Here is a 72,089-nt window from a genome sequence, read left to right as displayed (position 1 = left end):
TTACACAGATAAATAAATGAGACCAGTGCATGCTCCGTGTTCCCAACTTAAGATGGGATACCATAGTAGCCCACAGGTTTAAGGTGACAAATTCTGCATGGGAAAATTCTTTAGGGGTATCTTAGGTCATATTCATATTCTACTTCAAGTGAGCTCCAGGGTTCCCTTGTTTTACATGAATTTTTCATTCCAATATTTTGAGACAAGCATGAAATGCATGTACTGGAAGTACTCAACTGAAATTTATTCAGTCTTCTTGAGACAGTCAAGCACAGTAGACCCGGAGGAAAGAGACTTGAGGGAATGGCCTAAAATTGTGTCAAGATATATTTAGGTTGGATATTTTAAAAAGTTTCTTCACCCAGAGGGTGGTCGGGCATTGGAACAGGCTCCCCAGGGATGTGGTTACAGCTCAAAGCCTGACAGAGTTCAAGAAGTGTTTGGACAATGCTCTCAGGTGCATGGTGTGATTCTTGGGGCTATCCTGTGCAGGGTAAGGGATTGGACCTTGCTGATCCTTGTAGGTACTTTCCAGCTCAGCATTTTCTGAGTGCTAGAGAAAAGGCTATGTGGATGAGCTCTGGTCAAGTGGAAATGGCAGAAAAGTTGCTATATATATATATATGTGTATATATATATGTATATACATACACACAACATACACACATCTTTAGGTTTTAGTTGACCTGATGCCTGTGATTACCTTTGGAACACAAATAGTACACTTTAAAGTGATGTCCTATTTAACTGGAAAGAATTACAATTTAAGACAGAATTGAAGAGATGAGATGTAAGCAAAATTGTTTACAACTCTAAGAAAACATCTAGCACTTGGATCATGAAAAGTTAAATCACAAATTATAGGAGTAAATATGACAGTCAAGAGAGGTATTGTTTCCCCTGGAGACAAGCCAATAGGAGTTACCTGTATTGCCCTTCAGAGGTGATGTCTTTTTATTCTCTGTTTCCTTTGTGAGGAAAATGCACTGCCTGAAAATGCCGTGTCCAGGTGTGACCATTTTAACATGACTAATTGCCAGAAGTTGAGCGCTCTCTAAACCCTGACTGAACCACTTGTGTCTCATGCTTATTGTAACTCTGTAAATGCTCTGTGTACAAGATAGCTGCATTGAAGCTGGATGCAGAGTGATGCAGGGAAGGAACCCACCTCCAGGAGCAAGGAGACAGGGAGGGCAGAGCAGTCAGCTGCAAGAGGTGCATTGATGAGGGCTGGGGTGCATGGTGAAGCCTGGAAGTTCACACTGACTAGGAATGGTGTTGTTTTCAAGTTGAAGGGTTTTCAATCCAGTAGCCAGCTGTTGGTGTGTATGACTTTGCTTGGATTTATTGCTTTTTGATGTGCACCTACACATGTGAAAAAAAAAAAAAAAAAAAAAAAAAAGTGGGTGCCTAACTTATTGAAGTATTTTAATAGGCAGTAAAAGGCAACCTGGAAAATACTGCATCGTTCATGTTCATAAACTCACCTCCACTCCTCCATGCTTATCCACTCCCTTCTTAGTGCTTTAGCAATCCAGTACCTAAACAATTCTGTAACTTCTAAGTGCATCATAAATTATCTATTTTACAGCTTATAAAGAGGAACACAGAAGGACTCATGAATTCACAAAGATTATTTTTGTATTTTCATCAATTGAAAGCAAATTGATGAAACAGTTTATCCAACTCATTAAATGAACTGACCCCTGAAGGTTAATGTAGAATTTCAGAAAGTGCCCAAGCGATTAAGCCAGAGCAGTATCAGAATGACTATGGCATGTGCAACAATTTATTGCCTCTGCGTAGAGAGGGCTGTGGGGTGGGATTCAGTGGAATGACTTCTTTGTTTTTAACTCACTTCCTGAATAGCAGAACAGCTTGTTCTCCAAAATATACCCCTTGTGGTAGTAAGCAGCTTCTCCCATGTACTGTCCAAAAAGCTATAGGTCTGAAACCAGGTAAATTATACTTATCACAGTGAAATGCATCATTTGTTGACTGTGGAAGAAAAAAAACCACACCACATATAAAATAATCATGGAATCATAGAATGGTTTGGGTTGGAAGGGACTTAAAAGATAACCTAGTTCCAATGCCCCTGCCATGAGCAGGGACACCTTCCACTAGACCAGGTTACTCAAAGCTTCCTCCAACCTGGCCTTGAGCATTTCCAGGGATGGGGCATCCACAATTCTCTGGACAGCCTGTTCCAGTGCCTTACCACCCTTAGAGTAAAGAATTTCTTCCTAATATCTAACCTTATCCTACTATCAGTTTTAACTCTCTCCTGCTTGTCCTGGCACTACATGCCAGGACGGAGAAGTCTCTCTCTCCCTTTCTTATAGGCTCACTTCAGGATTCTGGAAAGCTGCAATTAGGTCATCCCAAAATACTAGTGATAACAGCTGTTAACTACATGTGATTAACAAGTCAATGGCAGCACACAATGGGTGTTTTTCCTCCCATTGTCTCAGTTGTACAGTGGTGTAATTTTACTATATCCCTAAACGTAACTGTTTTACCCAAATAAAAGAAGTGACAGGATATTTATTTCATGACATGCTCAACAAAACAACTTCCTACACAGTAGACATAACGTCAAGTTGTCTCACTTATCTGACCTGAGGGGAAAAAAAAATCATCTCCCCATTCACCTAGGATGCCTCTTGGTAGAGATGTCCACCACCCACTTACTCTTCTAGCCATGGTATCTCTAAAATTAATTCTGGATCTTCCATATATCAGAAAGAAAGCAAGTGTTAATGGTTCAGATGCAGCACCTGCTTAAAATGTTGCTGCCTCAATTCAGTTTGCAGAAAGCAGGGGGTGGTGTGGGAGCAGGAAGGATGGGATGTCTCCAGCTGTTTGAAGAATTTCTGCCATTAGGCATATACCTGAGGTCTGAAGATAAACTTTTTAAAGTGCACTTCATGTTGATCGCTATTTCACTTAGGCTGATGTTCAATGCCGACAACAAGCTGTTCTGTAGTAGCTCTTGTTATTTTCTCAGACAGCGCCCTTAGGACTGTATAAATGGCAGCCACAGGGAAAAAATATTGAGAACATCATTATCCTCTAAGTGAGTTTCTATTGTTGTTACAGAACTTGGAGAGTCAGGAGCACTGAGACTCATAAAAGTGTCTTTGATTATTAGTTCTTATGATTTCATCTTCTTTTTTTTTTCCCCTATGTTGGAAATGAGCTGGGATCTTGAATGAAACATGCATTTAAGATGGTGTTTCCTGGAATTTATGGAACATACATTGCAGTATGATGAATTGTTGTAATATGTTTATCTTGAGTGTTCATAAGATAGAAATACTTATTTCACACTTACATAAAGAAAATTAGAGGTAGTTTAGAATTAAATCTAATGCCTGGAAAAAAAACAAAAAAGAAATCTTATAGGACACAAAGTAGGGGAAAATGTTGAAAGGCTCCCGTTATTTTTTTCTTGAAACCACTGAAAAATCTTGGTACTCTGTTTCCTTTTTTTTCCCCCCTCACAGGTTTAGAAATATATTAGCATTCCTTTGTGTAAACCTGCTTATCTTTCCAAGTGCCACAGCTATAAGCTAGCTTGTAAGGTTGCACACACTGGCCAATATTACTGATGGCTTCAGCATAACTGGCTTGAGAATTAAATTTTCTGCTTGCAAAGGATTTAGGCAAGGCTTATTATGCTGAGCAAGGTATCAAATCTGTTCCTGAAGACAGAAAAGTTGAGGTTTTTTGGTTTAATATTGTTTTTGTTTGGGTTTGGTTTGTTTTTTGGTTTTTGGGTTTTTTTGCGTGTGTGTGGATTTTTTTGGGTTTCTTGGGTTTTGTTTTTTTTATGGGGGGAGGTTTAAATTTACCTGCTTGGAGATGAGGCAAGGGGCCACCCTTTATGACAAAAGACGTTCAATGCTCTTGGGCACATCACACTGTCCATAACACTTCAAGATGCCAGATGATATCTGGGCTCTAACTAAACATCTGGTGTGTACAGCCTGAGTTATAACTGCAGCTCTCACATGCACACTAGCGGTCACCAGGAAATGTGAGGTAATTTACTATTGCCTAAATTGCAAAGGAATAGTGTATTGTTAAGCTGTATTACCTCACTTCTCCTGTGGGCTGATAGCACATGTAACTTATCATACTTTGGTATGAAAAAGGTTTTTCCCTTCCTAAGAATTATCTAGGCCCTTTTTAATGCAAAACATGAAAAATGTGTCTTGAGATTTTTCCTTGTCCTCCTCACAGATTTTAGAGTAGTACCTCATTATCTGATCAAGCTTTTCCATGATCATTGATGTCATACTGAAGGATGTAGTTAAATAATTATACAAATTCTTCCTGAGGAAAATTTAGAGACTCATCAGGTTTGACAGAGGCTCTCAGGCTCTTTCTCTACAAGGAGTTTTGGGCAGGCAAACCTTTTGTTCCATGTTATTTCCATATGAAATGCAGGTATGCGTGTGCTGCTGTCCCCTCTCATGGAAGTTGCACTCAAAACCAGCTAGATCCAGAGCATGCTGTTGCCGCCCAGTCATAGGAACTGCCAGCTCATTTCTGTCATATGGACAAGTGATTGGACTGCCAGTGTGAAGCCTCTATTACTGGGTTATAACCAACCTGATGCTTCACTGGTCTCAATCTCTTGCCCGGTAAATTTCTTCAGAAAAAATGTTGACTTATCTGCATAACTATTTCCAACCTCATTTTGCCAGGCTTTGTCATTAAAATATTGTCATTTGCATTAAATAAAAATATTGTCATTAAATTATTCAGGCTTTATCATTAAAATACTGTCTGTTACTGGGAAAAAGTCCTGAGGACAAATTCCTTCAGGGCTTGCTTATGTAATGAAAAGCAGTTCAGAGACTGTTGCCCTTGTACCAAAAGGGATGGATTTGATACCAGAAGTGGCAAAAATATACCCCTAAAAGACAGTTATTTGTCTGGGGTACAGAAACAGTCTGCTGTGCTTCAGAGATGTATAAGGTTGTCTGCAAAGCAGCAGTCAGGCTTTTGAGAGGGTCTGGGGAGCTTTTGTGGCAGGTCATGGACATATCTGTGAAGGTAGTTCCAACACCCTATCAGAGGAAAAACTTGCTAGACAAATGTTGAACCTGAAGTATAATCACTGAAATTTGGGGTCACACCAGAAGTTATTTCCCCATAAGTTCGGTGTAAAGTTGTGAAACTTAGTAACTATCTGTCACCAGGGATAGCTGAACTGGCTGTTTTCCTTTAGGATGACTGCGCCAAGGGCAAGATCAAGCAAGACCTTCTCAATCTGTGTGGTTTCTTGTGGCCTGTGTGTCTTAGGCTCCTGTAGTCCTTGCAATATTTCCTCATGAACAAGCTCTAAGTGGCCAACATCAGTTGTTGCAGGAGGGATTAAGAGCCAAGGCAGAGGAACCTCAGCTCCATGCTGTAAATGTAATGGGTGTTGCAGTGAGTTCACTGTTGCAGCAAGGTACCCAGAAGAAGGACAGCTAGTGACATACAGTACTGGGAAATATGTTAATCATGATGACATAGGAAAAGTAGCCAGCTGTCAACAAATATCATTGCAAAACAGGGTGACTGCTGTTTCTGTAGATGTACAGGAAGTCCTGCCATGCTGTGAGTGACTAGTCCACATACTATTAGGTACTCCATGATTAAAAGGATATCTGGGAGAGACAACTTGTTTTTTTATCATTTCTCTTGGTCAAAAAACATAATTTTGTTGTCGATTGCAAGGGAAATAGGTGAATAAGATATTGTAAAGGCTATGCAGGAGTTGTCTTTCATGTTGAGGCCTCAGCTGAAGGTCAAGACAATGGACAAGAGTCCATTGGATGAAGTTGTTAGTAAGATGATGCTTCTTGAAGAAATTCCTCTAGCTGAGAAAGGCCAGCTGACAGTGGATACACCTGGTTGTATATGTTTGGAAGGAGAAACTACACAACTGGAATTTGTCAGGAAAGGGAAACTAGAACTACAGTGCTAAAGAAATGAGCGAGCCAGACTTTGGCATCTGCTACAGGTTTGTTCCTAGAGGAAGTCTCGAGGGTGCTGAGAAAATAACTATTAAGCAAAAGCAAAGCTTGCAAAGTGAACTTTCTTCACAAACAAGTATAAACCTGAACATAGCAAATATTCTTGTAGAACAACATATGTTCCTGACTATAGAAAATATTGCTGTAGAACCCCAGATGATTGTCCCACTTGACTTAGGGTAACAAGGTGGCTGCTGCGGGAAAATTGATTTGAGTGGCTGTCCTCTTGACTTAGTGTCCTTGAAGCTGTAGTATCAAAACTAGATCATGCCATCAGTGAGGGCAGGATGATATGGAGCAAGGTTATTCCAGGTGGGCTTCAGGCCCAGAGTGGAGAAGTGCTGTGATGGCATTTTCAGCTAGAAAACTCTGGAAGGATGTGATGTGCTAGAAAAGACAAAATACAGCTGGGTCAACTCCCTTCCTTGCAGGGGATTTAGTGTGACTGGAAATGCTTGGTGAGCCTGTTCCATATCTGTAACCCACCACAAAGAGCCACTGGGTGGTGAAAGAAGGCTTTGTGTAGCCTTCTGCTGTCATCTTTGAGTTCCATCTTCTGCCTGACCTTGTGTGCTTTAATTGCTCTACTGCAGTCTTAGTAGATGGAAATACGGCTCTGCCTGGGGGCCAAATAAATTTTTTGGAGTAACTGTGCATTAAAAGCCTTCATATAAACAATATACTTTATCTTTGTTAAACTGAAAGCTGCAAATTTCCATTTGAAGAGAAACTGAATAACAATTGGCTTCTGTGAACGTCTTTTCCTTGTCTTAAATTTTTTGACCTATAAAAAGCTACAGAGACGTGTGTGATAAAGGTAGGTTTCTCATATGTTTGCCCTTCATTTTCTCATTAGAAAATAGAAGATCAGAGGTCTGATCATAACTCTTCTTTGTCCTCTTATCAACATTTCTTTTGTATAGACTATTACTACAATATTAGGATTTCCCATTACACTCCAGAAAAAAAATGATCAGTTTGCTGCAAGCTTGGGAAATCTGAGTTCTTTCTCTCAAGACTGACCTCAAGTCCAAGCTCATCTTGTAACTCTGTACTGTGAAGAAAGCCTGGAGTTTTCTGATTACTTCATTCTGCTCTGCAATGACAGATGGTTAACCCTTTGCTGATTAAAGGGGCAACATCCTTCACACACTTTTTGTTTGCTTTCAAAGGCTGAGTCATCCATCTGCACCCTGACACACGACTGTAGTAGCTGCAGCTCAGAAAACCAGCAAGCCACTAACACAGGGGGAAAAGGGCTGCCTCTTTCCTGGCTGTAATAGTCTGTAAAGTGGTGTATGGCACTTGCAATTTCATACTGGCTGAAAATCTTTGGTGTTTTGCATCTTGCAGTTATTCCCAGGGTGGGAATGTGTCTTCCCACATATTTGTGTCTTGACTGGTAGTAGGAGAGGTTGGCTTGCTTTGCTGTTGGTGAGCAAATGAGAGTAAGAACACAATCATTACTAAACAAGGCTCAAAACCTAACCTTCCAGGCCTTTTGATGTGCTTCTTTCCTCCCTATAGTATGACTCCTACACTTGGCCACATTAATTGTTTTGTTGGGGATCTGTTGTTGTTGTTTGGTTTTTCTAACCTGGTGACTGATTTATTGACATTACAATCAAATAATCTCCAGGAGAATCACTGTGGTGTACTTCAGCAGAAACAGAATTTAATATGTCAGTTTTTATTATGCAAGAGTGATTATGTAGTTAAGTACTAGAGTGAAGAATTCCATGTAAGGCTGAGCCCAGTGTGCTTTCCTAGAAACTGTACTCATGCCCTAATGAATGGATTGAAAAGTTTAAAGTGGGTGTAATAATGGAAATAGTCTCTTGCTGCCAAGAAGGAATGTCTGTGGTAGAGAGGGTACCATAAGTAAGTGTCCTTGGTTGCCTATAAAGTAAAACTCATGCAGTACATGAGCTTGTGCTAGCTCTGTGCACAGGCTGGAATTGAACTCCCTACCAAGAGCAGCACCTAAAGAGCACATAAAATTTCTGGGAGTAAGCAGTGACAGCATTCTAGGAAATAGAAAGAAAGGGTTTGGTGGGATAACTTCCAACAGAACTAACAAAGTCACACAGTTCAGCCTCCAGTACTGAATCAACCTTTCAAGATTCTCTTGGCCTCCATGCAGGGTAGTGGGAATCTAGACATTAAGAAGAGTGATTATGCATTGGGAAACTACAAGAAGTTGAAACTGGGATTACGCCATCACAACAAGAGTTTTAAAGGATATTTTCACTGGAAGCATGCTTTAAAAGAAAAAAAAATAAAATTAATGTCTGAACACAACTATGGAATCAAAATTATGACTAATGTTTCTTGTCTGGCAGGCTCCATGCTTGCTTGATTCTACATCTCCAAAGAAGAATACTGAGGTTCAGATGTGCCTTCATGCATGGTTTACATGCATAGAAGCTGTTTTGCTATGCATCCTTATGTCTGGGATGAACACCATCACAAGACAGACCTACAGTCGTCTAAGGGTCAGGAATTTGGAATGTGAGGTCCAGAAGACCCAATCAGGCTGACACTTTAAGCCACTGGATCACACTCTGTGTCAAAGATAGCTTCTAACTTTCAAAGCAATAGTGTTCTATTGTATTAATATGGAAAACACTGAAGAAAAGCGTAAGACACTCAAATTTTGTACCGTCGCTTTTGAGTTTGTGGATTGTCCAAGTGTAGTGAGTGCTTAATCACTTTTTTCCTGTTAAAGCGAAATGTTATCTTTGAAGCTGGCCAGACAGAGTCAGAGTTCAGCACTTACCTTTTTAGTAAAAATAAGATTGACTATCATTGTGATCAAATATCTGAGTTTCTGGTATTTCCTTGGCTAAGGCTCCCTTTTCTGGGATGGATGGTAGTATGCTGTGTTTCTGTGTACAGTAATCAATGCTGAACTGGGGTTCATTGCAGCATCACTTCTGGGAATCCCATGGCTGCTGCAACAACAACTCTAGCTATTGAGCCAGTCTCTTAGGTAATCAGACTCTCCCTCATATCATGTGCAAGATTTATTTTTAATTAGAAAAAAAATGCTGTTTCTTACAAGCAAAAGGCTGCTGTCATTAGCAATGTGTGTCTGTCTGGGCATTTGGTCCCAGATTAATTTAGAAGCTGAAGCAGGAGCAGTCTCCTGAGTGAATTGAGGTTTTTCCCCTGTCATCATGAAAGATCAGTACTGCTCTAAAACACTTCCAGGAAGGTCCCACTTTGAAATGGCCTTTAATACCAGTGATTTCTAATGGGATGCTGAAATATGACAGCAGGAATGTGTGCAATGATTTCCAAAAGTCTAATGACAGTCTAACATTTATCTTTTGTGTTGCTAATCTCTTTGCTGCCGGCAGAATAAATTTTGGCATGTTGAAATAAAAGCCCATTCACCCTTTGAGGACCCAATGCTGTATAATTGGAACATAGTTTCTGCTTGCTCTTTTCTTTCTCTGGATACCTTATTAAGTTTTTTATTTTTTGCTTTTTGTGCTGTTTTTCTGCCCTTTTTGTTCCCCTGCTATCTCTTTCACACAGCAAATCAGTATGGATCTACCTCGACTCTCCACTTCCCAGTTTCCAGCTTGTTTTGATGCTTCCCATTTACACCTGAACCTGTTTCTGTATGGATCCACCTTTCTATGGTGAAATCTACCCCATCTACCTTCTACCCCATCCTTCTTCTGTGCTCACCACCAGCAGACACTGCCTAAGCAGAATTTTGCCCAGAACTCACTGCAGCTCCAAAAATTTAATCCCTGTACCTGAGAAATGTGGCCTCTTGTTCTCTGCTCATCTGACCACATTTGTGTCTTCCTGCCTCCAGAGAAATTCAGATGGAAAAAGGTTAAATGGCAGCTACAGTGGGATTATAGCCTTTTCTTCATAAAACTGGTTTACAAACCTGTGCTATGCCATGATTAAAATGACAGCATTACTTGGCTGAGGGGACCAACAACGTGTTTTGCATGCAGATCATATACTTCAGGGTGTTCTCCATTTAGGTTTTTCCTGCAATACTGTCTTCAGATGTTTGGTTTCATTTGTGTCACTTGGCAGAGATTAATGACACTGCAGCTCTGAATAATTTTATTACCTAGTAGTGTGTATCGACGCTAATGAATTATATTATTCTTGCACCATTATGTGTTATCATCCTTCAGTACAATTGAGACACAATGTATCAGTACTTGAAAGATGTCCTGCCACTTCTTATGACTCGAACTGTATTTTATTCCCGTGGGTTTAGATCTTAAACTTTACTTGATTTATATGGCTCATCTGATGGTACATTGTGAAGTCCCTGAATGACTGCCTAGAAACGATTTCTTTCAGAAAAAATACAGATTATAAAACATTTAAGACTATGTCCAGACTGCCCAGTGTATTTCCATCAACCCAGTAGTGTGGAAATGCATTTGTTCTCAGAAATGATTTTTGGAATTTTTCAGTATGTTTCACAGATATATTTGGAGTTGTATACTAGAGATAGTGTGCAAGGTTATGTTTTAGGCACCACAAAGTCAACTGAATTAAGCAATCTGAAGATCTTTGGGGCTTATCTAGGTATTTTAAAACCTGAGAATTAACCAAGTTCTTTCACCTCAAGTATGACTTTCTTTTCCCTTGTAGATGCTCTTGTCCTTTTGCCTGCTGTTTATTGTGGAATATGCTAACAGCTTTTTGTTTTTTTCAGTCAACTGGAACTTAAGCATCAGTTATTTGGCACCTTTTGTCATGTATGTCTTCTTTTATGCTGTGAACAACATTCTCTTCTTGGTCTGCATTTATATCAAAACCTTTTATTCTTTATTTACTTTGGTATAAAAAAATAGAATTGATCAATTAGCATATAAAATCACTTATCTGCAGTCATACTGGTCTGTAACAAAAACAATGTTATTTTTACTGGGGAAATGGGAAGAACAGTAAACAAATTACACTGCTGGTATAATAACTGTCTTGATTTGTTCTGTTTTTGTTTAGTGTCCTTCAGAACTGTGTCATTTGAGCAGTACTGCTAGTAAGAAATCAATTTGCTCAGACAATTACCAAATAGGGCAGTCATGTAAGATACGTTGTGTTGGTAGTCATAAAAAGAATGAAACACTGTCTCTAAAGGCAATAAAAAACTACTATGAAAAGCCTGGCAATTATGTTCTCCTGCAATTTCATTTGATAAAACCACCTCAACAGGTATTAAACTTCAGAATGAGTAAATTAATTTGGGCAAGGGAGATAATATCAACAGCATTTTCTAGGTTACAAGGTCATACAGGGATAGTATTAATTTTAGGTAAGGTCTGCTGTCACATGAAGTATCAGCCAATGTAGGTTTGCTTAGGTGAAATGTAAATGTTCATGCTCAACATGATGAAATTTTTATTAAAAAGGCTGAAACAGGTAAATCACTAGCTCAAACTGTCAAGCTTCCATAAATGCATCCCGACTTGTGATTCTAGTCTCTATGCTAGTAATAAAGTTTGATTTTTAGGATAGGTGATATTTTAATTCTAGGTGGTTTTACTATGTTTGAAGTGATGGGTTTCTTTCTACAACCAAAATAAATGTTGTAGACAGGTACCAGGGCAGGGATCTGGGAGATTTGTTGTGGACTGTTTCTTAGCTGCCCGTACCCTCTTAGGTGGATCTGCAAAGAGCTTTTCCTCAGAAGCTGGCATTTGCAGCATCAGATTTCCCTGCAAATTTTCGGCTCATCAAGATATACATGCTAATTCTCACTTTCAAATTGACCTGAATTTACAGGAGTAGAGTACCTGCATGCTATTTCTACCCCTTATCTCTGAGGAAGGACCAGGCAGCCTCACCTAAACTCCTGCAGTCCTTTAGGGCAATGTAATTTATTTTCATTCAAGCCAATGTACTCTTGAGCACAGAGCTGGAAACAAAGTTATGAATTAAATAAAAACCTCCAGAATTAAACTCTCTTCAACCTGTAATTAGCATGTTATAGCCAGATTTCTGGGGTTTTCCCACACCTTCCCTTTATGGATTTTTCACATTTAGGAAGAACTAGGTGGTGCCTCAGGAAGTTTTAGCATCTTTCTAAATCTGTAAGCCTGCGAACTCTACAGCATAAGGAGACCTCCATGAGCCAGACACCTTAATGTAGACTTTACCTGAGTAAGGTATTGTGGGGTTTTTTTGGTTTGTTTTTTTGTGTTTTTTTTTTTTTTTTTGTTTTGTTTTTGGTTTGTTTTTTTTTTTTTGTTTTTTTTTTTTTTTCTTTTTTGTCTGGATGATGCACATGCTTCTGGTTTGAAGACATTACTATTCAAAGTTATTTAGCAAGTTTTCTCTAGGAGCATATTCCAACCTGTTAGGTGTTTCTGCTACTGCACTTACAATGATATTTTCACGGTAAGCAAGAGGCCACGTACTGATTGAATTTCCTGGCTGCAGCACTCCAGCCAACATATGTATTATGGCTGTTTCAATATAATTTCCCATTTGCCTGGACTGTTATGATAATTTATCCATGGATGTTCCTAAAGATGAAATCCACCAGCGAGTTGTGGATACCAAATACATGAAGGAGGAAATTCCAGCCACTATTTTTCCACCAGTAAGTATTCACAAACTTTAGACTTTGCAGAATTTCCTAGAACCATTGATATATTTCATATATAGGGATACATAGGTATTTCACAAAATAGCTGGATATTAAGACTTTAAGCCACAAGTCACAACTTCACAGATGACCACATCGAATAAAGACAATTTAGTGCTAAAAACAGAATTAAATGCTAAGACTTGGAGCAGAACAAAGAAGAGATAGTCTACAAAAGCTATTCATAAGAGAAAGAGGGATTTAGAGGAGAGAGGGACCTTTTAGAAGAATAAGGACTTTTAGCACTTTCATTTCCCTAAATAGTGTACATGTAAGATGTGTCCTAGTGCAATAGCACACACATATATAACATCATTTACTCCAACCACTTCCAGGATCTCTTTTTATTTTAATTTTACTGCTTCATTTCAGCTCTAGCCAGCACTATTCTAGGTCCATGGACATTTTATCCATTCATGTCCTTCATATCCACTCACTACTGTCTCCTCAAGTTTTTTTTAAACAGTTTTTTTGCAGTTATCTTTTTATCTTTGTCTTTACAAACACCCATCTATCTCATCCCATCAAAATGCCTTTTTTCTCTCTCCTCTCCTCCCATTTCTCCACTACTTTCCATGTGACTACTTTTGGTGATATCTTTCAGAGTTTCCATCTTTCCCTGCTCTTTTTCACCTTGCCATTGCAAATTTTTGCCCTGCAGTTGTTTCTCCCTCCTGTAGCAAATGAAAAAAATCAGAGGGATGCAGAAAAACTGTAGTATTTCTTTCATTCCACTCCAGGAACAGTCCAATTTCCCTGCCTGATTCCCAGCATAGATCCATAACCAGTGGCATCAGCAGAGCTGAGGGGTTGGAATTGCGATGCAAAGGCTTGGACTTTGCAATTGTCAATGTTATCTTGCAGCTAGAAGGTTTTCTTTCCACCACCTCCACCTTCCAGTCAGCCTTCCTGACACATGGAGATGTCACTGCAGGATTTTCTGTTGCTTTTAGTAGCAATAGAGTACAGACCCTTTTAAACAGAGGCTAAAAATGTCTAACCTTCTAGCTACCTTGGTGACCAGTGGACTATTAGCAGGCAAGGCTTTTAAAAACAGGGATGGATAATGTGTCTCTATCTAGACATTCCATTACAATGATATTTTTTTAACCATATCTCTATTTTTCATCCACAAGTCTTTCCAACAGGAAGCTATTTCTGATACACACCCTATAAGTTCTCTTAATAACATTTGCTTTGTGTATATAATTAATCCCCTCTTCTTCCTTTCTCATTCCTTGAATTTGTAGATATAGGATCAAGTCTATTTCTTTGTCTTGCTAAAACTCAGCCTCAACAGATAATGCTCAGAAATGAGCAGAAGTAGCACCCTGTCAACAGAACATTTCCTTGACAGACAGGAACATACCAGAGTGCATTCAAAGGAATCACACTGAAACATCAGACACTAGAAACAGAGTATTTCCTACTTGAATTCAAATTTACCTTCATTGCTATTGTATTTACAACAGTAAAATAAAAAGATCAAGCACGTAATGCTGAACTACTGAAAAGGGATGGGAAAGAGAATGAACATCTGATGTCTCTGGAAGAAGGAAATTCAGCATAGTTCATGTACATTTGGATACATGCCCTGGGAAACCAAAGCAGTCTGTGTAAGAGAACAAAAAAATGAGGAAAACTAAGTACAGTTATTAAAGTGCTGCAGTATTCCACTGATTTATGTAATCCTGACACTAAATTATTCACTGCAGATTTCCTTAATCTTACATTTAGGATTAAATTATGTAATAACCATTTCCAGTAAAAAATAGAAGTTCACCAAATCTGATCTATAGTACAGTTTTCTAGATGCTTTAAGAGTTTAAAAAAAAACCCAAAAAACTCATGAGCTCACAGCTGTGAATATAGCACCCATTTTAGCATGATGGTCTTTCAGTACTAAGTCTTTTTTAGAGATTGCTATAATGTTTTGTAATCATCACAGATTAGAGAAGTACAGAAAAGCTAAGGAGATATGTTTATACCTCCTCCCTCTCCCAACTCCTCTATTTCATAGCAGGCTGCATGGGAATGTGCTATAAGGTTAAAAGAATGGTGCTGCTGTGTGAAACCAGTTGAAAACCATTAGAGGTGCAGCTAGAAGGATAACTAAGTATGATCAAATAGTTGAAGCATGTCTTGTAAGGCGATCACAAATGGGAGGTTGCATGCTTAAATAACACAGGCTAAACTTGGCCCTCTTGGATTCTCCGTATGCCTTCAAGGCCATGCACAATCAACTTGCAGCCCGCTACCTTCCCACTTCTCCACAGACTGAACACACCCAAATAATGTGGGTTTTGGAGACTGGCTCTTTGTTTCATAGAGAATGATGCTACAAAGGGTCGCAATATATCTTTTCTTTTAACATCTCTGGAGAGACTAGAAAAAGACAATGCATTGTATTTTAAAGAGGAGAATTCAATCTTGGGTAAAGCATGGAATTTTTTTCCAAACACCTCTCTACCTGTTTCTGTCTATACAGGATTTTCTTATTCTTCCCCCTTTTTTTTTCCCCCCCCCTTGCAGGAATCCTTTTCCTTCAATATCTTCCTGTGGGTATAATTTCATTTCGGTGTACGCGCACATATTTATAGTAATACCAATTTCCAGTCTGATTTCTAGGTTTCAGCTGATTTTGAGATGATGTTTGTTTTCCAAGAATAACAAGTTTGAATACCTCAGGTGCTGGGAACTTTAGGAAAATGGGGCTTTTTGATTATTTTTCTTTTTTTAGCAGTGGTAGTATGGTCATTTCATGTGGCTTTGATAGACACTAGGGCGAAGGTAAAGATACTGTCAAAGCACTGTAATCACAGATTTAATGGCCACCTGTGAAAACCTACATGACTAAAAAATTGCTACTTGATAAAAAGTTTCTCTAGCCCTGATGACGAATCTTTCTCTTGACCTCCATCTTCAAGCACCCATTCCAGTGTCTGGAGATTTGTGTTGTGCATCTCTGGCATCCCGAAATGTGTCAAGCCTGGTGACAAGTCCTTAGCAAGCTGTGGCCTGTGGCACCTCCTCCAGGCTCAGAGGGCTGCATCTCTCACTCCTCCCCATCCCTCTCCTCACTCTGCCAGGTGCCTCACTACCAACATCTAGTACAACTCCAAAAGTGTCCTGTACTCATCTCCTCCTGTAACCATTTCTCTGTGCTGGTACTTTCTGTGTCAGCTGCAACCTGTGTAACGCAATGAGACACTGAGCAAGGCAAGATGTGTGTTCCCAGCCCAGGCAGGAAGCCTGATGCTGTCTCTTCCTTGGCCTCTTTTTCTTGCTTCTCCTTGTTTATCTTTCCTCCTCTCCACATCCTTACAGCACTGGTGCACAGCAGTGACACAGCTGGCCAGATAAAAGGAGAATTACCTGCACAATTTCCTCAATTTTTTGGGGAGAATGACTTCTAAGTGACCTGCCTTGTGAGTTTTTTTGCCTTCCTCACTTTAGTAAATAATTTTTGTGATAGTTGCTGCATGTTATTTGTAATTAATCTGTTTAGCAGCGCTGAATATCTTTAATCTTAACAAGGTCGCTCAAAGCATTTAAAAGAGTTCCTGTGGCAAGTAGCAGAGAAGACAACTATAGGTTTTGCCTACCTAATATTAAAAAAACAGTTTTTGTAAAATGGATTTTTCAAATGCATCTGTAATTCCATAGTTAACAATAAACTCAAAGACATTTAAAATACAAAGAAAAGGCAGCCAAATTAGTGAACTTGGAATCAAGTAGGAGCAGAGGGTCATTTGAGCTGGTAACACATGTGTTTAACAGTGCGGGTGTTCTGGGCCATTTGGATATCTGCTGACCCCTGGGAGCTGAGAAAAAGGCTGGGTTGAACAGCCCCTAATGAGTGTGGCTGCATTGTTTGATATGGTGCTGTGATAAGGACGTAATTTGGGTTTACCAGCTGAAACCGCTCCACAAAACTGTTGCTGTTTATCTGGTCAGAGCAATCAGCTTGGCTGGTGAACTGAATGTCATCAATATTTCTTGTCATCACCATTAGGGATCATCATCAACAGTGAGTTGCAGAATTAATTTCATGCTTGGTCTGATAAGTTTTCCTGACAGTTTTGCAAGGTTAATTCAGGGCTGCAGCTGCAGTGAATGAAGCAGCGGTGGAAATGAGCCTTCTCTCTCCAAAGTTACTCTTCTATTGGGATGACTTGTTATCTCTGCCAGCAGGTGTTTGTTTTCTCTGATGTAACACAACCTTGACAGCTGAATCATTGACCACAGAATGCATCCCAAAACCAGCTGTGGTTTCCCCAGCAAAGTGATGGCAGAAGTGGTCATTTTCTTTTGTAGAGAATGTAAGTGTAAATAGCTGGAATAGCATTTGCTTCTTCAATAGACTGAAGCCTGGTTTCTTAGAGAGGCATGGTGAATACTCTGCTGATGTCAAGTATTACATTTTTATAATTTAAGTGTAGTTGTGATGTTGTAACAGACACCCATAGTTAGAGCTCTTCTTGGCTCCATCTGTGAGATGAAATACATTATTCGAATCTTGAAATCTTTCCTCCTGCCTCAGGAATTTAAAAGATGAGATTTGTCTTACATTAACCTAATCAGAATGAAATATCTTGAATACCCTCAACTGTATTGCATCAGGAATATGTACACAGGCAGAAGGGCAATACAAGGTTAACCATAGGCTACCTTATTTTTTTAAAGCAATAACAAGCTGTTGCTTCCTGACAGTGAAAGAGGGCTTGGTTTCCCTGTTTTTACTGCAGCCACACAGTTCTGTTAACCTCACTGTTGGGAGTGCAGGTAGAAGAGCACAGAGATCTCACCATGAAGGAGAACATGCATCGCACTATGCAGTGGCAACAAAATTCCCTTCTCCTTCCCAGCTGTGAGCATATGAGGTCAGCTCAGATTCAGGTCTGTCCCAAATTGGAGTAATTGGTAGTTTTAATAAGTGCTGTATACAGCACTGTGAGCAGCAGTGGTCAAGGCCGGTAAATATCACCTAGCTTGTTTTCATGTATGTATCTGCAGGAATATATCCTCAGAGGCAGATGTTGTGCTACAGCCCATGTCCAAACAGCAGAATTTGATTAAATTAATTATTTGGGCACAGCAGCATTACACCACCTTTCACTGGCATCCTTCTCAGGCATACACAGTGGTAGATGTAGCTGAATTTTGCTCTGTGCAGCAACATATACACTCAAAGTGTCAGTGGGCAAGTGCTTACCTGGTGTAAATTGATGTGGCTTCATTAACTTCAGTGAGACCATGCTGATTTAGAGCCACAGAGGAGCTAGCTCTGTGAAGCAGTCAAATTTATAAAGGACTGCATAATCTACTAGAAAGTCAAGACAGGCCAACCTCTGTGCTATGACATTTCCTCTAAAATTCACTTTAATAAGGTAATATTTTCTTCCAGTTCCATAAATGCAAATCAGCTGAACTGCACTTCGCATACTTTCTCATTTAATTAGAAATTTAGTCCAACTATACTGCAAATGCAGGTGAAAGTGAATGATTCTAACAATTTTTCATTTTAATTATCTTGATTAACTTTTTCTTCTTTGCAATTTTATTATCTTTCATTTCAGAAATGTCCTTTAATTTAAGACAATAAACTTTTATTTAGCAAGCTGGGGAAACTAGAGGCTATGATGCGAAGAAGATTTAACTCATTAAGCATTAATGTTACTAATATTCTTCTACTAATTATTCATTAAGTTGATCATCTTAGCAGAAAAGTAGGCTTGGATTCTCTTGTGGATCACCACATTTTATTTGTGTATGGCACAAAAAAGAAATAGCAAATCTTACTGAAGTTAATGATTAAATACTTCAGAGGAAATAACACACTTAATGAATTTCTTGTCACTAAAGATGTATTTAAAGGTTCCCATTTGATTTTTAGCTACAAAACTCTAGATATGTCCTCCTATATACTTTTAGAGGTCATGCTATCTATTCCTTCATGGTTTCTTTGTTTCAAAAGGACCGGAAAAAAAAAAAAAAGGTACATAAAAGAGAAGGAAAAGGTCAAAAAAAGAAAACAAAAAACCAAAACAAAAATAAAAATCAACAAAACACCTGGAGGGATGTTACTGTCTCCACTAAGGATTTTGTTGCCATGTATTTTAGAGGGGAACTAGTGTACGTCTCTTTTCCCAGTAAGTGCATACATTCTGAATTTAAAAGACAGCTTCAAGAATGGAGCATGGGAAAGAAGACTAAACCTGAAGTCAGCCTCTTTATGTAATCCAGGAGAAAAGGCATGACTTGATTATGGAACCTGTAAAATCTCTAGCTCCTAAAATGCCTGACATAGCATGTGTGTGGAATTCAGATCTCTACATCTAAATGTGTACTCTTGTTACACATTTACTACCTCTTAGATGCTGTAGTGCCTGGAGATGCCTGTATTTCACAGACACTTTCCCTGTTCATCTTCTAAGCTCTCCTCAGGACTGCAGATCAGAATTCTCTCTCTCTTGGCAAGAGAATGGTGCCTAGCCTATGTCTCGGCCTGACTAACACCCTCAGCATCTGCTCCAACCCTGTCTGCTCCCCAGAGGTTGCACTGGCAAGAGCTGTGAGAATGAAGGATGAAGGGATCTGGCTCAGGGCTCCATGTCAAATGCAGGGGGTTCATGTTAGTGTGACTTCCTACTAAGCTGTGCACTTGCCTGGGAAGTACAGAGCTGAAATTCACTGTGATTTCATTTCCTAGAACAGTGCCATAATTACAAGACTTTGTTGAGATGTTTCTGTAGCTGGGAAGCACTTTTTGCCTAGTTTCTGAAACTGTGTTACTCCGCAGGAAACAGTTCAAGAATTGAGATGCTAAGGAGTGAGAAAACAACATGGAATACAGGTCTCCATATATATACCAGTGTTGGGCACATGTTTTAAAGATGAAGATGTTGCTGTGAATGTGAACTTCCTCTGTTCTCTGCTCTCTGGATGGATTTAAACTTGAATTTTCAGATTCCCATGTGGGTGCTCTGTCAGTGAGCTGATTTAAAAGCCAGTTATCACCGCTCTTGCATTCATTTTAGATAAAGGCTGAGTCCTCCACAGCTCTTCCACAGAAAAGACACTGACTTTAACCTTTAGGGGGATGATTCTCCCCTGATAAGCGTGGGGTTACGGATCCTCAAAAGCCAGAGATGACTAATTCCCAGCTATCAGAGATGCAGGTGTGGCTCTGTACTGGGCATTTCGTCTGACTAGCCTTCTATTGCTTACCAGCAGTCTGTGTCATTCTGGGGTAAGAGACCACCCCTATCATGTAGGGAGGCTAATGCATTTTACTGTTATGGATTTCAGTCTGGGAAGGATTAAGTTTTGCAACAATTTTGTGGTTTGAACCACAACAAATTAAAGAAGTTTTCTGAAAGATAAGACAAAGACAGAAATCTGAACTTAGTCCATAACAGTAACAAATAATGACACAATCATTTGGGATGCTGTAGTAGGATGTCTGTGATACAAGGTCTTTCAGCACTGGGACCCTTCCTATGTGATCTATTTGAGACAATATGCTGTGAATGACAAATTTTTGGCCTCTAATAAAACCTCATATCAGAACAGCTCTGGATGTGTTTGATTTCTGCACAATTTTATGTAGTCAGACTTTTGAAATTGAGGTTCCTGGCTCTCAACAGACAAAGGGTGAATTAGAATTATATTCTCATGTAGTGTTTTGTAAGGTCATATTCATGTGATGCTGCCTAATGTATCAGGGAAACAGCTGAAATCAAATAACAAAGACTGCATTCTACTATTTGAATATGCTTTCCATTCTGTAGAGCTGGACTCTTACAACTTCAGACCTGTTGCTCAAACTACTATACAAGGTCTGGATAATCTGGCAAAAAAATCGAAAACTCTAATCTAGCTATGGCAGGTGTGCATCAAGAGAGACTCTTGCCCCACTCTAGCAACAAGACATATCTCTTGAGGTCTTATCTCACTCTTGATATGGTCAAGATGCAGAAGAAGAGCCTTACTCAGTCTGTCTTGGAGAAATATCTTTCTAAGAGTTGTTTTTGAAGATCTGGAGAGACTTTAGAAAACTATCTGGATGGTAAAAAGAGTGTTTGGTTCAGTTTAAAACTGGAAAAGAGATGCATTAATATTCATAGAGGAAGAGTGTTTTTTTCAGTATGTTTGCCATCACTTCTACATTTGACTCAGTGTGACTTTGTCCACAATGCCAAGGTTCCTGTGCATGTCTAAAATCAAAATTTTGAAAAATGCTCCTCATTAATTTTTTAATTTTATAAAACAAAGTAAACTGAAAATTTGTTAACAAATAAAACTTTGACACACGATTTTCAAACAGTAAAAATTAAATTTGCATTTTTTATACAAATCTTTCAACCCTTCTGAACTTCCAATGCTCTCAAAACCCTGCCACAGATTGGTATGCTTCTTTCTCAAATTGACTCTCATCAGCTTTTTACCTTTTCTCCCAGCTTTTGCTACTTACTACTGCTGGAAACAATCCCAGGCTCCTAGTTAGTCTTTTCTCTGGTCTCTGTGAGACTATTTGTTTTCCCAGCTGTTGGAAGTAATGCACACAATGCCATTCAATGTTTCAAATGCCTGGCCTATCTATGGGAAATGCACATGGAACCAGTCTGTTATTTGAATAAGGATTTATTGAGTAAAATAAGTTTTCACAGTGACAATATTTTTTTGTTAGTGGCCTATCAATATGCGCTTCAACCCAAAGCTCATAAGGCAAGTTTGAGTTGAGCAGTTAAGAATCCATGACTGTTGTGTTTCCATAAAACATCACACTTTCAAACACAAGAGTCTTGAGACTATGAAGTACAAATACAGCTGAAGCAGAAATAAGATTTCAAAGGGGTAGTAACATAAGGAGTGGTGGAAATGTGATAAACTAATATACATTAATGTGAACAAAAATTATTCTCTACTGCAAACCCTTTTACTCCTGTCTTAGAATAAGTCAGCATGCAGAAATTAAATATTCTAAGGAAAATGTGGCTTTCAGTACCATTGAAGGTGGTAGGAATTTTTTTGAGAGATTCTTGTAGCGGGTAGCCCACACCCCCTTAGGAGCTCTGAGCATGACTGGCCCTGGTCTCTGAGGAGGTGACCCAAAGGCATCCATTGTAGAGATGTGTCCCAAGTTGCTTTTGTCTTTGAAATCAAAATGCATGCTGAAAGACCTTTTAAAAAACTGGCTTTTAAAAAAGCTGGCTTTGGTTTCTGTGGAAGGACAGAAAGAACAAGTAACAGTCCTATTTAGAAATATTAATTACTGGCTTATATAGTTTTAACTTCTGTGCTTGTCTTTGCTTTGTCTTAGTTTGAGAAGAAGGCTGAGTCCTTGCCACTGATACTTTTTATTCATACACCTGCTTTATAGCTTTCATCACCAGTGGAAGAGGATTTGTAGCCCCATTTTTCTTCAACACTCTTCATCCTCATTTAATCTGTTCTTGTTTAGAACTGATTACCCACTGACAAGGTGAGAGCAGGGCCCAGGAGAAGCACGTTTCTCACACATAGTTGTTCACTGAGAGGTAGCTCTCTTTTCATTTTCATATTTGACCTGGTTTTATATCATGAATTATTTCTAGAGCGGTGAAGCAGCAGTTTTGGCTGGTTTTGCAGTCACGAAGAATCTCACTGCACTAGGAGTTTTAACTGTAATTTATTTCAGTTAAATATCTCCTATATTAATTTCACAGAATAGTATTAAATGTAGGTTTTCGTGCTTAGTACTTCTTGTGGTCCCCTACAACTCTTCTTTAAAGGACGTATTAAATCCAGGCTTTAGTTTTCTTGAAGAAAAGACCAGAAATGTGTGCCATGGGTATGTTCTGCTCTATATGTGCAGGGAATCTCTCTTCTGTGGTTCCTGTGGACTTAGATCTGTGTTGGGGCATCTCAGCCTGGCATTAACTTTTTACTGACTGGAAAGAAAATTTGAGCTCCAGACATATACTTGCTTTCAGGAAGACCATATGTGACAGGTTGGATCCATCCATTTATAAATATTAACAGCTGCCAAATGACAGGTTTAGAGTTGTGCTGTGGAGCTGGCCAAGGCAGTAATTACTTGAATTTTAGCAAGAGCTGCACATTGACTGTGGATACATTAGCTTTAGTGGAGATTATTTAGAGGCTCAGTGGCTTAAAAGCAGAAATCACTTACACGCATATTGGATATTATTACAGATTCAGGAGAGTTGGCCATAAAACCACTTAGCTTCCTGTAACAAAAGGACTTCTAGCCAAGCAAGTAAAATGTTAATGAGACAGCAAGCACTCATTTTCATGTCTGTAGCCTTTCCCTCCAAGGTTTTGCTGCTTCATACTGAGGTTCATTAGAGTGGAAATGGTTGACTTTAAAAAAGAAACCCCAGCTAAATTGCTAGGGTGTAGAATTTCTTTTCAGATCATAATTATACGTGATCAACGGAGTGTGTAATTAGTAAGTTGGGTGGAGGATATTTCCAGAACAATCAGCAGCAATTTCCTCTCTGCTATTCCCTTCTCTGCTCTGAGGACCTTTTGTCAGTTTTGGTAGCTGTGGCTTTATTTTAAGCCCGGAAAACACAAAAATAAAACTTCTGTCAGGTAAAAGTGACACAGTAAATCATAATAAAATTAAAAAGCCCCTGCAACAGGATATTTTGTCTTCATTGTAATAGGCTTTCCCAATTTTCAGAATGTTACCAGCACTTGAGCACAGGGGAAAACACACAGGCTTATTTCTGGCCTCCCTTGGCAAACCTGAGAGACTACTGCTGGAGCCTGGATTTGCAGTTGCACAGCAAAAATGTGAGAAGTTGTCATTGTCTTCAAATATCATAGGAATGCCCAAGTTGTTTCTCAGTGCTATGAATAATTCACGGAATAATTCAATGAATCTGTCCAGCATGGCTAAAAATAGCTGAGTAAACTGAGTGCTTTTGACCTTAAGAAACAAAATCTGTTTCAAATTTAAAATAAATAAATGAAAAGCCATTAAAAAATCGTATGGAAGTAAAGATATTTTTCTGTAAAGATATGGTTTGGTATTGTATCCTGAAATGAAGTATCCCATCTTAAAAAGAGGCTTCCATCAACTCCACACAGCAGTTTGCTTAGAAGAATGAACATAATTAGGATAGGTCGAGGCTTTTGCCCATCTCTCCTTGTCCCTGCAGTTGACAGGCTCACTGGCACGCAGGCTGTGACTCTGCTGTGTCCCTGACTGTCCCCTGCTGCAGGCAGCTCTAGGGATCCTCCTGCTGTCAGGGATGTCCTGCCACTCCTGCACTGAGTGGTTTTCCTCCTTCAGTTCCACTGGTTTTAGAAGCTATGGGTGTGCCTGCTCCTGATAGATTTATTTTGTCCCCTAGACTGTTTTGGCACTCTCCATTTTATGTGACAAGGCCACAAATTAGTTTGATATTGTGGTAATAATATAATGATAATAGCACTTAAACTTTCAGTCCTTCTCCCCAGTGAATCATTTGGTGGCCTTTCAATGGCCCCTCCTACTTCTTTTGTAATATGGGAGTATCTTTGCTTGACACAAAGAACAGGGCCTTGTTGAAAACAGTTGTTTTCAAGCAGTCTTTATCCTTCTGATCAGGATATATCCTGAGCTACTAGAGAATTTTGCCAGACTAGCAAAACAAGCTCTTCCAAAACCTGTGGATTGTGGAAACTGAATACTGTAGTCCTCACTAATCTGGTTTGTGAGGTGCACAGAAACAGAAACAGCCAGCTTGAAACACTGCCCTGGACTTTCTTATAGGAGGGCCAGACTCTGGTGTCCAGAACTAAACTATACAATGTCTTCAAATAACTCATTTAGAAATTTGTTTATGAGGGAAAATCTCAACCTTAATTATAAGGTTATGCACTCTGTATGAAAGTACAGTCCCTTAAAAATATTTTTATCTCTGTGTAAATATGGGCATATTTTTCAGAAATAGTTCTAATCAATGTTGTGTGGTAATTCGTGGTTAAAAGCGAGGTTGAACAGGAAGACTCCAGATTTTGCTTTTCTGTATTGATAGAATGGTCAGATTAAGCTTCTGCACCACCTGATATGTGGAGCAGAAACAAAAAGATCTGATATCTGATTCTGCAGGTGTGTCAGACTACTTGCAAAGGCCCTTGTGTGGTTTCCAGGAAAACAACTGATGCTCTCCTGCTCCTGTCTGTTCCCCTCCCATTATATACAGAGTACACAGTGCTCAGATCAGCCACTGGTTGTGAACAACTGTAATGGATTTCCTCCAGTGTCTTGAAATAGCAGGAAAGGAAGAGTTTGGGACGTGTCTGCCATGCTGTGCAACCAGACTGGCCAGCTGCAAACGTGAACACACTGCACTGGCACCCCTTGTCTGGCACAGATAGGCAGCATTTTTCTCTTCAAACAGTTAATAAAAATAAAAGCCCGTAGCAGATGAATACTCTTTCCTTACAAAAGCATTTCCTGCACGTTCATTGAAGACCTAGTTTTAACAAAATCCAAAAGTGTAGACTTGACTGGAAGAAAAAAAATCATGTTTTTTGTGTAGTTGCTTGATTTCAACATTGAAAGTTTCAGCACACTATATCTTGTGAAGACAATGTGAATAAATGGTAGTTTTTGTTGTCATGGTAAGTCTTTGGCAGGGGGAAGTAAGTCTTTGGGGTGGGAGGGCATAGACATACTTTGGTCACCACTCCAATCTTTATATTCTGGCACCATGTTTTTGAGTGCGAGGTGAACAGACAAGTAGAGCTGTATGTTCACCTTGTGGGGCTTCCAAGGGAGTGATGTTGAATATGTTTTTAAATAAATGGAACCTTCATTATTTATTCATAACTAGATTGCTGACTGAAAAATGAAAGCAGCTATGACAGTTATTTCAACAAGACTTTGGCTGTTTTCAAATACAATTCCTGTCAGGAAAAAAAAAAAAAAATATAGGACCTAATAATTCTGACCACTTCAGAGCTTTGCCGAAATGATCTGTTTACTCAGTGACTGGTATAGTTTGTAGAAATATGCATGTAGTTTAAATGTGGGGGGTTTTTTGCATTTGCATTAATAGTTAAAACTGCAAATTTGGTACATGGCTGATTCAGCAGCATAAATTATATATGTATAATTCAGAAGCTACTGATCTCTTTATGCAACACAGGATCATGAGTTGTGTTTTTCTGTTCTGAGCTCATTGTGAGTCTCAGTCCCTCTGCCGCTTTGAATCAAAAGTTCTTCTTTTCCAAGGAGTATGTGTTTAACCTGTTTCCCCTGAGCTAGAACTTGAGCACCTGACAGTGACAAGGCTTGACTGCATTTGTGACTATTTTCTGGAGCTCACAGAGGAAATGTGAATGTTGCCGAGACTGAGATCCAGGCTGTCGTCTTTTAATATTTACCTGATTATCTGAGCTGGGGGGCTAACATGAACTAATGTAAAGCACTTTTTTTAATGGATCTGCCATTCAGAGTCAATTTTTTGGGGGCAGAAATGGCCATGTGGAGATCTGAGCCACAAAAATTCTCTGAAATATGGCCTATGCTTTGAGCAGGAAATGTTTGATTATCCTTTCACGGCTCAGAGGTGAAGCTCTTGGATGGACGGTGATGTGGCAGTATGGCATTAGCTCCAGGGACTCTGGAGGTTCAGGTTTTGTTCGTGGTGTTGTCCTGGAGTTACCCTGTGGCTTTGGACAAGTCATGTGATCTCCACAGCCTTTACATAATGAATATAAAGACTCCCCTGTCAAGTAGGTACTGTCCAACATCGCTTTTTTCTTGCACTGATTGTTTAGGTGGACTCTGGCTTTACATGGCAGATGTGGGAATACACACTGCCCTTCTGCACTTCATAGGATTGTTTATTTTCTGCTCCCTAGCTCCAGGTGCATCTTACACAGGACAGATAGACAATCTTCATTGTAGGAGGTGCTCACAGTTGTGTCAGAGTGCCTCTAAACAGAGAGGCTGCAGGAGGTCTGTCTGGATTTATTGCCCTTCCCCAATTTTTTTTCCATCAACACCAGATGCCACTTCTACCACATGACCTCATGATGTTTTTGTCTCCAGACTGAGAAATTAAGCACTTGAGAGGCTTTCTTCAAGGTGGGGTCTGTGCCAACACTGCACCATGAATGTCCAAGTCTTATCTGCTTCTTCTTTCGTAAACCCTAAGGACTTACAGAATGTAATGTCTTTTCCCTTGTTCCATCCTGATGGAATCTTGAGTCCGGTGCTTGGGTTCCCCTTAGAAGGCCCAACTGGATTCAAGATAGAGGTGATCAGCTAGAGCGGTGTGGAATTTCTGTGGAGCAGGGCTGACAATGTGCCTGGTGCCCCTGGCAGTAGCACGGTCCCTCATGCAGGGAGCATGCAGAGCTCTCTCAAGGGGCTCAGTGCCCAGAGGGAGGGGAGCGGAAAGAGCCTCAGTGTCCCATGGGAGAAGATTGCTACTCCAGCAGACCTCAAAGCTTGCTTAGAGGGCTGGTGTGGGTTCTTTTTTTAATTGCTTTTCTGTGAATGTATGCCAGTGTAAAAATAGTTCTGCATTTCCACCTGCAAAAATTCATCATTTAACTAGGGGGAAGCAACGTCTGTTTTACTGCCTGAAGCCACCATTAGTCCTCTTGCCTCTTGCTTCTGGTAAGCTAGAACACACAAAAATGTGTTGTTGCCTAGAAGTAAAATTGCTGCTTTTTGCTGAAGGGAGAGCTGAGCACCTCCAGGGTATCACACTGGGTTTGAAGCAGGCCAGGACTGTGGACAGCATGGAGGATTGCCGCCCTCTGTTGTTGTAAGGGAAAATAAATATCTGCAGCACAGCTAGTACTGTTCTTTCTCTGTCCTTTCTTTGACTTCTTTTCTTTTGTGGGTTTTTTTCTTTTGGTTTTTTTTTCCCCCCTCCCTTTTGATTTTTACCTTTTCATGCAGTGGCTGGCTGCAAATTAACAGCTGACAGATGGCTGGTTTCATCTGCCTACCTGAGGGTCTCTGTTGCCAAGTAAATTCTTGTCACAAGTGGTCAGCAGGTCAAGGCTGCTCGTCTCTGTTGTCCTCACCAGAACATGGAGCAGAAAATCAGTCATGCAAATCTTTGTGCATTTTGTTTCCAGCATGTCTGTGTGCTGACAGAGTTCCAGATGGCTGAGGGACACGTCCTCTGGCTGCTGGTACCTAAAGGGCAGCAGTGCCACCTGCTTTGTGAAACCCAGGTTGGCCCAGGGAGTCTGGTTTGCAGATATCAACTTTTATGCAATGCAGAGTATGAAGATGACCTTGTACATTCCTTTCTCTATGACATTTTTGTAGTAGTTATTTTCTGGTGTCATTGTAGTTAGTGAGAGTTAATTTCTTCTCCCCTCCTGCAGCTTATTTGCAGAAAAGCTGTTTTGCAGTTTCAAGTTATGAATCCTTACCTGCTCATACTTTTATTCTGAACACAAAGCCTTGCACTTCATCAGCATTAACTGATCCTGATGCATTCCAGACAATGAAATTATATCTGTGGGGGCCATTAGGAGAAGCCTCCCTGGGCTGCTAGATGCAGAATTTATAGAGTCTGTCTTTAACCTTTTGGAAAATGGAGAAATGTCTCATTATCTAAAATGATAGCCTTGTACACTGGAGAGTTTAGCTATTTAAACTACTTAACCAACTCAACTTCTAATATATATATTTCATATTTAAAAAGCTGAAGCTGCAGGAATTGTTATTTCTGTAGGTGAGAACATTTTCACCACACTTTCAGGATACGGCTGTACCCCTGTGTATTCCCATCTGTCATTCAAAGTGATCTCTTCTCTTGCTCTGCTTCATACACCATCTCTTAATAGCAACTCTTTCAAAATCTCATCTGCAAGAGAGTAACTGTTATATAGGGAAGGCTTCACCTGCTGGAATTGTGATCTACCCAGGAAGAGGCATAGATAATCAGCAGGGGTATTGTTACAGGATTGATATAAGGAGCAGACTGTCACTTTGGGGGGGATTTGTGCATGGCCAGTGTGGTGCTGTGCATGCTCTCAGGTAGCAGCAGTCACAGAGGTCAGGTATGCTTGCTGCTTGGCCAGTTTATGGGCAGAGAAAGTAAATGCAAATAACTGCAGTAGAGGATAAAGCCAAAGGCATGACGTGATTTACCCAAAATCTCATAGGAAGCATGTGAACTAGGAATTATAGCTCAAGCCATTGAATCTTGGGTTAGTGTCTCTGACGAAAGCTCAGCATTCCTTTTGGAGCAGCATAGTACACACTGCAGTCCAATCAACATGGGAGAGGTGGGGTGAGCCCTTTGGACAAGACCATGACTCCACAGTGCTCTGGAGATGCTAGAAGAAAGCTAGTTAGAGCTCAATGTGATGACGCTCAGCCTGACATCTGCCTATTCTGCCTTGGCATAGGCTGCACCACACAGGAGATAGACCTCCTTCTCCTGCGATACATCTCTGTGTGCTGCTCTGGGAAACATTAACAAGCAATGTAACTGCAGCCCTTTTCTTTCTCCTCTCCCTGGATTTATTCCTGACTGGCCTTTGTTTGGCTTTGCTGTCTTCAAAATTGTGTGAAAACCAATGCCTCGACAGAAAGGAGTCCAGACAGGCCATACTGATGTTCTAAACAGGCTTAATTGTATGTCTTCTTTTGCTTTATGTGCTGCAATGCTTTTTGTTTGAAGGAAGTCTCATACAACTGTTTGTTTTATTATAGTGCTCTTAGAGGAAGCTGTCAGGAGCTGCAAATATTTTCTTCTCCTTTAATCCACTCTAAATCCAGCCCTTAAAACTCTTTTGCTCCCAGAGACCTTGGACAGTGATATTTGGATTGAGACTAGCTCTCAATGTGGAGACATCCTGCTGACCCTGTAACATCTGGAATGGCACAAGCTGAGGCAGGCAACACTTGTCAAGGTGTTGCCTTCACAAGCCTACAGGAAAAGGTGCAACAGCTCATAAATTGCTGTTGTACTGCTCTGATTTCCTTGCTGAGGAGCTCTTAGCTGAGGAGACTGATACTTGCAGTGCAAAGAAAGTGAGGAAAAATGTTACATTCTGCAGTGGAATATAATCAAGCAATACTGCAGTTTTACAGGTAGATGATCAGAACTGCTGGGTTTTCATAACATTTTCAGAGGGCACATACTTAACTGATGCTTGCTACAGATCCACCAGCCTTATGCTGAGTGCTGGGCATTTAAAAATAGATTATAGTGGTTTTTATCTTCTCAGGCTATGAAATTATTTGGTGACTATTATAAATGAATATTTTCAGCATCAACGTTTGACTGAATTGTATGATTTATGAAAATTGTATACCTCCTAGCTCTGCAGAGTTGAATTTTTATCTTGCTAACTCATCTGATGTGAGATAACATACTGACAACTGCACTGGGCCTTACAGACAGGTACAGAACAGACTTGTTGTATCCCATATATATATATGCGATTCCATGCTACATACAGAACTTCAGTATGAGTGCTGTAAGGGTGCAAGCAGGATTTCAGCCTGCATTTCTCCCAGGAGGAGATGAGAAGTCTACCTCTTGTCTAGCAAGCAGACTGTATCTTGAGACAGAGTTCCTCAGGAGGGTATGAACTCCCAGCAGGGGAATATTTGGTTGCAAGTATTCAAGTCCAAGCAGCACCAGCCTCTCTTGAAAGATTAAAGATGCTCAGCACAGGTTTTCTTGCCCCTACCAGCAGGCTGATGGAGTGGTATGGAATGACTGGAATGCCTCCATCTCCATTGCAATTTATGGACAAATAAATTAAGCCTTTAGGATCCTTTTTCTTTCTGCCAGCCTCTGCCAACTTCTCCCATTCATAAGTCAGCTGCCTTCTATTTGAATGCTAGGTTATTCTGGTATATGTTAAATGCGGATTTAAAGACATCCAAGGAGGCTGTAAATGGCAAATTATAAAGGTAGTTAATAAATAAGTAGCAAAAAGAGCTATTCAACAGCTGTAAAACCTTTCACTGTGATCTTGGAAGTCAAGTATCTGCTGGGGCTTGTGCTCCTCTGTGGTTAGGTGTTGACTGGAGGAAAGCGTATGCTTGGTCCTACACACTTAGAGGAAGTTGTATTTACTCTTACATTTCCCAATAGGCAGACAAAAATGAGAGATGATGTACAGAGACAAAATAGCTATTTCTTTATCAATAGACTTCAATAAAAGCCTACTTGTGTAAATTTGCTTCTGTCAATATTTGAAACATAGGTCACGGTTGTTACCTAAGGCTCTGAAAGTGAAGATGTCTTACAGTCACCAGAGGAGTGCAGAGTTTGTACTGAAGAGGAGCAGGCTCACAGTTCCTTGCAAACTCCTGCACTGCAAAGAATGATGAATCTCATGGCTTCACAGCACAGAAATATGGGAAAGATTGAGTTTTCCTTCTCCACTTGCGTTTGCAGCACTTCAAAATACTGCCTTGTTCAATGAAGGGTGCATATTTAAAATTTCTTAATGTGTTTCCAATGATTACCTGGATCCTTCTGAGCCAACTCAGTTGATATGCCATTCTGGAATATATGCTTGAGTCCCTTTGTTCCTTTGGTACAATCTCAGTTTGTTATCATTGTCTTGAATTCTGCATATGATTTGATTCTCACCTTCCCACTCCTGGAAGTAGACTGTCAATTAGTCTTGTCTAAACATGCTTGTTTTATCTTCCCTGCCAGAGCTGTGGATAGAGACTCCTTTCTGCCTTCCTGAGTGGGTAGAAGGAGAATTTCCCCACTGCTCTCAGTGGCAGGACAAGTCCTCTTAGGTGGAGGAATTGGTAGAAGAATGAAATTATGCGTTCCTGCATGGCTTCTATGCCAATTTTGTAACTGGTATAGTATAGGCTGATTGATGGGTAGCAGAGCCCTCCCTACTTGCTAGTATAAAAAATATATTGGGAAGACAGCAAGTATTGTACCTCAATTTCCCAACTCTTTTTGCTTGACCTCAAGGGAAAACTTTGCAATAAGATTTATGGCAACACACCTATTTACTTCATCTAAGCATCCAGTGGGATAACTATGTCACTGGAGAGGTGGGAAAAGCAAATAAGATTGGCCATGTTCTGGAACAAAAGCTTTCAAACACGTTCCAAAATTGTGAACAAAGCCTCGTGCACAGTACGTAGGACAGTTTTATGTTCCAACCACATGACACTTTTTAGGGGGGAGCTGAGACCATCACACATCATTTCTTAAGATGCTTTGGCAAATAGGAACATCTTTCTCTTAGCAGCTGCTTGAATACTTTTTGCTAATGCTTCATCCCAACAAGATAAAAGGGGTATTTAAATGTGTATATGAGAGGGATTTAGTTTTGTAGACATAAGCTTCAATTTTATTTTTTCTTTGAAGACTTTTAAAAAGCAGCTGTGGAGTGGGTTTTTCTTGTTTGTTTAAATTAGGATTTTGAGGACTTCTCTATGTGGAACAGGAGATGGAGCTATTTCCTAGCATGAGACATATTTTGCAGTTTAGTTCAGCACTGGCAGTAATTGTGTGTTGTCCTTAATACAGTTCTTACATTATCATGATTGTAGTCTCCCCTCTAAACCCCCTTTTTCAAAGCTCAGTAGTAGCTGTCATCGATATGACATTCTATTCACAGTCTGGATTTTTGGTTAATGGAATAAATAACCAGCAACACTTTGCTTATGTTGGTGGGGTAAGCAGCTCTCAGAGGTGCAAACTTCTTGTTTTGAGGTGAAAGTGATTTTTTATAAGGCTCACAGTTGTGTGTACATTTCAGCTACCAGGCTAAACATTAATTACTTTTGCAATCATTTTCTGGTTTGTTCCTAGTCTTCTTTTACACAAGATCATATATTTATCCTTGAGTATCTAAATTAAATTTAACTGGCTTTTTTTTGTTTATTTTCCTAAGGAAATTACGCTTTTTTCCCCCTCTCTGTATGTCTGTCAGATTTTTGTGTTTAACTTTTGAGCCACTGGTCAATTCTAGTGGCATTTGGCAGAGGAGCAAAGGTCTTGAAAACAATAACATTCCTGCAAATGGCACAGAAATTCACAGCTGGGTGATGGAGAGAAACCCTGTCAACATTCTTATGGAGGAGAAAGAGTCAGCCTTAATCTGTTAGCAAACATGAGGAAATCCACTCAGAAATATGCATCTCTTGGAACAGTCACCTCCTTGGTTTTGCTGTCCCTGGAATGCTTTTTGTTTGTTTATTTTCACTCAAGGCGTATAAAAGCCAAGTGAAGTAAATATGTTTTATTTTTATGTAAAGGATTGTAAGGTTGTTTTGGGAGAAAAAGCTGAAACAGAACCAACAGTTAATTTGGGCGTTTGTTGGTTTTGTTTGTTTGCTTGGAGGTTTCCAAAGAAATAAATCATTTTCTCTACTTCCTGGTTTTGGCAGGAAATGGGAACAGAGTAATATAAAGGAAGACTGTCATTTCCAGTTTGCCTGGAAGCAGAAAAACCTAAGAAGTAAGGGAATCTGTTAACATATAGGTATCCCATGCCATCTCTGTTATTCCTAGGACCAGATGCACAGACCCTGAAATAATTTCTTATGTTATCTTTCTCTCTTCTTCCAAAGCCCCTGTGGGCTTTACCTGATCTATGAACAAAAGAAGAACAATGTCTAGCACAGATTTATTTTCCTTTTCTTGTTGTCATTGTGCTTTACTGCAGGGTACTCATTGTTCTTGTCAGACATGGGGATGTCTCTTGGCATAGCTGCCATCCCAAGTCATGCTGCAAATAGCACAATACTGGTGCCTGCCCTGAGCGCCCTTTGGCTCAGGGATGCAAAGACATGTAGGTTTGTGGAATTTGGGATATGGCCAAAGGAAGTCCTCCAGGTAGGCATATTTGTCCATCTGCTGGGAAACATCAGCCTTGCTAGGCTTCTCTCCCTGGGGAGCTGAGCTAGGAAATAAGAAAGGAGTTATTAGTTTACTTCATGTGCATGTGTGACAGAATAGCAAGAAGAAAATGCCAAGCAGTTTGATGAATTTGTTTTCCATTGGGAAATATGGGTTGCTCTTTTTTTGTGATTTCCATGTGGTCATCTCATTATGAAGTTAGGAAATGTTCTGTTTCTTCGGATGTGTCTTTCCTCTGCTGCTTAATGCAGAGGCACGTCCTAGCCCTTGATACTTCCCACAGGCTGCCTCACCCACCATTGTGTCTGTTCAGCACAAATCCCAAATCTGTTTTCTGCTGTTAATTGATTCTGGCTACAATACTCCAAACACTTGACAAATGCAACAAGAGTAGTTCACATCTCATCTAACCGAATAAGAAGCAGTCTTTTCATATCCTATAAGCTTCAGTGTCATTAAACTAAAGACCAGTCTTCAAATATTACTGGAGGACTTCTTATTCAGTTTGTGGTGGGGACAATGATGTATTTTTGTATGAAGTTTGGCACTATTCAGGCTTTGCCTGCATAATATAGCTAGACCTCTGTTTGTTTATCCTGAGCCCAGATAGCTAACTCCCTTCTCAAATGTCTGGTTCATTCATATCCATTCAAAAAGAATTTAACTAAAAATGTGTATGCATAAAGAACAGCTAAAGGGAAGGGATAGTTCACGAAAACATTTGAAGGTTGTATTTTCTCACAGATCAGTTAAATGTAGTGTACGAAATCTATGCAATTATGGATCTTGTATTTACCATTAATTTCTTGTTGTTGTTCAGGGTTTTTATGCCTTGAGTTAATGAGGCATTAACTTGGGAAGCAGTCTTCAGTATGTGGGTAGTTTTAAAAAAAAAGCCACCTGAAATCAGTTTGAGTAGCGGAGCATGCACAGTTTCAGCATTATTCATTAGAGTTAGTTCAGTTAACTGTAAAACAATATTTGAGGAGATGATGAATACATATTTTCTTTCAAACTGAATGGGTATTACATAAGAGCAAACAGCAAAGAGAATACAAGACTTACTTTTCTCCCAGAAAACTGTTTTCAGTCCTTGCCTCCACCAGTAAAGATACTGACAAATGAACTTATTTTGTAAATATTCACCAAGTAATTTGACATATCCTGGCACACCGTCAAAAATGGTATCATAGAGTAAGAAATAGTGTGTGTAGTTTCAGGATATTTTCAGGTCACCTGTTCTTATTTCCCAGCTGCAGGGGAGAAAGTATCTCAACTAGGCAAAATAGCCAAGATTTTCTTGATTATCCATAGTTCACAAATGCAAGAAAATGTCTGATTGAGAGCAGATCTCTTGCTGCTGTTATTAAGCTGGGTAAGAGCAGATATACATGAGAAACTGTCTGAACTCCCACAATGGGAACAGGAGAGGAGGAGATAGTAGGTGTTCACATGTGTTGTGAGAGCATATTGTGTTGTTGCTGGGGAAGGAAGTCATGAAAATTGGAAGATGTGGAAACTGTCAAATTTGGGCTGTACTGCCTTGTTTGTTTTTTTCCTTAGCTGGTCTTCTTTTAGTCAAATATTTTTGTTTTGGCAGATCCTTAATTTTTCAAGACAGCTAAACTGTATGACAAGGATTGATGACAGACAGAGATCTATTTATGCTAAGGAGGCATAAATGAGCCTAAAATAAGAAAGTTCACACAGCTCTCCAAGAAGCTGACCATCTTCCCTGAAGGAAAGTTTTCCCCATGAATCTTAGAGTTGTCAGTTTAAGCACAGAACCTTAATGTTTTATTAGAGTTATGGTCTTAATGTGGACACAAGAATATGGGTGACAAGGTTTCCTTGCCTCATACTCTCTGCCTAGCTTCCCACAAAAGCTTGATTCTGTTATGTTTTCTTCCTTTAAAGCAGAATAACTTTTCTCCCACTATGGTGGTAAATCTGCCCCATTTACAAACATGTAGCCTTTGATCAGTGGCATTACTAGATCTCAAAATTAAAACAGGTTTGAGCAATTTCTGAAAGCAAATGGATATTTTAAGTCTTGAACTCAAATGGGACAAAATATGAAAACTTCACAGCCGTGCTGTAGCTGAACTCAAAACCTGTGATGTTGCCTCCCTGACTGAAATGTCCAATTGCCCTGGCTGCTGAGGGACTGCACCATCTTTCAAGCTTCAATGTACTTAGCTCTAGCATACAGCAAATTTAATTTTCTTACCTTATCATTAACAAAGTCAGCAAGTCCCCTGCCATTAAACATTTTCACCAAGTGAAAGCACTGGTACACTGTGACCAAATTGCTTCTCAGCCTTCACTCTGATAGGCTGAATAGACTAAACTTCTAAATCTGCAAAACAGCGGTTCTGCAGTCCTCTTTTGCTCTCTTTGGTATTTCCCTAGTTTTCTCCAGTGTGGACACCAAACAAAAATAATCTAGTACTGTGTACTTAAGCCACATCACTTCTTTTACTGGAAGTGTGAGATAAAGGTATCAGTAGATGGTATTGGTTTTCAGTTTTCATTTTTGAGTCACATTATTTGGAATGAATGTACTGTTTAAAAACAAAGCTCTGTGGAAATGAAATTCACTGGATCAATGTGTTCCTTTAAAACAGGTCAAGTCAAAGATACTGCAAAGGAGGAGGAATGACAAATGTAACCAGTATGTTTAAATACAAATTTCATTTTTAATAACAAAACCAGTAGCTATAGAAATTTCAGGTATGTTTCCTAGTGACCCCTGAGAATGCCAGTTGTGCTGCATGGGGTTTATAATTGGTTCTGTATTCAACCTGTAATCAATAATAGGCAATTCTGATTCTTAAAATGTTGTCTTAATACTGATTTTGAAAACTTTTACTGTTCATGTTTCTTTCCTTGAAGGCAGATCAACAGAGGTTTTCAGTGTACGCTTCCAATAAATTAATGTATTATTATATGGGTTTTGTTTTTCAATTGTGTTTGCTAGACAAGCTTGTAAAGTAGTATTTGTTTTTTTCTGAACAGTGTATAAGATTGACCTATTATCTATTTTCATATCTTCTGATACAGTATTTCAGGTTATTTTTGTTGAAGTGTTACATTGAAGGAAGAGGCTACCATTTGTTTCCAGTTAATACCTCCATATTCATGTCAAATATGACATACATCTTTCAAGTCTCTGTCACTTGAATCGAACTACTTCCTCAGCACACTTCTGTGCTATTCCCACCTACTCACAAATTAAATTAATCTGTCCTTCCTCTTGTTACTAATTAAAATCCCCCTCTTTTTCAGAGGAACTGTCTTTTAGCCTTATCATCCTGTCTGGGTTTCTACCATCCGAGTTTTCTATAACATCTGTTTTATAACTACTGTCTCATTTGATAGTAAAATAGCTGTATAGCATAGGCAGCACTATTCTCTGGCTGATAGTTATCTTCATGGCTTCTCCTGCTACCTGTCTCAGCCACAAGTCTCTCATTAGTTTGTGGTTTTCTCACTTCCCACCTCTCCTGCCACCCCCCAGCTATACAGGAGCTGTCAGTCACACAGCAAATGAATGCTGCAGGAAATCCACAGTGCAATCCAACACTATAATTTCCTCATCTACATCTAGTACTGCTAAAAAAACCTACAAACACTACGTAGTGTTCTCAAGCCTGCTTTATTCTTGTGACTAGCCTGAGAGGGCTTTTCACTGAAGGACCATTTACTGCTTGGTGCTGTGATTTAATCTGAGTGGCTTTGACAGGGAGAGGCTTTGTGGCTCTGAAACTTAATGAAAGTTAAAAGTCCACAAAAAAAAAAAAAAAAAAAAAAAAAAAAAAGGCTCTGGGGTAGGTATTTAAGTAATGGGAGTCTTTTAAGGTTCTCTGTTGAGCAAAAAATTAACCCACTCAATATTTGAAAGATTTCTTCAGATACTGAGTCAATATGCCTCCAGAAAAGTTACTAGGGTTTGGGTTTTTTTAATATGGGACATCAGCATGTCAAAGACAGCTAATAGTAATCAACCCTGAGTTTTGAGGTCTTCAGTTTAGTGTAGATGGTGGTGTATAACCATTCTATCCTTTTTTAGGCAGGGTTGCTTTTAAATATTGCAGCATATAATCCTTCCATAGCTATGCTTTATGGATGTGAGTTTGGTTTTCTCTGACACTGTTGAAAATCAGTTTAGTTGAGGTAAAATAGGAGACAATGCATTTGTTAGCTGTGAGTGCATGTAAATTGTCTTCATTAGTGCAATGCTCTGTAATTATCTTTTTCCCATTGTCACCTTTTGATTAACAATATTTCAAGTTTCAGTTTCCCTGCCACCTCCTCCAAAACCCTCAGAGTTGATTTTCTGATGTCTAATAATGTGAGTGTAGGCAGGGGCATACATAGAGGTCTTTCCCACAGTGGATGAATCAGTAGGATCTTTAACTTGTTAAAGACCACCTATGTTCGTTAAATAAAATTGTCATTCCATTAAAATAAGTAGGAGTTTCTCTCTGGGACTTCAACAGAGCATTCATATTCCAGAGATAGCTAAAACTGGCACTTTAAACTGTATTTTCCACCCTTTTCTTTCTTAATATATGTTCTCTTGCTCTTGAAAAATGTTGGTAATGGAAGCAGACTGGCATGTTTATAGGAAAAGGCCCATGGATACGCAGGAGAGGAGAGAACTGCACATGAAAACTAGTTCTTCATATTCAGCTTAGTTGTCTTTCCTCTTTCCAACTCAAGTGAGAGTTTAAGGGATTAATAACCACAGTGAGTACCTGGGACACCAAACACTGATGTTAGCCTGAAAAGTAGCAGTGTGTAGTGCTTTGGTAGGTGAAGGAAGAGACTCCTTCCTTGGTCTCTGCCCTATTCTCCCATGAAATGCCAGAGATGTAGTTGACTTCACGCTGTTCTCACTGTACCTGCAGACATAGGGTAAAGGGAAACACTGTATGATTTGTCCTGAAAAAGACACATTTGCAACATTTTCAGGTTGTAAAATGTTATGTTTCCTCATTTCCTTATAGATTAGCTACTGCTATTAAGGATCTATCTCTATTACATGGGAAGAAACACGTCCTAATTTTATTGGTAGTGAGTACAATATTTCATCTTAAAGATCTTGTAGTGCCACCAGACATTTTTGTCACAATTATTCAAAAAAGAATTAAGTAAATAGCAGATTGGCTACCTCAGTAACTAGCTAATTAGTTTGTATTTATTTTTAAAGGGGGTATTAATGTCGCTTTCTGTGTTTTCCCATGTTCTTAAGACTTGAATGAAAATTTTAAGACTTTCTCTATAAAATATTGGGTTACACTGTGCCAATGAGTAGAGATTTGAAAATAAGTTAATTGCACTGCTGCTCTCCTCAAATGAAGGATGCAATGACAATCACACATTTGCATCATGTGGGTACCATGGAGAAGATTATATATGAGGGTTTTGAATAGCAGCTAATTTCATTTTTGTGACTCCTGATATGCCTTATACAAGATTAAATCCATTTCCTTGGACAGCTTCTTTATAGATATAGAGAATATTTCTGCCAAGAAGTAATCCTTGTGGAGAGACAGCTGGTTTCCCTCTTCATGAAATAAACCTGATAATCACCCTGTCCAAAAGGCTAGTGGTGCTCTGGGAAACAGCACACTTCAGATCCTGCTAAGGGCACATAAGGGTGAGGGTCTGACTGTGGTTAGGATGCCAAGCAGAAATAATGCACAAAAAAGTGCCACATGTTTCAGATAATTTGTGAAGAAAATTTCTCATTGTGTACCATCATGTTGAGTGAGGCAAAATAAAGTTCCTGAGGTTGTTCAGAGGTTTGATTTCTCCCTACCTCCCCCCAACATGGCAAATCTACAGGGATGGTCAGCATTGGTGTAGCCCAGTGGTAGTCCTACCAATAGTGGTAGTTCTTGAAAACACAGTCTTTACCTGGATGGTAGCCTATGGTTTTAAGGGAAATTCTGGAGCTATTGCACAGAAATTAAAATATTTGTGTACACACACTCGCACACACACAAGTATTATTGTTAGGGCTGTATTCACAATCAGTTGAGATCATCTAGGGATAATTGTTATTATCATTGTTCTTTCAAATGAATTTATTTTGTACTAGTATTGGTCAGTCTTGTGACATTTTTGGTAGAAAAAAATAATGGGGAACTGTGATATCACATGCTATAGCTTGTGTTTTCCTTGGGGGGCTTTTTACCTTTTTTTTACCTCTGAGCTGCTGCTCAGAGTATCTTGGAAGGGCTTTTTGAGGAGAAAATGTTCCTTATTTCATCCCTGTCTCCTTCCCTTCAGAGACACTCAAATAAAAGCCAGAGGCAGGATTGTGAAAAAAATAGCTGCTACTGAAAAAAACAGTGTGATTACTGTGCTGGATGCTTTCCTGTTAGCATGGAGTGAGAAACAAACCCGTTAGCAGAGCTCAGGATGTCAGGCCAACCACTTGCTCTCTATCCTGGGTATTCACAGGGAGAAGACGTGGATGCATGCTGCCTTCTGAAAAACAAGCAAACATCAGCTTCCGTTTAGAACTTCCACGTTATCAATCCTCACTAAAACAAGAAAGTTTGTCGCTAAAACTAAGTAGCTCACATGATTCAACTGAGCTTGCAAAATTTGTAATAACTAATAGTGAAATACTGTCTGTGTCAAAATCAACAAAGCAAATTAGTTTCAGTGCTTGATTAGTTATAACACCATGCTAATATGGCAGAATAATCTATCCTTGTTTACCATTGTGTAGAAATCTCACTAGGAAACCATATTACAGTCAATCCTCTAATTGGAATCTGGAAAAGTATCTTCCATCTTCAAAGGAGCTGTCGTGATCTTGCCAGGATCAGATATCTTAAATTATGTTATAGTCTTGCAAAATAATCCAATTTAAGATAACTATAGAAACACCTAAAAATATGCTGATGTAAAAAAGCTGGCTTAATGTTCAACTGCAAACTAGAAAAGCCAGACTGTGATGCACTTCATCTATACTGTGTACTAAAGACAATGTTCTTACTGATTTTGGCAAGCAAGGAAATTAAAAATAGTATATTTTTGAACATAGACAGACAGCTTTAGATCTTCATAGATAATATTTCTCTATTAAACGCAGGAAGATGAAACCGATAAGCACTAAAAAATGTACAATTTAGTAGATTTGCATGCTCCCTAAGTATTTTCCTCACAGGAATCAATTTGTTTGCAATTGTAAAATATGTTGTAGATTCCTTTTGGCTTTTAAAAAATAATATCTAGATATTTAGTGTCTTCTTATGTCTTGTATTCAAAACAAACAAGGAGTTTTATTTTTCCTTCTTAGATCCTACTTTTAACACAGTAATTTAAAATAGAATCTCGCATTGCCTAAGTAGCTGTGAATTAAATCCAAGTTAGCTGAGCAGAGATGGTAAGCACCTGGAAAATGTGTTGAGAACCAGTTGGTCAGGTATTGAATATGCAGTGACATTTCGTATTGTACTAGGGATTTCTTCAGTAGGTTTCATGGCAGGTAAAGTTCTGCCTTTTCTCAAAAGCAAGTAGAGCTTGTTGTACCTACATTTTATGCAGACAAGTGCTGACAGTGTTATTGTTGGTTTAGCAGAGAGTTAAAGTCAAGACAATTTTAATGAGGCCTGGACTGTCCAAACTGAGACATTAGGTTCAACATACATTTATACCTTTTCTATGTGAGCAGAGCAGTGATTTGTAAATTTGAAAACCACATGTAAAATATGGAAGAGAAGAATTCTATTTTGAGAGCATTTTGCACAGATTTGCTCACAAATGTACTCTTGGAGAAGTTCTGGGCTGCTGACTTGCAGCAGCAAGCAGAATGAGAAAAACACTTCTTCCTGTTTCCTCCAAAATACCATGTGTGAGAAATCAGAGTGGGGGGAAAATAGCTGCAACAAAATGTTACAATATTTTTGTCAGACATCTTGCGTTTGTACTGCGTGTATTCTCTAATTTTAAAACTATGCAAAGCGCCTATGTGACAATGTTATTTTCTGCTTTAAATAAAGAATTTGGTAAAACTAGGTATTTTCTTTCTTGTGTCTTACAGCTGGAGTCACAAAAATATCAGAAGCGACTGCTTAGATGTAAGTCATAGGGATGGGACACGCATTCCTTAATTTCTAGTTTCCTAGAAAGACCGAAATGTATTTAACTTTAGATTTTAAAAGGAACCTCAAAAGTTTCCATGCGAAACCAAGTTACTTGAAATAATCCTGAGGAACTGTTACACTTTGATCAGTTGGAGTGAAGTGTTATTTGGATTTTGATCTTTTGTCATATTGCATTACAGGAATATGCTGTCAGGTTTAGTTTTCCAGAAAGTTTTAATTTACTCATAATTTTTGAGGTTGTGCTTAGAGTGAAGCAATATTTGATACTATCTTGTGGAAGGAGTATGTGGAGTGAACTCAGATATAAGGTGTGATATGCACCAAGAGGAGCAGACCATCCATAGCTGGAATCCATGCTGGCACTCGGGTAGGTTTAGCATGCATCCTTTTAACTTCCTCTGCACTTGTGTTACATTCTGCTGTGACTGAACAGCCTTGGAAAGTGCTAGATAAATTAGGAAGTCAGTAGGTGAGGAAGGAGGAGGACAGTCCCTCAGCTGACAAAACCTGCATTAACTAATTCATCATAATTCATTGACTTCACAACCATGACATCAATTTATCTAGTTGAGCACCTAAGCCTTTCTTAAAAAGATTACAGTGACTTTCTCAAAGCTGTCATGATTTATTCCTATTTTAAATCTGCTCTCTGCAACAATGCATTCCTGATCTTATTGTAAAATGCGCACAGAAATGTGTTTGAAAAGAAGAGCTGCTGCTGTACAATTGATGCATGGTGACTGCAGAGAAGACAGAAATAGCATGTAAGCCACAACCAGAATCTCAGTGTGTAACCTCTTTTCTACCATAAATGAGTTTTTGTCAACTACAGCTCTAACAGTACAACTCTGAGTGTCAACTCAGGCCTCTTTAAAAAAAAACAGCTGTCATATTTTCCGCTTTCCTCTCAGTCAGTGCTGGTTGTGGATGATTAGAAAGATCACGATTATAACTGCCTGTATTGATCCAGTGTGAATACAGCTGATGTCATTGTGAAGACTCAAAGATTTTTGAACAACCTTAGGCATCTTGAGTTGACTGGGAGCTGGCAAACATCGTCCTAATTTTCAAGAAGGGCAAAAATTATGACCCTGGTAACCATAGGCCTGTCAATTCCACTTCATTGACTGGAAAAATTATGGAGAAATCAACCCTGAAGGTACTAAAAAAAACATCTGAAGGACAAGACTGTCATTGGTCCCATCCAACAGAGCTTCACAAGAGGAAAGTCCTGATAGTCACACTTAATTTCCTTTTATGACAAAATAACACACTAGTTGATTAAGGGAAACCAGTTGATGTAATCTTTTCGGATTTCAGTAAAGCTTTTGGGAATGTCTCTCAGAGTAACCTGATGGACAAAATGTCCAACACACAGCTGGACAAACGCACCATGGGTCAGCAACTAGCTCATGGGTCAGGCAAAAAGGGTAAATGTAGTTGCAAAGAAGACTGGTAGCCAGTCACCAGTGGGGCTCCACAACAACCAGTGACAGAACCCAAGGGAATGCCATGTCAAGGAGATTTAGGTGGAATATTAGGAAAATGTTCTTTACCCAGAGGGTGGTTGGGCACTGAACGGGCTCCCCAGGGAAGTGGTCACAGCACCAGACCTGACAGAGCTCAAGGAGCATTTGGATAATGCTCTCAGGCACATGGTGTGACCCTTGGGGTGTCTTGCCAAGAGGGCCAAGAGCTGGACTCAAAGATACTGGTGGGTCCCTTCCAGCTCAGGATGTTCTGTGTTTTCAGTTCTCCCTAGATTCTAAGTTGTTATCAGCCTAAGCCAAACTCTTTAAAAATACCTCACACAGTAACTAGGCATAAAGCTTCCTGTCATAGAACTACTATAAGCAGACCTTGACCTTGGAAAATTCTGGTGTGCTCTTGGCTAAAATGTGGTCTTAAAGGAGAAACATTTAACATGGAGCCAAGTGTAAAAGCTACAGTGCTTTCTATCTCTGTATTACTCTATTATGTTGTAACTTGGAGACGTGAAAAGAAATCATGTGATGATCCAATTATCAATCCCTTTCAGAAAATCTAGAGTTGCAGAATGTGGTTGGTGCTCCTTGATTGTTGGGACAGATAATATAGCTTTGTGGTCAGTTTTTTCCCCTCTATATTAGGTAAGGGTGCTGAGCACATGATGTGCATTACTTTCTGTCAAAATTGTTTTTTCTCTTCTAACATTTTTTTCCACAGGAATTTGTAATCATTTGTTTGTAAATACAGCATGACAGTGCTAGATTGTCTCATCTGTCTTCAACTGTTTGTTCAAGAAAAAGCTATATTCGTTATTTTGCAGTATGCTTGTAAATTCTACTTGTACTCCTTCAAGTCTGAACATCCTCTAAATCTCCCTTTGTACCTTTAGAAGTCAACTGGAGTACCTCTTGTTTGGTGATAGAAGAACCAGTATAAATTATGATGACACATAGATTGAATGTTACTTAGCAAGTGTCTGTTTAGTTGTCAGAATAAACTTCAGCTTGACATAGTCTTTATAACCATGTCACATTTGTCGTCTTTGGGAGGGAATGTTTGCATTAAGTTAGAAATACATAATTGGGCACAAGATACACATAAAATCTGAACACACTGAAGAAGGTTTTCCTGTGTCTTTGACATTTAACTGAAATCCTCCATCACAAGAGAGAACCACTTTGCTGAACTTGTATTGTCTGACTGCTCAGATATAGAAATTATTCCCTAATTCTCATGAACAAGCAGGCAGAGCTGTTTTAACTAGGTCACTCAAGTGTGTATATAGACTAACAGAGGTGTGTGCTCTTCAGATTACACCCTTTCTTGTGGTGAGAGAAGGAACAAGTCTGGAAAAAAGGTTTAAAGAATTGAAAGTGGAGATATGACCTGAACTTATCACTTTCTTCAAGATCCTAAATATGTTGCTCTACCAGGGGCTGTATTTTATGGCACTTCACTGCAACCCCTGATGGATTTACAAAAACATATGCATCATCTGTGGAGTCATGCAAGATCTTCTTATGAAAACAACCTCAGCAAGAAATAGTTATGTGGGAAATAGCTTTAGTGGGGAGAAATTGATCCATTTTATCAAAGAGGGAATTCAAAAATCATTCAAGATGAGCTGCTGTGGGAGTAGAACCCCTCCATACGGAGATGGCTGAGCATTTCTCAGGACCAGGGTTGCAGTCATCAGTTGTATGAACTTTCAGTGGTAATTTCCTCTATTGAAAACTAGATGACAATTATCACTTTTGAAAAGCCTAGACATATTTTTTTTTTCTGTAATAGTTGTATTCTCTTTCACAGTGAAACATAATCAACATACATTTACATATTCCTTGTAATCAGGACAAGTGGAGGTGCATGATAAAAAAGGGGTATTATGGTCAGAGTACACAGCTTCATCTCGGTATAATGCAACTAATTATAAAAACCAACTGCAAAAAAATGACAAAAATTATCAAAAAGCTTAACTTGTGCAGGCTTTTTTATTCATTTGTACTTGAATCTGTACTTTTTTCTAGCCCAGTCCTTCTAGACTCTTTGGAAAAATAGCATATTCTTGCTGGAAAAACAGGCTCACACAATGCATTGTCAGATCTGCCACTTCTAGCAGTAAAAATAATGCTTACTGATTTTCGTTATGTTCAGCTATAGGGAGCAGTTCAGATGAGACTTAGCTGAATGCCTCTTCATGTCATGAATTATCATACAAGCACTTAATAAATTTGAAATAATGATTAATATTTTCAAATCCTTTTGAAAAAAATGTGCTAGGACAGATGCTGTCCAGGATGTAATTAGAAAACAACAGGATTGCAAAGCTGTAACTGACTTAATTTATCTTCCATGAACTACTCTACTACTGAGAATTATGAAAAGGAAAGAACACATTTGGTATTCTCAAAGAGACTTCAAAAAATGCCACATAAATAATCCAGCTGTCTAATTTCTGACAGTTCTCAAATTGATGAACAGAACCATCAGTTTCATAGGCTTGAGAAAAACTCAAGGTTTCTAGTGATGAGAACTCTTGCTCCCCTTGGTGCTTGCCCATTCAAAGGTGTTTTATTTGACTATAAAAATGTACTGGGCCAGAGGAAACTATGATTTTTTTCCCCTCTGACATCTACATTTTCTGTGCATTAAAAGTACTCTATCTGAGGAGGAAAGAGATAAACATTTTTAATGTGTTATATTTTTATATATCTATGTATAAGTAAGTATACAAGAATCTCTATTTATGTATATATGCTTAATATATAAAATGTATGAGTTTTATAAATATTTAAGATTTTATATAAAATATATAGACAGTTATATCTCAGAAAATAAAACTAACCAGCACAGTTTGCAAAATCTGATTAGATTTGAGCAGCCTGTCCTAAAGTCCATAACATACATCCTGATGCAGGGGTAGATTTCTCCAGTGGAGTAATAAATTATCTGCCACCATTATTTTTAATTTTTTTTTTTAAAGTACGCAACGCTTCCTTTTCTTTTGCTGCCACAGAAGCAAAGCTCCATCTCCTCGGAGTCTGTGAGCAAGAGACAGCCCCAGCACCTGCTCCTTCCTGTCTGGATGATGTGGCTTGGTCTTGTCTCATGGGTAGGAGCCTGCCAGGGCCCTCCACACTCATTTTGTGGATACACGTCAGCAGTCTGAATCTGCTCCCCTAGTCCCCACACAGGAACAGCTCATCTTGTTACCATTTCTAGCACATCTTCATCTGTTGCTTGGTTTACTGCAGCTATAAAGCAGCAATTTTCTTCTATTTCTACGGGAGGCAAAAAAAAAGGAGGCCTCATTATAGCGTTAAAAGCCACCAGAAGTTATTCACATCAGCACTATGCTGTGTTTTTCCATCCCCATGTGTCTGTTTGTCAAAGCAGAATGCTTTCCCATATAGGAAGAGTTTGTTTCCCAGTAACTTCCAACACTGTTTTCTAGTAACTACGAGCAAAGAGTTTAATAGCTCTAATGAATTCTCTCATGAAGAGTGAAATTATGTAATCATATAGATTCATATAGGATCACGTATCAGAGTGTGTCCCAAAGCTCATCAAGTTGAGGTGTCAACTGAGAAGGTAGAAGCTCAGGCTGAAGTTTTTCTCATGGTTAAAATATGTATGAGTGTGCCCTACGGATTCTCTGCTGCCAACGAGGTGCACCCTCACACCTCAATAATTTCCTTGATCGTAGCACTGAAATAACCCCTTTTCAATCTGCCTGATGAGAGAATTCAATATGGTTCAGTTATCCTCCTTGCTGAAATCTTGCATTTTGGCAGCAGGTTCAAAAGTTGGTAACAAAGAGACAAGTGATCGTACAAAAAACAAAACAAAACCCAAGTCTCATTGAGTCTTTTTTTTAATAAGTGCTTTTCTTATCCAGGACTTGTGCTTGCTGTGTTTCATGTCCCAGGGTAATGGGATGGGTAATGCAGTGTGGAAGCAGTGAGAATAATTGAGAATAGCTACCACCAATAGTGGCAATGTGTGTAACAAAGCCCTTCATTATATAAGCATGGCAGAAATGTCCTTCAAAGAGGGCTTTAAAAACTGAAACTAGTACAAAGATCAGAACTGGCCAAAATTGCTCCACCCAATTGTCATATGATTGGAAAACATGGCCCCAGTGAATCAAAATATTTCATTGTGAGGGGTGGAGTGACCCTGAAAGAAATCTGAGTTTCTTAGCACGGGAAAAAATATGGTTCTTTGTATTTGTTGGAATAATTTGGTTTAAATTTGGCATTTCAATTGTTTCTTGCACAAAATTGTCAATTAAACAATTTTCCTTCATCACAGTTCAGTGGCACTGAACCAGCATTTTCCAGTGAAAAAGTAATTTATTAGAAAATGTCCTGTTTTGATCTTTATAATACTTTCCATCAGGATATGATGGGGTTTGTTTTGAGAAGGGTGGTCCATGATTCTTTCCATAAACACTTTTTGTCTTAAGTTGGCAATGCTGATGTGAAGGAATAAGTTGTAAATAGTCTTAAACACATTAAGGGTAGGGATTTAAAAAATGCTTTCATATTCTCTCCCTCTCCAATTCCTGTTGCTTCAGTGGGGAAAAGTATGCTCTTTCTTCATACTCAGAGGTCTGTCCAACATAATTGTTATGAAGTAATACCTCAGTCTGCTTTGGTTTTGATTTGAGTTTGGGTTGGGTGTTTTAATTTTTTTTTCTTTGTTGCTGTGTTTGGCCTTTTCTTACCCACTTATTAGTTAGTCTCCCTTTTGAGAAGTATGTGCACTCAGAACTGTGGGTTGAGGGATTGTTTTGATTCCCACCTACCATTAGAAGATTTTTGTTTTTATAAAATCAAATGTTAAATCAAGAGTAAAATGTAGGCAGCATTTTAAATAGTCCATAACACTATTTGCAATCTGTGGTTCTGTTAATGTTTTTTAGGGAAGAAAATAAATCCAAAAAACACCGACCAACAGGGAACAGCAGGTATTTATTAGAAGTGTTAAACTGAATATTAATAATACTGTTGTGTGCTCAGAAACCATGGCAACAGTAGGGAGTAGCAATAAAGATAATTTTTCTAATATCAAAATACATTATTTAAAAACTGTACTCACCTCTACTCTTGATCCTAATGGCAGATAACTCCCCTAAAATAATGCTTATTCCATATGGTTGTGAAAAAGGAAAATGTCACTGAATAACTGGTTAAAAAAAAAAAAAAAAAAAAAGAAGTGTGAAGTCTAGGTGAGGCATTTAATTTCTTTTTCCCAAACTTTCTAAGCTGAAGATAAAAATATTTGGAAATTTTTGGTCATAATGAAGGTACAAAAGTCTCAGCCAGCTGAATGCAGTAGTCATTAAAATCTACTAGCAGTAAATCTCAGGAATTGTTTGCCTGAGAAAAGCATCCTTCTCTGGAAATTATTTTTAGGAACAAGTTGTATAAATATCTGTCAGGAAAAAATACAATTTATTCTGGTTTAGTATGAAGGAATAAACTAGCTGGTCAGTTGAGCCCATCAGCAGTAGTTAGGGATGTTGAAGCATGAAGGAAGAGGTACTAAGGATGTGCCTGTGCTGCTACTTTTGAGTGTTAGCACTTGCTATGGAGGACAGTCCTTGATCTCACAGGATGCCAGCTGAGCACAGACAAATAGCCAGTGAAGAGTCAAACGGCAATTGCTACTCATTATTTGTGTTTCTGGCTTGGATACCACTTTAGTTACTGGACTGTGCATGGATGGTAACCTCACATGGAATATTTAACACTTTAAGTGAGGTTTTCCTTCTCAGATCATCTAAGAGCTCTGGGAGGGGGTGAGTCTCCATTCCTGGCTTGGCCAGGTACGTACCTTGTTGTAAATCACAGAAAAGCATGAGGGCCAGTGAAACACTAGGCTTCTTCTTTTCCTCTGTGCAATGATTTCCAATTCCTGGACAGACACTGTGTGGACATGGAGAGCAAAGTGGTTTAACCTGCTTGTACTGTGGGCAGAGGGTACTTCCAGAAGGGTGTGAGGACTTGGTGGCTGGTTGAGTAAATGTGAAGGCAGTAAAATCTGCCTGAACTTCCCACATGGAAGTTGATGAATACATAATTGTGCAACAGCCTCGAGAAATTAATTGCAATAGATACCAACGGAATTTGATCAAAGGTCTGAAAATTGAATTCTTTTCCCACTGGGTGGCAACCAGCAAACAATCAGTTTCAAGGTGCTGATACTGGCTAGAAAGGGACCCTCTCTGCCAAGGACAGCAGTGATTTCCTTGCTTCCCAAATCTGAGTATAGCATCTTAAAAATGCATGCCAATAGCCACAATCTGCATGCAATTCACAGGCACAACATTTCTTCAGCATGTCTGTCTCAGGAAGCCACCGAGGGAACAGAGTTATACCAAATTTAGGTCTGTGTAGTGGACCATGAAGGGAGAAATAAGCATCTTTTCATTTTATAGACAGCTGTTATATGGGAAGAGAAACAAGAAAATGGAGAAGTGTTTGCTTAAAAGAAAAAGTGTATCTTGGTGGCCATGTAAGCTGCCATATGGAGAGAGAGGGTTGGCTGTGGAGGCACCTGTTTCTTTGTGGCATAGGCCAGGAGGATAGTTCTAGACAAAGCCATGAACAGCTTTTATTGAACACATAATCTAGACCTCTGCTGCTGTCAGTGGAGCTCAGCAGTAAACACATAAGCACCTGTGAGGTGAAAATCACCTTAAAATGAAATGTGACCACAGTGTTTGACTCCAATGGCAAGAGTACTTAACCACATTATTTTTCTTACACTCATTGTTATAAAATAACTGATTACACATGACAGACACCTTAACTGAAAAAATACCGATTTATAAATGTAAATATCTGTTTTCTTCATCTAGTAATACCACAAATTGCAGAAATGGAAGTGTGCAGGAAGTGTAAAAATCAAACCAGCCTCTGCAGAATGCACTCACTCATTTTCTAATGCACAGTGTTTTCTCTCCTGCAGCATTTCTATCTCAACTTTTGCTAAATTTTCTCTCTTGGGCTTTTATTCAGGTAATGAATCTCATCAGAAGTTATCAATACTATAGATAAACTAAATGGATACTGTAAATAAACTAAAAGTCAGCTTGCATTTTGTTTGGTTTTGATTACCAGTTGAGTGAATAATTCCTAACCTTTTCTTGAATGCTAACTGTTTGTTAAAGAAATCTACATGTATTAAGGATATAAAAGCAGAATTGTAGCACTTATATTTTGACCCTTTTTTTGTTAGTTTTACACTTACACTTCATCCCCACCTGTATGAAAAAAAAGAATACGTCTTCCTGGATGTGGGTAGGTCAGCCTTCACCTGATGTAAAGCAGTGTAGTTCTAATAATTTTGTGGCAGTTAGCCATTTTGAAGAGTTTGAGAAGTCAGCCTGGTGAAGCACCACGTGAAATCTAGTGATCTGCTAAACCTCTCTCTACGCTTTTTTGAAACCTTTTTCTTCAAAAATAATGTATTATCTAGTCAGTGCTAGAGCTAGCTGAGTGTGCTAGAGGAACTTTTTCTGTAATAAGTGTTAGTATTTTTGCATACTCCCTTTTCCCAGATGCAGTTTGAATGCCACTGTTACAGGGTGAGAGAAAAGAGTGCAACCTTGTCAATAAATTGAGGGCTATACTGTGGTTCCAGAATAAAAAAAAATGAAAATAAGAAAGAAAAATATATGAAATGCATGTGCAACAGATGTGTGGCAAAGTGCTAAAGCTGATTATTAAGACATAAATCTAAGAAGGAGATATTAGTTACTGCCAGGTGACTTCCAGGATATCGTGCTAGATAGTGCTTTTCCAGAGGGTAGAATAGTTATGAAGCAAACTAACTTTCTCTGTCTGGGTACAACCAGGAGACCATTGTCTCACAGCTTCAAGGTAAAAATGTTTTGTCCTATTTTGCTTTTAAAACCTGCAAGGCAATTCCATTAAAGGGGAAGAGATGCCCTCTGTAGAATCTAGACTGCCTCCATCAAGGGAGCATTCGTGCACAAGGGGAGAGAGTAAGCTTTGCTCCAGGATGAGAGGCTTTAGGTGAGAAACCAAAATGAAGGACAAGAGAGGAAGTGGGAACTTATTCCCCTGCTTAAATGAGTATGGTGCAGCAGATCTCCTAAAAAATCTAGGAATATAGCTTTTGCCTCAAAAATTTCCAGCTCCCAAGTTTTACATATATGGAGTTTAACTTGGATGTGAGAAGACATACTGGGGGAGAGGTAATTTGTTATTCTAATAGATCTGTCTTTTAACCAATCCTTTCTCCTTATCTTGAGTTATTATAAGGAAAACTATCACTGAGTAAAGACTAATGGTCCCAGGTGCCTAGGCACAAATGTGAGAGTGTTGCAGAGCACAGTATCAATCACCATGCAACTGCTTTTTGCATTTACACATTCCAAATAAATTATTTCTGTGTTTTCCACCAAGCAAAGTTTTTAAGGAAACTTTCCTGTTTCTTTCTAATCTGTCCAATCGTGCTGGCAGTCACATTCCCACCACCTGAGACTTTCAGTGCTGTGACTGAAGCCCCTTTGCAGTGAGTGGCTCCTGTGAGCTTATAGGTGCCCCACTTGACTTCCTGAGACACACGTCTCACACACCGTCATACAAGGTTTCCTTACTGATTTCACCACAGGTTTCCCATAGCAGCGTCTCAGACCTCTGGTTCTTTTAAGTAATTTTATCTTGGTGCAAAAACCAAACTGCAGCTCAAGTTGATGCCTCTGAGGAGGTATCCCAAAGAAAGGAAACCCCTGGCTTTTATACTCTCACTCTATTCATGCCAATGTGTGGGATCTTCCTCCAGTCATTGGATCCTGTTCTGTCAGGTCACCTGGTGTTGTAGTGTGTTTTTTGTTTTATTAGTATGTTAACTGTTTGATTTGTAATTTTGTAGTTTTCTTATGCTGTTCCTTTTGTCCCTGCCCTTTTTCCAGAATATTTTTACTTCTTTCTTTAAAGGCCAGTCTCTTCCCCAACCTGCCTTCTTTTGAGAAACTTCCCTGTCAGTTTTGTATTCCTCCAAACTCCATTAGTTCACTGAAACTGTTCTCCTCCCTTGAAATTCTTTATTGGTTCATACGTTGTATTCCCTGCCTTGTTTTTCACTCCCAATTCTCCTGATTTGTTAAAGACTGTATCCTCCCCTGAGACCTGCCCCTGTATATAAGTTACTGTCTGCCCCCAGTTCGGGGTCCTGGGACGCTGAAGAGGGGAAGTTTTACCATCAAATAAAGTTACCCCAGGAGCTGTGGTGCTGCTCTTTGTTTATGCTGTGCTGTCACTGGTAGCTGGGATTCAACGGGGCTCAAAGGGGGGATTTGCCACCTTCCCTGTCACCATCTAGCCGGGATGAGCGACAACCTGGCTGCTCTGTCAGGCTACCCATAGGTTCCCTTTCTTGTGCAAAGGGTCTGCAACTGTTCATGTTTTCTTGCCTTGGGTTCCTGGCACCCAGCATTCAATCTGCAGCTGGCACTGTAGCTGTACACTGAGCTTCCTTCATCAACTTTGGTATTTCTCAACCAAAACCAATTGTTCAAGGGTGTGTCAAACCCAAATAGCTGTTCTGGCTTTTAACTAAGCCTCTGCCTCAGGTTCCTTAGCCATGAAGCCATTTCTTTGTCAGCTGCATAACACTGTTCCCACCCACCAGGGAATCATATCCACCCAACTTTTTCCTGACATCCAGCTGGGTGAGACAGGCATACAGTGATGAGAACAATGGGAAGAATGGTTCCAGCACTCATTCAAAGGAAAAGATTAGGAGAACAGTGATCTCTTGTCTATTCTCACTCCAAGAAAAAAAAGGTTTTTCTTAAGTGGATGTAGTTACTTTCTCTTTTATAAGAATCAGAGAAACAGGGAAGGCCACTGTTTGTTTATACTTTTTTACTACCAAAGCATTAAATAATATACTGGAGGATGGATCTCCTAATTGATGCTTCTGATGCAAAATTGTATCTCCCCAGGAGCTTGCAGAAGTAGACAACATTATAGAAGCCTCCTTTATGTATTATATGCAGTTAAAGTTGCAATTTCATTTGTGAATCTTACATCTGTATCTAAATATACATAAGTGTGAATCTATGCTTTGTGTACTTTTGGACATGCTACAATGTCTTTCCCACTAATTCATTATTTTCTCTGCTTTCAAATTACATAAGTCTTGGATACTTACTGAGGTTATGTCAACAGGTTTAGCTCCCATTCACTGAAGCTAAAACTACCTCTGTGGCAGTGCATCCCTTTTCCTATTTCAATTTCTTTTGCACAAGATATGTCAGTCAAGTGAAGTTCATATTCATATCAGCTAAGCAGATTGATGTAGTTCACTAGCTTAATTACATTGTTATTAACCTTGCAGGGATGTTTTGATGAGTTCATTTTGAAATACTTAGTTGTCTGACAAAAATATTGAGATATTATCCATACAAGTGTTTCCCCAGGCTGCTGTCAGGGATTTCAAACACTGGGAGTTGTACTGGAAATCTGTGACCCGCTGAAATATCTGCTAGCAATGGCATGCTGCTCTAAGATGTATTGTCCTTCAGACAAAAACCAATCCACCCAGATAGGTAGAAAGTTCATATTCATGAGAAAATTTTCTTAGCTGTGATTGGCATGACAATCTGGTTTGTAAATGCAGTCCAAGGTAGATCCAACAGTGACAAAGAGTGCATTTGAACAGAGGGTTTGTCAGTGTTTGCTTGCTCTGTTTGCTCTGCAAGGTGGATGCCATTAGCCACAAAAACATAATGTTGCAAGTTTGGAGATGAGATACTTCTTAAAATAATTGTAAGCCATGTGGCAAAATAAACAGAGACCTGAAGTCACAGGGAAAGACTTTAACAGTGCACCAGCCTTTCTGATGATTTGGAGATAATCAGAGACATGCAGACCATTTAGCTACTTCATGGTAGGGAACCTGCATTCTAAACAAAGTTTCTGCCTAGACCTCCTATGTCTTACGGATTTCCTGCACGAATTCTTTGAATTAAAAAAAAAAAAAAGATTGGTCCTGTAGGATGCCTTTGTTGTGCTCCTAATTTTTTTCTGGAGTGGAGCAGTGCTAGCCTCTGTGCTGGGGAGGCATTGCCTCCCCCCTGAGCTCTCTCCCAGCATGAACTCCTACAGGAAATGGCCTCTCCAGACTGGACAACAGTTGGATCAGTAGAGAAGGAAGTCTCTGTTACCATTGTAACTGGCCAGTGTTAAACTGCCTAGATTTAGTGTCCAGTGCGCAAACTTATGAGAATTTGTTTTGATTTCTTCTTCTATTAATTCTGCTTGGTCCTCAGTTGATATAAATCTCTACTGTTCCTCTGAGGACAACACACTAGTGCTGTTTTTCCCAGCTGGAGATTTGTTGCTCCATGTGGAAACAAAGAGGCTGAAGAAATAGAATATTCATTGCAAGAACCCAGAAAATGCTTCTAAATTTTTGTGTGTGATCCTTGCTGTTAACTGCCTTTGGATCCATGGTGGCTGGCACAATGACATCAGAAAATGGGTGTGTAGAGGATTAAGGAAGATCAATACTGTTTGGATGACTGTGAGGCATGCCACTACATGGATGTTTCGTGAAGCTTTATGTGCAAATGAGATAGACTGAAAGGGAGTCTCTTGCAGGAAAAGCAAAATAATTGTTCAAACCTCTTCTAATAGCAAGGTTTATCTCTGTAGGAGAGGATTCTCCTGTCTGTGATGTCAGGACTGTTTTGCCAGAGAAAGACATCAAAAGACACTGATCCTCTAGACCAGCCATCACAGTGAGAACTGGAGAAACACCAAAACACCTATTGCTGCAGGAATTAGAGTTTTTCCCCACAGCCCTAGTAAAGATTCTAAAAAGAATGCTAATTACAGCTGTCAGTCCACTCAGTCACTATCACTTCAGAGAGCCTTTTTGGAATACTAGCCAGCCATGCTCTTTAGGAAATGGGTTTCCTTCCTATGTTTTTGCATAGCACCCTCTCAGTGCTTCCAGAAGAGTTCCTGAGAGTGCCAGGGAGTTAAGCTCACAGACTGGCACTGCTGTCTGTGGCAAGATTGTCACCTGGGGAGTCAGTGGCACAGAAATGGAGGCAGCAGCAAGCACTGAAGAGAGCCCAGGGGAGCAATTCTCCTGGGCTCTCAAGAAGGGCTCTTTCATCCAGTGCTCTGGCAGAGGCCCAGACATGAGAAGATGAGAGGAAAGCCAAATATTTATATAACAAGGTTGGAGCTCAAGAATCCAGAGGAAATCTTTCTTCTTTGCTGGTCATCAGTTTGTAGAATTAATACAATTAATACAACTGTTTGCCAAACCCAGTCATATTATGGCTGGCTTTGGTCAGTGATGGGTCAATGCTGTAGGGTGCAGAGCTGCAATCTGCTGAGACAACAGGATGAGTGCAACAGGGAAGGACTGGAATGTGGTAATATTATCTACATCAGTCTTGACCAATAATTCTCAAATTCACAGCCCAGCAACAGAATATCAGCGATCATAAAATCCTTTCGTTATGTTGCTTCCTTATCCTATTGGTAGATATTTTTTTCTCAATATTAATGCTAAATATACTTTTTTTTCCCCTTAAGTTCCTTACTTCTTTTTCCATCTTTAATGAATGTGGGAAAATATTTTTACTTTTTCTGAGTAGAGTTAAATTTCAAATATTAAGGACTATTATCATATCTCTTCTAAATTGTCTCTTCTCTAAACTAAATAACCTGAATTCTTCTGCTGTTTCTTATAGGATATTTTTTCCAGGTGTCTAAAAATTATATTTTGTGTCTTTCAGCCTCCCTTTAATTGAACTGTATCCTTCCTAAATTATATTAGTTGTATGCCAGCTGAGGCCTTACTGATAAAGTACTGCTTCATTTCACAGACAATACTCCTGCTACATTCCCATATGGAGTTTTTAAACAAATTTTAGTCTTACATTTAGCTTTTGATTGACAATGATATCTTAGTTCCTTGCTGCAATATCAATGACATTCGGTCCCTCTGTGGTCCTTAAACAGATGATTATCCCTACCTATGTGCAGAGTTTTTTATTTCCCTTACTGAATTACAATCTTAGCCCAGACCTCTTCTTCCATTTTCAAGATAGCTTTGAATTTTCTTCCTCTTATGCACTACCTTTGCCACTCCTCTAGCTTGCTGAATTTGCAGATTAAATGAGCACGTTTTGCTTATCCTTTCCAAACCATTAAGCCTGGCAAGCCTCAGGCCCAGAGTAGATCAGAATCCTCTTGATGTAACCCACTAATCAGAAAGTCGGTCACTGATAATTAGTCTTCATAAATGCAATTTATTACCTATTTATGCACGTGCATGGTAAATCTATCTATTAGCCTTTATCTAGTAATTTCATAGATGTACAGAGCTAACAGTGATATTTCATTGTGTTCCCACATGATGAAATTGAGCATTTGCAGTCTCCTCTAGCAGTACAGACTTGTAATTTCTATGAATTTTTGATTGCCTTTCTCTGCCACTGCTCCAGTGTAAATTCCCTTTTGGTTTTTTTCTTGAATATTAATGTCCCCGAATACACTTGGTATGCCAGATATCTCAGGATACTGGATAATTTTTCTCTTTTTCAACTGAAAATATCTTTCCAGTTACATAAAAAAACATATCTATCATTTTCCATAGTAAATCTAATTGCTAGCTCATAGTCGTCTTGTGATTAATAACAGGTTGTTCTCCTTTAGTTTTTGTTTTAGGAATCATTTGTTTACTAAACTGTAATTCTCCTTTCCTGGTCTTGGAAAGAGAGGTTAAAATAATTTAATTACATGGTTCAATTTTGACAGTAGCATCCAATAGAATGAATTGTATTGGTTTGCCGTGAGAGTAATGATGTGAATGTTCTTAGTCTGCACTTTTACCATGTGCTGTTTCTTCAGACTGAGGACACTGAAAAATGAAAGCACACAGCTAAGTGACATAATGATACTTAAAAAAAAAAAAACAAAAACACCTTAAGAGATGATGGGAACAACTTTCAATGTTCAGGTGAAATCTTTAAACTCTGTTGGAGTAACAAACATATGAGAGAACTTTTCTATTCTGTAGCTAAAATTAAATATTCCTTAGTCCAATAATGACTAGAAAAATATAGCTGGCACTATGCACTATGTTTGATGTTGTTAAGCTGTGATTTAGACTTCTCTTTCCTTAAGTCACTTAAGCAAGTTAGATTGGTAAATTAAAGATGTTAAAATATGCTGAACTTATTTGAAAAGGCCTTGTATTTTGAATTTTTTTTTTCTTATCATATAACTTATTTGGTAATGTTTTGGTGCTTTCTAATGGGATGATCCTTTCTTTTGTCTTTCACCTATTCATGTTATATACCTTTTTTTTCTCTATCCCAGAATGTTTTTTCTACCATCCACTTCTCTATGCACTGTCACGTATATGAGACCCAATGTTTTTTGGGCTTGGGTTTGGTTGTATTTTGTTTTTTTTTTAAAAACTCAATTGGAGACATAGGTGAAAAGTGTGATTAAAGATAGATGGGTCCTTTATCATAGAGCTCAGACAAATTAGGGTGGGCAGCCTGTCCAAAGGGATAGTTTGGCCAGAGTGTCAGGGAGTTGACTTGATTTGTTGGAGTGAAGAGTCCTTTAAACTGATTTGTTTTTTTGGTGTTTTTTTTTTTGTTTGTTTGTTTGTTTGTTTGTTTTTAATTCTAGCAAGTGAGAATCTTCACTGGCAGGAGAGTCAGCACTTCCATGGACTAGCTTAATTTATTGCTCCCTTCCTGCACAGTGGCCTGGGCTGGTTTCCATGTTATTCTCTAACCTATATAGTGCCTGGACCCTCATCAAACCAGATCATTTCATCCCTATCTTCTAAGGACATGTTTGCAACCTTCTAAACGTACCAGGGCTCCCTTTGATAAGTCTCATGCTTCCAAAGAATGACCCAGTCCAAGCTGCTGCTGCCATACTGGCAGGGCAGGAAGGGAAATGTGTTGCCCTCCTTCGGAGTAGGGCATAATAGCCCTCAGGCCAAGCACATTGGAGGAAGGTTCCATAAGCCCAGAGGCAGAAAGGAGGAAGATGCCCTGAGGTATAAATCTTTGGGGAAATCCTGGGCGTAGCATATGTAACTCCAGAACTGGATCCCTTCTGAATAAGTCAAAAATGAGGCAGATTCTATTAAACTTTTCTACGGCCTCTGAAACTCATCTCTGTCCTGCACTGCTTCTATTATAGCACTAACTGGTGTTACACAGGCTGTTCACAGATGGTACTGGGCTTTCTCTTCTGCCAGCTCCATTTCCAGTCCTCCTCCCTCATCAGGATGAAAGAATAAAGAAATGACAGTTCCCTCTCACAGTCCAGTCTAGACTGCAAAGTAGTGTACTGCAGTTTAAATTTGTCCAGTCTGAAAATCAGGTCTTCTTCATAGACATGAAGACCAATTCACACAGTAAGGTATAATGGACACCAACTTCTATGTGTAGTGTTTTTATTGGATCAGGCCCTTTGTAAGTTTTTTTTTCAACAATTTCAGTTTTTTTCCTCTTTCAGACACATTACAAACAAGCTTGATAAGCCTTTTCTTTCCTGAGGGTTTCATTTAATAATTCTTGGGTAGTTTTTTTTATTTTCCAGACCCTTCAACATTTTTCTAGTGGCAATTCAAGTCTCAGTGCAACAGGTACCTGCCAGGTTTTATTAATTACTTACTCTTAGAAGCTGCCAGCAAACACCCAGCTTCACAGAGCCCCATTTCCACACTACTCAGTGAGGATGCAAAGTATTGCTAACTTAGTCTTCTATGACATGTGGCTGTGATGATTTTCTAGGGGAAGAAAAGCTTTTATTTTTGTACTTCTGTTACTAAAGTAATGGAATTGAGAGCACTGACAAACATTTTTTTCTCTTGAGACATGTTTGACCAGATTAGTGAGGCAGCCATCTGGAGCAGCAGACATTTACATTTTGATTGCACTAGCTAATCAATATAATCATTCTATTATTAATGTGTTATTTTCAGAAGAGGAAAAATCTGGTCAGCTAAGGATCAGAAAATCTGACTCTGCCATCAACTTTTTATGTGATTTTGAGCCAGATCATGAAAACTCTGAGTGTTTAAGCTTGTTCATATGTTAAACAGAAATAACAAAGATTTTGAGCCAGTAGATGGATTTGAAAACAGTTATGGAAATAAAATTGTCTAGCTTACTTTCTGGCATCCAAAGAGTTAAAAACATAGTGACATAAGAAATATATGAAGTTCACCTATTTATATTGAGGTGACACAAGTTAATTGGGGGAAAAAGCATCTGTTAACTAAAATAAATAAACAATGCTAATAATATAATTCAGGACCCAGCCCTCCATGCCTTATTCATTGCCTTTTACAGATATGCGCATGGGAGAACTTGTTAATATTAAACATGGGCCTTTCCTCCCCAAGTTTTTACTGTGTTCTTTCATTATAAATGTGAGTCATTTGTCTGCATGTCCTGGTACAACTCCTAAAAACTGTCTTGAGAAGGGTTTCAAGGTGTTTCTAGAAAGATGGAAAGGATTAGAAAAAAAAAAAAAGGAGGATTTTAAGACTTTGTGGGTGGAGTTTGGGGAGAATTGGACAGGGACTTTAAGTGGCAGATTCAGAGCAGCTTGGAGATTTTGGCACAAAGAACAGCTCTGCATATCCCACAGACTTTAAAATTATATTTATCCTGTGTCTTTCATTGACTTGACGCAGATGCTGTTCTAATTTTCTAGAAACTTTGTTTCAATATTTGTTGGATCTTCAACAAGAATTTTCCTAGAGCTCAAAATTTCTAATGATTTTCATCAACATTTTCATCCAGAAAATTTTTTGTATCTCTCTGCAGGAACTGCTTCAGTTTTACTTGTGTTCCACCTGCACAAAGAAAGGAGCTGCTATTTCATTTGACCTGACTGTCCTGGCCAGCCTTTAGCATAGTGCTCAGGACCTTCCTCCATCATAGGAAACTGCAAACTCCAAGGAAGTAGCTGAACAGTCAGAACTAAAAGAATAGAACTAGATGGCACTATTTATAAAACTAACTGTGGCTTCCACATGTGCTACTTTGTTTAAAAGTCATGAATCTCTTTGGTCTGAATATCTACAGTTTGTGACATATTTAATTTCCTATTAATTGTATTATTTTCTTCTGATCATAACAATGACTAATTTCACCAAGAAAGTGCAGCAAGAATCAAGAGACTTTCATGGGTTCGGGAATTATGCTAATCTATTTAGGTCTATATTTTACTTTGAGTTTGGAGTATAAAGAGATAAATCCTGCAGTTCCTGCTTAAGCCTGAACATTATGTGTTTTGTGTCCATAAAATAACAAATGTTCTAATAATCCTGTGTCTTGGGAGTTAATGACATGCTTTTTGTAATAGACACTGAGGAACATCTTTTCACTCTCATAGGAGAGTACTGTAATTACAATTTTTGCTAACCTTTACCAAAAAAAAAAAAAAAAAAAGTGACTTCTGAATTCAAATCAAATTGCCAAACAGTTGTCTGGGATTGAAGAGGAAGGATGATGAAAGGAACAAGCAAATCAGCATATGTTATTTTACTGAAACTTTGTCCAAAAAAGAGTCCTGAATTTTTTAGTCTGCAGGGATAAAAAAGAATTATAGAAACCTTAATGGAGAACAGCAGTTTGCAAAAATGAAAATACTTCCAAAAGGTACCGGTGCTTTAAAAGAAGAGGGAACAAGGCTTTTTATCTCTGGAAGGTAGTGCATTTCAAAATTGTCACAAGAAAGGGAGCTGTAATATGGAAAATGGCTACATTTTCCTATAATATTTCTACTGAGGGACATGTTACAGGATATAGGAAACTGAGAAAAAGAGGTACAAGGAGGAAGAGTTTATTTTATGACTCACATACACCTCTGTTTGACGTTTGCCCAGTGTACCACAATTGCAGACAAACCTAAGGAGCAGAAAAGCCAGGCTTTGTGTGACTTCCCAGAAAGGCAGTAGTAGCACAGAGAGAGCGCTAGCTGTGTAGTAATTCCTCTTTATGTAAGCAGTCATCAATGAGTTCACGTAATCTCCCTCCACCCCCGCTGTTCTTCCACTCAGCAGCGCTCTGCCAGCACCCACACAGTGACTCACCCCGACAGCCCTTTCTACTATATACTTACAGAAAGGTTAGAAACATTAGGCTGTTCCTTTCCTGTTCTCCCTCTCCCTACCCCCCTCCCTGAAAATCACTTCAAACCCCTCGCAAAGACAGATACTTTTGGAAGTTTTGCTTTGAAATAGTTAGATGGTTACCATTGCTAGAATTAAACATTGACTACTTCTGCCTTATTTTCAACAAACTGATCCTTTAATGATTATGACTATATATCAAAGTAAAAGTGTCTTCTGGCCTTAAAAATGGATATCCATAGCCTCATGATTTTGTTATGAAGCTGCTCTTTCCTTGTCTTAATTTTTAATGGAGTGTGATGAAGAATTCAAGACTGTACTAATGAAATCTGTAACCTCCCTTCTTCCTTGGTCTCTTGGAGATAGATTCATAACAGTTGAAAATTGTACCATTTGGGTTTTTTTTCTTTTTATGCTTTTATGTTTTACATACAAACCTTAGTGTGGCAAATACATCTTCTTCCAACCCACACCCCCACCCCCCACCCCCAGTCTCTGAATGTTACAGAAAAAAGGATTCAAATAGCTCGTTCAGTCCCAGAGAGTGTGATGTTTCCAGTGGTCTTAGATGAGAAAGAGTTAATATTGAACAAACTACCTGGTAAAAAAGAAAGGTCATAAATGTGAAATACTATTTTTTCCCCCTTTAGGCAATTAGCTTGGGTTCTACCTTGGGTCTTGTTCTAGGAGGACTTGAAGGTGGAATGAAATGAGAATTAGCTGCTTAATCCTGGCTGCCAGCTTTTTATTTCTTATTCTGTAAGTCTATGCAACATCCTCTGTGAAAATGTTTCTGATGGATTTGCGTCGAATTGCTTGTTATGTTGTTGTGCTCTTATTTCTTAAGTATTAGCCTTCTGTTTACTTATAAATGAAATATTGAATGAAATGACAGGATGGACAGAGAGATAAAAGGAAGATTTGTGCAGATGCACGACTTGTCATCCACAAATACAACAAACTTTTCTTACCAGTGACAGCTATCTCCCAAGACTCAAGAGCTCATGAAAGTTCTCTTAAAGAGGGAGAAACAACATGGAGATATAAATGAAGAGAAAGTATTTTCCAGAAATGGCTCTTGATATCAAGTTCAGCCTGGGCTTATTGCTGCATAATGGTTCTGTGGGTTATTCACAGGAAACATCTATATATACACGTTGGTACACACTAATTTACAGTAAGTCCAAACCCAGTTCTTTTCTGTAGGAGCATTTATGCTATGAAAGGAATTCAGTGTGTTGAGCAGAAGGTTTGATTCCAGAAACAGCCTGACCCAGACTACTTCACATATCTCTTCTATTTGCACTGACATTGCAGATCAGAGAATATGTTCTGCAAACATCTTTTTTTTAACTTGTTTTGATGAAACGTCTAAAAAATGTGCCCAGGTGAATTTCAAGCACATCACCTTGTGCTTAAAGAGGTAAAAATGAAGCAGCTAAATTTTGAACATGTCTTCAGCATGATCCCATGAATGTTCTCTGCTGCAGGGACAGAGAAGATATCTCTGGCTGTAAGAGCTCTTCACAGCACAGACTGTCTGCTCAGTCCAGAAGGTCTCAGCAAGATCTTGTATTTAAAGCCTTTATGGAACATCAGAGTCTAATGTGAGCACAATATTCACTTTCAATGGTGTTCAAGCTCAGAGACCTCAGCATTCTGCATCTCTTGTACCTTGGGAGATCTGCCTCCTCTGCTCTGCTCATTCTCAGAATAGCTCTGCTTTCCCTTCTCTGTCTTTGCGGGTTTCAGGGCAATTGGGAGAGCTCTCTTGCTCCTCTTCACCATCACTTTGTGCTGTTCTCTGCTGCTTTCTGTAGTCTACTGTTTTCATAGTTATGGTAGGATAAATATTGATCTTTGGCAAGTTCCTGAGGGAAAATAAGGTCTTACTCTTTATGTGAACAACTTTCTTTGAAAGTCCCATATACTTTAATATATTGCACTACTAGGAAAAAAAGACTCACCAGGATACATTTAATAAAGGCAAATGTAAAAAAGCAAGTCAGCATTTCTTCTCTAAGGGCAACAGAAATTAAAACATAAATTAGCATAAATAAATAACACAAATCATCAGTAAGTTCATAGATTCTACCAACAGTATTCATTAGTTAACGTGGTCCAGTTGTGCCCTGAGGCCCAGGAGTGCTCTTAGATTCAGGCTCTGTGCATCTCTGCTGCTCACAGATCTTGTCTGCCTGACTTGCAGGAATGGCCATCTCCTACCTGGTCTGATAAGCACTGGCTGCCAGGGCAGTGGGAATGTGGGATGGCTAAATTGAGCACTTGAGGGGATGAGGACCTCTTCATGCATAGCTTGAATCCTGCTTTCAAACCTCCTGTTTGGTAACAAGTCAAGATTTATCTAAGGGGTGCAGAGTAGACATAATTGTGTGGCACCAGCTTGGCCAAGATGCATTTGGCTGGAACTGGAGATGCTGTCATGCAAGGAGATACTGCCTGGCAGGGTGTCTGCAGGGCTTAGTGGTCAAGGTCACCTGCATAACCTTCCACATACAGGTGAAAGAATGAGGTGATGCGTGTGCAAACTCTTTAATACTGGACACTGCTCTATAGGGTTTTGTGTGGAATGACTATTTCTTTATTTTTAAAAATCTGTAGAAATGTATTGTCCCAATTTTAATTGGGTGGTTAAAGTTCAGTTGTCCACAGAAATTTTTAAAAGAGACTATTACTGATGCACAAGAGGAAAATCTGCATGTTTGAACAAATCACATTTACTTAGAAGTTCTGGAACTCACAAGATGTGTACTTTCACCTGAGAATAACTTTTCAGGTGCTGAATCCCAGCTTGCTTCTCAATAGACATGCTTTTCTTCAGTGTTCTCTAAATGTATCCTCTGTCTTTTTCATGCACTAATCGTTTAGTGGTGCCTGGATCTGCTCCTGCAGATCATGACAAGAACTCCAGTCTATTGTGGAGTACACTCATGAATTTGTGTGCTGCAGAGCTGCTTTGGGAGTTTGTCTGAGCGTCTCTGGACTTTGTGAAGTAAATATGTATATGCAAATTTGAATAGAGCCTTTTGATCACATGGGAGATTTCAAATTCAAATGACAGCTGGGAGCCCAGTTCCCTACTACACTTTAATGCAATCTGAATACTTTATGGTTTTGCAAGCCTTGGGAGAATCTCCAGACATTTCAGGAGGGAAATACCCTTTTTCTTACAAACCTGGAGTTTCAGTCTGCCAAACACACAGTCTAATATTTTCTGCATAATGTGAAAAGAAAGTAAGGCATTTCCCTTTCAATTTCTCTGCAGCTTTACTAGTTACATTTGTTCAGATGAATGCTAAAAAAACTTAGCCACACATGCTCCCTTCAATATGGTAGAATAAAGTAAAGCCAGACACACGAAAACCAGATTTGCCACAGGGCAGGGGAAATGCTTATTTCTTTTATCAAATTTCTATGCTGCTTTTCCACTCATCAGTCTTCACACTCATTTTCTTCAGCCAATTTTTTGAGTTATGTCTGGGGTAGTGATTTGTTCCTATGGAGCTAACTTTCTGTGCTCGTAGGACAAAGACTGCATCTCTTCTGCTTTTTGGTCTCTCTTGTGCTTCTCTCCATGCCACTAGCAGACTGATGGTACTCTGTTTTGGAAAGGATCTCATTTCCCAGCCTTTAACCAGATTTGCAGACTGTTCTTCCAATGCTGGTTCTGTTTTCATTAGTGTAAGAAGCCAAGGGTTGTTGTTTTTTTGTTTTTTTGTTTTTTTTAATTTCTTGCCCTTTTTTTTTCCTTTTTTTTTGTTTTTTGTTCGTTTGTTTGTTCATTTGTTTGGGTTTTTTGTTCTGTTTGTTTTATGGTTTTTGTTTGTTTTTAATCACCAACAAGGACCATATGAGAGGCTTGAACATTAAATAAACTGTTACTCTTGCAGACTAATTCTAAGGTCTAGGCATTGTCAAGTAAAGAAATCCTAAAAACCATCAAGCAGTAAGAAAATTTATACATTGGAAAAGATAAATGCTATTATGTACTTGGATAAATGGGAGTTTTGTTAATTGAGATTAAATATTTTCAGTCTGGAGATTGATTAATATCAGTCCTTCTACTTTCCTGCAGTGCATGTGAGTTTTGACATTAAACAGGGAGCTTGCTACTGATTGCATTGAAGCTGGGCCTTGTGCCTCTACACTTAAATGGTTACTGAAAAAATTTGGAAATTATTAAATAGATAAGGATTAAGAATGATCTCTTGCTTGTGTAACCATGAAGAATCCCATGAGCTCAAGCTGCTTAACTTATCAAAAAAGGTTAAGAAACTACTAGTCAAAAATTCTAGACACCCCAATAGGGTGAAATTATTTGATATTACAGGTCTTTTTATTCTCCCTTACTTATCCTTTTCAAAATCATGTTTAAATGTTTCTAAAGGTAATCTTTGCATGTGACTAAAACTTTTTGTATGACAATTGTTTTTACTGAAAATAGCCCGTTTAGCTGAAGTTTCTGTGGATTGTCCCTGCTTTATGAAATTGTATATGTTTTTGATGAAAAACTGAAAATTAATTTTGGTTTTATAATATATGAACTGAATATTATTCTCTTTTCCAGCAGATGAAAATAAAACATTTTAATTATTTTCCTAATGTGGGGTTTGGGGTAATTTTCGTGCTATACATTAGCTTCAGTTCAGCCTGAATTTTTACTGCCATCTCAAGTACATAACTAATGAAATTTGAAGGACTACTATTTACAGACAACTGTAGTGTCTGAGTTAAAAATGTAGTGATTAATTTGAGACTGGAGAAGCCATCATGTGACATGGCTAAAGCCAGCAAATGGATGTTCATATGTATGACTCTTGATGTTTCTTCTTTTCCTTATGCTCATGTAGTACAATGAGACCTTTCACACTCAAATGTTGTAATTATCTTCTACTAGGCTTGTGATGTGTTCTCTCCCACTTTTCTAAAGCATTAACATACACCTAGTCACACATTCATGTGATTTTGTGATTTAAGACTTGTTCATAGTTTTAGTTTTATCCCTCATTAAAAGAGTCCTCTACGTTTTGGGGTTTTTTTCTGTTAGCACTCACTTGTACTTTTATTTTTACCTGAAAATCATTAATGACTCATCATTTTCCAATACTAGCAACTCAACTTTGTGTGGCACTAATTTGTCTTGCAAACAATCTGTTCTCTTTGCATTTAGCTGGAATGCTCTGGCTCCTCTTACTAAGAGCATTAGTCTTCAAATCATTAGTTGCTCTGATGGGTAATATTTATTTTAGGTCCTCTTTTTCATTAAAATCCTTCCATAGTTTTTTATTTACTGTAAAATCAGCTTTCCCATGCTTTTTACTACTATCCGGGAAGGTGCTATGACAAATTTAAAATTAAATTTTTACTTTAGTTATTTATGTCTTGACAAATGCTATTTTTTTTTTCAGTCCAAGTGTCTCTATAGATTAACCACTTCTTTTTTGGAAGGAATTAAAATACTCTGACACTTTTATTTGCTTGCAGTCAAAACTGGCTCCTGATGAATTTTTTGATCACTGGTATACAAAATATCTCCACCATCATACCAGATGTTGAGGAGATAGGAGAAGGGGAGGAATTCTGTTGGTTCAAGTTTGTGTTTTCCCTCTTTGGCAGCAAACGCAGGGCACTATGCCCAGCTTCAGGACATATTGATATATCTGTTTAAGTCCTGTGGAAGTTATAAGCTGTGGTTCACTCCAGTTTTGTCTGTCCAGGCTGGGAACACAGTCTCAGAAATTGCCTCAGGTTTTAAGGTGTATTTCTATGTTCACATGTTAGCTACTCCTCTGCTTTTGGATTTGTTTTTAGCTCCTTTTCCTATACTGTTGGAATTAGGTCCTTCTTCAGCCGATGCCATGCACTGCCTGACATGGCCTTCCTGAGCAATGTTCCAGCATCTAGTTTCAAGAGAGTAATTTTGTCTTGTTCTGGCCTATATTACAACCTGGGGATAATTTCATACTCTCCATTAATTTGATGTATTGTGTACTGCGTCCTTTCCTAGCACCCAGATTAAGCTTCTGTGGCATGAGTGAGGAATCCTTTCTGAGCGGGAGAATATTCAAGAGTGCTGTTACTGTTAGCAAACATGTATGTTTTCTTAAAAAACCCTTAATAAAAAAGAATAATTAACACTCCTTGCCATATCTGTAAAGTGTTTTCCCTAATGGAAATGTTAGATATGTCTCTGTAATTCTCTTTACAGCACATTTTTATTGCCTGGTCTAATCACATGTGAGACTTCAAATGTCTGGCAAATGAACACCACTCTGACATACATTCCATGTTCCAAGAATTTCATTCTCCAACTTCTGATAATACTATCATGCCAAAGAAAAGTAAAGCTGACCTCTATATCTGCTATTGGTCATAACCCACTAGTTTGTTAAATAGTCACCAGAGGTCCCCTCCAAAAAACTTGTATGTTGCTCTGTGTCAGGCATTCATGTCTCAGGTCAAACTCAATATAAGAAAATATTAGTTCATACACATCCAAGGCTTTGCAAAGTAATTAAAAGTTTGATTAAATTTTTTTAATCTGAAAAAATTTTTCACGTATTTTTATTTTTTTCACCAATGGCTGGGATCCTGTTCCTACATTCAAGTAACAAACTTCTTGGTGTGGACCTCTACAGTGCCTCAAAAAGCTGCATCTAAAAGATTGCAATTGTAGAAAAAGGGTCTGGAGTCTCCACCTGCTAGAGAGAATATTGACATGGACACTTCTTAAAAAGTATTTTCTTTCATATGTAGGTGCTGGTTTGTAGCGTAAGAAACTTTCTTTTGAGAACATGTTAGTTTAATTTAGATATTTAAAGAGATGGTGTCAATTTGAGGGAGGAAGACAACTTTCTAAAGCAAGGCTCAGAACTTGATCCCTGAGTAGATAGAACGCAAAACAGGAGAATTTCTGAATATGCAATATATCTTATGGGAAAAGAAAGAGGAAAGTATTCATCTTCTAGATACAAAATCAAAACACAGTCTAGACTAGGAGAAAATGCAGTGGTTGATGATGCAATTTTATTTACTACAATGATTTTTTGTTGTTGTTGGATCTATGTATTCAATTTTTTTTTCCATCATATAACACTGTTAAGCATATTAATTAGCTGTAATTGCTTTAATTCAATTCTAAAATGCAGTGATTCATAACATGATAAACAAATTTAACTTGGACAGCTTATTAAGGATCTCAGGAAAATCAGATGTATTTTCTCTTATTGCTTGCTTACTTAAGGAAAATCAGTATCTCATTGCTACTAAATTTATTTAGAATATTTATTTAATTATTTTCTATGTCTCTATATGATCATGTTGAGCTGTTTTCTTTCTTAGTATTTCTAAGCTACTGGAATTTCAAGCCAGACGAAATAAGAGTTGAACAAGACCTATTATTGTTTCATTGACTTTGAAGCACTCTGCATTTCCATTCCTCTTCATGGAAAAGGTCACTTTAATCAGCAGTGAATACTTCAGAGTTGATAGCACAAAATAATCTTAGTATGTTATTTGAGTAGCAATTTGGTTTAGATGAAATTTTGTTAATTGGAAGAACATGCATTTGCAGCACACTGCAACATACTCTGGAGAGCTCCAAGGGGACAGTGCTGTTTTCTGGTCTTGGCAATCAAGAACTGTTTGACAGAGCTAGGATTGCTTCTTCCAAAGAAAGAATGATTAAAGAAACCTGTGACAGCACTCCCTAAACACATACAAGGGTGTTGCAAAAGAGAGGAGAATACAGTATTCAGATGAACAGAGATACGAAGTAAATTTCAGTGAGCAGGATTCAGATTTGACAGTATGGAATCTTCCTAGCATTTAAGATAGTCAGTGAAATGCAGGGATAGCTTCCCTAGGGAGGATATAGGAATTTCAATACTGACAGTGTTAAAAGCAGACAAAGCACAGCCTCGGTGTAAGACAGGATATGATTCTTTTCTGAAGCAAGAAAAGAGTTAGATGGCCTCTCAAGGACTCTCCCAGACAGATTTTCCATGTTTTCTCTCGTTCTTAGATTTCAAACTTGCTCCTGCCAATATCTGTGTCCAGAAAACCTAATTCAGTAAGAAAGAATGAGGCTTATGTTTACTTACGTGCAATAACATAGTTTCTAAATCAGTTTGCTTTTCAGGAAGTGTTTCAGTTTTCGCATTTTTTCAGCATTCGAAACCACTCAGGCTTTCATAGTCTCCTTGCCGGCCAGTTTTGAGCTTCTAAATTGAACCTAAAATTTTTTTTATGCTTTCAGCCTCTTAAGGGAGATTCACCTCAATATTAGCCACTAAAAGAAAGGTGCCTAACTGAGCATGGGCATCCAGGCACCTGCTGTAGTCTATGGGGAGAGGACAGATGCTGTTAGAGTTCTTATCTTATAACCAAAGTGTTACTTATTGAGATAAGGATCACATCTCCAGCAACATATACATTTCCATGTAGATATATTTTCTATGTATGGTGTTCATTGAAATCATCTCACGACTTTTAATTTAGTTCAGAGAAAGTACTGAAGTGTCACACAGGAATTATACAAGTCGTAGAGAGTCTGTGATACCTCTCACTGCTTCTGTATACGCCTCTATTTCTCCTGATTACATGGAATATGTAAATGTGCAAATCTGACCTTTTTTGTAATTGTTGCATTTTCATTCAGTGTGAAACAAAATCAGGATCATCTGATTTTATATGCAAACTAATCATATAAAGTCCTTTTGGTAAGTATGAAACTGACACTGAAAGATGCTCTCCTCACCTTCCAGAACAGACTTCGTTGGTACTGGTGGAACTTCTAGATCTTTACAAGATATACAGTGAATAAAATTCTGACACTGATATCCCACCCTCAGAATGAAGAATCTGTTTCTGTTAGAAATATTTCCAAAGCAGCTGTTTCTGTGGCTTTCCAATGAGGAAAGCATATATGGCTCTATGGTTTTTAATGAGTAGCAGAGCAAATCCACCATTGGCTGTGATGAAGCCTCTGCAGGGTGCCATGACTGGATCCTTAAGAGCAGTGAGAACTTCAGGTTGTATCCTGAGCTGATTCCTTGAACTTTTTTTCCACAGTTGCTCCTCCCAAAATCAGGGAAAAAAAAAAAAAAAAAAAAAAAAAAAAAAAAAAGGAATGATGGGAAGTGTACCCATCTCCTTCAGTGCATTTTTTGCATTTTTGAGAGGCATGCTGGAATTGCTCCTGCCTGCTGTCCAAGGCATCATTCCCATATTTGGGCTGTCAAACACCAAATATAAAAAACACCAAACCAAAAGTTAATCTCTTCTGATGAAGAGCTTCACTCACATCTCAGAGTCACAGAGGAATTGACTTCTGCAGTGTTTCCAGGTTTTACCAGCACTCATATCTATATTTCTTATTCAGTCCAAATTCACAGTGAAGTCAAAGTGGATTTAATGAGTCAATTCTTTTTCTGCGAGTAAAAAAGTATCACTAGTTAATAAAATTCAGTATATTAGAGTATTGCAAGAAAGCTCAGGGATTTCCTCCTGACTAGAAGTTAGTAAAAATGTAAGAAAAGTGGCATATATAGTGGAAGGTAATAAATGCACCTTAAAATCCATTGCCTTTGAACAGACAGGTCTGAAATGAATTAAGAAAGTGTTCTTGTGCAGAAAGATATCTTTGAAAAAAATTTTGTTTTAATGCTGAGCCATGGGAAGTTATAGTGGAGGAAAATACTAGGATGGAGAGAAAACAGAATTTGATACATTTGTCTTCTCATCATCATTCCACATATTACAAATAAACAAGTACTTGCTACACATCTAAAAAACTGTGAAATAATCATCTGACAGTGAATAAATTATTCTTTTTCATACAAAAATAATCAGACCTTATAGTCATCTCACATCTAGTAATATCTTCTTGTTGAGGTAAACCAATTTCAGCAGCCAATTATAAAGTAGATGTACTGCAATATTGCCACAGGGTTTCACCCACTGAACTTATCCTTTAGTTCTCCACAGCTGCAGCATGATCTTGCTGCTACTGTGCAACCAGCTTCTCTTGCAAAATACTTCTCCAACCTTCTCTTTAAGTCTGTGGTTCCCTAGGGTGCACCTCAGGCTCATTTAGGAGCTTGGTTGGAATTTCTGTCTGTGACCAGGTTTTTCAATCGTTGCTATTCCTTAGGATGTAAGCAGCCCTGGGGAGGAGATTACTATGTGTGTACATAGGTGCTCTGATGGCCCCTGTGATAGAAAAGGCATGGCTGTATCTACTCCACTGGAGGAACAGGAGAGAGATTAATCCCTGACCTCAAAATCATGTGAACTGACTGCATAGTATATGCAGATTTTAAATCTATCTCTTTCTATAGTGTATTGGTTTTGGGGGAAGGTGGCAGGAGCAGTTCAGAACTGACCTGGTGAGAGAGCTAACAATAACGTGGTGCAGATGATCAGGGACTAATTCTTCAGTGTGCTCCTTGGCCCTTTTCAGGGTACTTTTCAGAGTAGCTGTGCTCTACAGCTAAGTGCCATATGATTTACGGTTAAGTGACAATGATACAGAAAAAAAAAAAAAAGTAAATAAACAATGCTGTGCTCCGAAGTACAAACCTCTGTTTAGTTGAACTGTTAGAATACCCCTGATGTGACTTCATCCTGGGTCAGCTGGTGTTTCTTCAAAAAGATTCATTGCATTGGTTTTGGAACTCACATGGTCTGGACACCATTCTTTATATGCAGTAAGTATGTAGATGCCTTATTGTGAAAATTAAAAAAAAAAATTGTAACA

The sequence above is a fragment of the Pyrgilauda ruficollis genome, unplaced genomic scaffold (assembly GCF_017590135.1).
Source record: "Pyrgilauda ruficollis isolate IOZ18807 unplaced genomic scaffold, ASM1759013v1 scaffold2, whole genome shotgun sequence".
Classification (NCBI taxonomy): domain Eukaryota; kingdom Metazoa; phylum Chordata; class Aves; order Passeriformes; family Passeridae; genus Pyrgilauda; species Pyrgilauda ruficollis.
This window is presented reverse-complemented; position numbering follows the sequence as displayed.